Genomic DNA, 72,089 nt, shown 5'->3' on the forward strand with positions numbered 1-72,089 from the left:
TTTGTTCTAGTATATTCTTAATAGTGTCACGTTTCATTTTTGCAATGTCTTAGATTGAATGACAAATTATATGAAGACACTACTCAGAGGATAACTTTATGAGGCAAATGGAGTTTGGCTATAGATCGAGTTTAGCAAATGATTTTCAATTATCTGCCAGCTCTAAACAGAGGGTGCCTCTGGAAGCCTGACTGGAGAAGAATCCAGGGATCTGTTAGGGCTTACCAGAGATAATGAGAGCTGTCTTTTATGGGTGTAGTATAGGTAAGGATGCAAATTATCCCAGGTTTTCAACTTAAAGCTGATTTTCCAGGTTACTCATGGAGAATCCACAATTTGTAATTCACAAGACTTTGATCCTTTGATGCCAAAAGCCTAGACAGACTGACTCAAATAATTTCACAGTCAAGTAGGGATTAATCCAAAGATGCCCTAAGCTCAAAATATGCATATGCACAGCTAAACTTTCAGTGTCAATTCATTATATCCGACTATCTATATCTGTCTATTCAGCCATCCATTTATCTTGTATGTATCTGTATCTATCTATCTGTATATCTATCTATCTATCTATCTATCTATCTATCTATCTATCTATCTATCTATGTATCTATCATCTATTCATCCATCTATCTATATCATCAGTTACTTTATCTCTTCTGGCTAAGAGTGATAGAATCCACCCAGACATTGGAACCTAGAAATCTGGGGTTATTTTCCACTTCATTCTTTCTCTCACTTTCATGTCAAGATGATCATCATGACCTCCATAGTTTAATTCCCTCCCATACGTATTAAAAATATATCCTCTGTTATATCCCCACTAAAGAACAGACCCATTTCAGATCCTAATTATCTCTCATTTGGACCATTGTCAAAAGCCTCGAAATTCTTCTCTTTACTTACTACAATTACTGCATCCTTCACCCAATCTACCACAAGAGTGGCATTTCAAAAACAAAAGTCTTTCTGTCTTACCCCCTGGAGTACCATTTTTTAGAACATTGCAAATGTGTACAGCAGTAGTTCTCAAAACAAGGTCCCAGACCAGGAGCATCAGCATCTGTTTAGAAATGCAATTTCTCAGGCCCTACTCCAAACCTAGTCTGGATCCATATATTAGTACCCAGAAAATCTGTATTTTAACAAGTTATTCAGATGACTCTCATGTATATGCCAAATTGAGAACTACTTGTCTAGAGTCTAAATTATTCCCTAGACAACTTGACCTGGATTGTTTTTTCAGTATCTTTGGGTGCCAAGCAAATTCTCTCTTAATTCTTTATCTCAAAACCTTGGGTCACATCTCTTGATACTTCTCTATCTTTTTGTACATGCTATTTCATATGCTTGGGATGGCCTTTCCTTCTGTGCCATTCTTGACTATCCTTTAAGGTCAACTATAATTGAGTTCTTCTGTAGTTGTGAAGATTGCTCCACTTGCTTCCCTCAACCAGCTCCTTCAAGTTCAGTGAAGTTAATTTCTTCCTCCCCTGTGCTTCCTGAAGTCCTTGCATGCACTTATATTACAGGCATTCATTGTGTCTTGCTAGTTTTATATATGTCTGCCTCTTCTGCTGGAATATGACCTTCTACAAAACACAGTGATGCTGTCTTAGTAAATGCATGAACTGATGAATCAAGGAACCAGGCACATTCGCTATTAACTCCAAAAGTGGCTCTGATAATGTCATAATGTCATTAGAGCTGTTAAAAGAAGTTCTCAAATAAGGGGAAGAACAATGATTCATATTTCTCGAATCCATTATTGTCATGGGGTATTATACATTATTTTAAAAGTCTGCATAGCTAGGTACTGTTAGACAATACTGTTTTAAGTGCAGATAAATAGGTTGTTATGAAGCAGGTTGTCAATTGTGCTACTGTGAATTTCCAAAGAGAGGATATGAAATGTTCTCAGAACTTTTGTCTCATAAACATTCTCCTTGTGGAACACTTTAGAAGCCTCATATTTGGGGAGCTCATACTCTGTGAAGTGCTGCTCCAAGCAATGGGTTTGTGTGTGAACATTGTGCTTGTCTGTCTAAAATCCCTTCCCACCCTTGTTTTACAGCAGGCATATTGTAGTGTGGGTGCTGGAGAGGGGAGGATTGATCTGACTTTGTCACTGACAATAGCTTAACCAATAGTGGAAGAAGCTACATTCATTACCATTACTCATGTGTATCTATCCTGCCCAAATTTTGGCCATTCTGTTATTTAACAATTTTTTTTTTAAAGTTGCACAGATGATGACACATATTAGTGCTGGAAGGAAAGGCAGCAAGTGTGAAGGAATCAAACAAAATGGATGGAATGGAAGGTGGTATGATATGAGGCTGGAGAGCTGTGGGAGCCAGAGCTTGTGATTTTCCATGAGAAAAATCACAGACCCTGGAAGGGGACTTCGATTGAGGATCAAGAAGACACTAGAGTGTTTCAAGCATTTTTTAAGAAGCAACTTTATGGAAATCAACTTTATTGGTATAGTATTTACATATTACGTATTCACCCATTTTAAGCGGCTGCTCTGTGGAGACATTATGTCCCTCTATCCTATGCCATTCTTGATTTTAGTAAAAAACTTAAATCTGGGCCAGGCACAGTGGCACAGGCCTGTAATCTCAGCACTCTAGAAGGCCAAAGCTGGACGATCTCTTGAGGTGAGGAGTTCTAAGTCATCCTGAGCAAGACCATGTCTCTACTAAAAAAAAAAAAAAAAAAAAAAAAAAAAAAAAAAAAAAAATCTAATTTTAACCTGCATTTCTTGAATTAGAAGACATATTTATTTTTTCTGAAATATCTGCTTTACCCAATTTTCTATTGGAGGCATGTGTATACATACGCATGCAATTGCACATTTGTAGGATTGATTCCTGTATTATGTAAATATACGTACTTTAATGTGTGTTAGAAAGAGCTCTTGCATGCACTTTCTTTTTTAATTTTGATTTCACCCCACAACTTTAAACATTTTTTATATAAATGAAATAATATTTTCCTATATGGCTATGGGCTTTGTGTACTTCCTATACAGATACTGGTAGTTCAGGGGCTACCCAGAATCTGAACTCCCTTCTTATACTTGATAATTACCATAAAAGCTCCATTGACAGGCCCAGCTAAAAGTCCACTTCCTAAACTGAAGATCTAAGGACTAGATACTTGCTTTTTCAGTTTCCCTTGCAGCCAGAGTGCTGGTACATGATCTAGATTCAGTCCATTTGAGTCTTGCACCAGAATTTTGCATTAGAAGCCAGTGAAGTAAACACACAGGCCTGCGGGAGAAGCAGCGGCAGCAACATTCTTAGCTTGGGATCACTGGTGGCAACGGTGCTGATGGGACGAGAGTCCACAGCCAGTGCCTACAGCAAGGTGATGCACACATTCCAGGCTCAGGGTGCTAGCAATTGTGACTCACAGGCTGGTTCTGTGGCATGAATGTGGCTGTGCTTTGTCTGCCTAGTCTTCCTTTGTTCCTGCTCATTTTCCAAGCCTGCTTGTCTAGCCTACCCAATGATTCTCTGTATTTTCAAACGTTATTTTATAGCTTTGGATGACCAGTGGCTTTTTATTATTATTACTTGAAAATAAGAACTCTGGTTAGTACATTTCTCCACTCAATCTTTTAAGATATATATTGATACTTTTCCCCACTATTTTTACAGGTTATTTAGTTACATTTTATAGGTTTAACTCTTAGAATAATTTAGAGTGTATTTGGAAATAAGACGAGGTAAGAAATCTAGCTGCTGCTAATGTTGCTCCTCCTCCTCCTCTTCCTCCTCCTTCTCCTGCTCATCCTTAAATCCTAAATAGCTAGACATTGTTCCAGCTTTGCTTATTTAACAATGTATTTCCTCCATTGATTTTTAAATACAAACTTAAGCATGCACAACATCCCAGATGCACTTCTATACTCAATTTTGCTTCATTGATCTGTGTATTTCTGTGAAGCTATCTAAATTTTAATTTCTGCAGTTTTCTAATCCATTTGAATAATAGTACTATGTAACTCCCTCTCTCTCTTAGAATTTTTTAGGTAATTCTTACCACCTTATTTCTCCGGATAAATGTCAATATCATGTTGCTAAATCCCTTCTGTATTTAATTTGCTATTTGTATTTAATTACATTCTCTTCATAGATTGAAATAATAAGGATATGAAGAATTGACATACTTATAAATGTTGTTTTCCTATGTATGAGATGGCACTTCTTTTCGCATTCTTCTATTTAAAAACAAGATAAACCTTTTAATATTATTCTGTAAAGAAGAACATTCTTTTCTTTTTCTCTTTCTACCCTCCCTTTGTTCTGATTACAAAAATGCACTCATGGGTTTTCAAAATTATGTGTGTTATAATCTATCACTGTCATTCTACTTGATTCCCATATATTCCCCCATTTGGCCAGTGGGAGCTCCTGTGTCCTTTTGACATGACTCCATTTATCTTTGAACGTTGACCCCATTAATCCTTCAGACTGTATTCCTACTATCGATGGGAACTCCAATCACATATGATTAAATTATAGAGTGAAATAAAATGAAGCTAGCTCCTCCTGTCACCTCACCTTATATAATAGTACCCTCATGCCCCATGCAAGCTCCCAAGGTTGTTTTATTTTCTTCTGTCTTAATAGCATCAGCATGTTGCAAGCTTGACACTATTTCTCCTCTTATTACAATTAAGACATCTAAAATAGTCAACAATATTTCTGACTATTCATTTTAAAGGTCTATGGGACTTACAGAGCCTCACTTGCCTGGAATTTGCCCCCGATTTAGGGGCAATCTTTATCATCTGCTGACTCTCTGAGAGGTTTCAGCTGGAATCAACTGAAAGCTATAACTCACATTTGCACATGGTAAAGAGATCTGTTTTACAAAAACTGATAGTTGATTATACAGGTTTTGATCTAAAATGTTGACCTTCCAAAACCCTGAAATGAATCTTGTTTTTAATCCATTTAAAAAATGGGCCAAAGTAATATATGCTATGATTTAAAAATCTGTTAATAGAAAAAACTTTCATTGACAAGTTACCTCATTCTTTCCCCCATCCAGTCCTGTCTCCAGAGGAAATTAACCGAATCTGTTTCTAATAATTCAGAAAGTCCCATCTCGCATTTTATAATGCATGTTTATTTATTAATTTTAGATGTTTCTCCTGGACTCCTGCTTTAATAAAAGATGATTGAGTGAACGTAGAGCACTTCCTCCTTTTCCCAATTTAGAAATACCACGATTCCCGGGTTCTCTATTGGATAGATTTGTAATGTTAAGAAATATACTTGTATTAGTTTTCTAGGGCTGCTATAACAAAGTTCCACAAACTGAGTGGCTTCAGCAGGAAAAAAAAATATTAGAGTTCTGAAGACCAGAAGCCCAAAATCAAGGTAGCAAGGAAGGTTAGTTCCTTCTGAGGGCTCTAAGGGAAAGATCTGCCACAGGCCTCTCTCTTCGGCTTACAGATAACCATCTACTCACATCATTTTCCCTCCGTGCGTGCACCTGTGTCCTACTTTCCCTGTCTTATAAAGACATGGGTTTGTATTGCCCACCCCATCCCCTGAATGGCCTCATTTTAACCTGATTACCCCTGGAAAGACCTTGTCTCCAAAGAAGGTCATATTTCAAGGTACTGGGGGCTGGGACTCTAGCATATGTTTTGGGAGGTGGCACAATTCAACCCAGAACAATTATTATATCTTGATATTATATCTTTATTTCCTGTTCCACTAAGATTTTCCCCAGACATTTCACTTCACAAGACGACAACTGTTAACATCCTTGACCTTCTTTTAAATTCTTCTAAATCCTCTGTCTGCATTTCACTTCTTTTTTTTTTAGAGACATAGTCTCACTCTGGCCCAGGCTGCAGTGCAGTGGTGATTATAGCTCACTGTAGGCTCAAACTCCTGGGCTCAAGGAATTCTCCCACCTCAGCCTCCTGAGTAGCTGGGATTATAGGTGTGCACCACCACACCTAAAAAACTGTTTTTCTGTATTGTTGTTCATTTATTTGTTTGCTGCTAGTTTTAAATCTGGAAGGTTTTAGACTCTCTTTACTTTTGGCATTCTTACTTCACAATGGCATACCTAGGTTTCTCTGTATGTTACATTTATTTTTCTAGTTATGTAATGTGTTCTCATAATCTTAAGACACATCATGCATAGCAACCAGTTTGTAGGGGCTCCTAGGGGCCACATTTAGGATACACATTTGTGTGTCTACAATAAAGATGGTAACAGTGGATAACAAGACATTGACTAAAAGTTCATGAAGACCCATGAATCTTTAATGATACCCGAAGAAAGATAGAGAGAGAGAGAATGTCAGACAATAAATGTGAAAGGAAAGACAACATTTGAAAATATCATTTCACTACTCTCAATGTGATGACTGGCAGGTAAGGATTGTCAATGAATGCTAGTTTTGACTGAACGAAAGGTGGCTGTGAAACAGAGCCCACTCTTCATAGTCTCGAAGTGCCACCCGAGAGTTATTTATCAATTACATCACAAAAGACAAGCCTTCTTAATAGATATATCCATTGTTCCCATAATAATCAAGTCATCAAACTCAGTATCCCCAATGCTAGAAACATTATTTTGAATTTCCAAGACCTCTTTCTTAGTTTCTGATTCTTCTTTTTCCTTGACACTATTTTGCTCTCTTGTTTATATTTATGTAGTCTCTTCTCAAATAGCTCTAGAGAATAGTAATTTGAAGTATTTTAAAATATTTTCGTGTTTATGAATGTCTCCTTCTCCTCCAAAGATATGTTTTATCCATGATAATATTGGTCTTTGTCTTGCTTCTCTTGCAGGTTTTAATCAAATGCTTAGTATCTTCTGCTAGATGACAATGGGGCAATAAAGAAACACGAGCATCGTGCACTAAGTGAGGCTTCTTAACCAAGCAACGTAGGTGTAATGTGATGACTGGAAGGCGAAATTAATTGCTTCATAAGTTTTGAGCTCTATAGTTTTCTAGGTCCAAGATCTAACCTAGGTTCCTCCCAACCTAGTGGCAGCATCCCTGTGTGTTTTTCTTAAGCTGTGGTTTCACTTAAACTGTTCCAGTCAATACTCCTCCAAGAACTTTCCATCCTTCAGAAGTTTTTGAGTGTTTTTAACCTCAGATAACCTTTCTGTGGCTCTTTGTATTATTGTGGGTTTATAGCATTTTTTCCCTTTATTGTTGTTTTTCAGTTTGTTTTTGCTGCTGTAACCACCAACCACATTAATTCAGTGACTTATAATGTAGATTTATTTCCCACTTACGTTGTGTGAGGGCTCTGGGTCAGTGGCTGCTCTGCTTGACAATGCTGGGCTTGGCTGCCTCCTTATGTCTTCTCATTGTTGCTTCCAGGATGAAGGATCAGCCCCTGCCTGGGATGTGCTGTTCTCAGAGCAGAGAACAGGAACACAGGAGTGATAGTGTCAAATCACACAAACTCATTTAAAATTTCTGCTTGGAATTTGACATTAAAACTTTCACTCATGTCCTGTAGGCCAAAGAAAGTCACATGGCCAAGTCCAAAGTCAACATGGCAGTTTGATATAGTCCATTTAGAGGAAAGCATGCTCATGGCAGGACATGATATTTGTAAATAATACAAATCTGTCTAATTTGTTCATAAAATAATTTATCATTGCAAAAAAATGATAATTATTATTTGTAAATATTAGAGCTTTTCAATACCATTTTAGTGAATCTCGGGAGGAAGGGAGATGAAAAGATTACTCAATTCATGATTCACATGAAATCAGTCAAGTTACTTAATTTCTCTCTGCCTCAGTTTCTTTCTCTTTAAAATGAAGATGAAAATAGTGTTTACATCAAAGTGTTGTTGTAAAGACTAAATGAATACATGTAGATAGGGAGATTACATCAGTGCCTAGTACAGAGTAAATAAGTAAATACTTAATAAGTCTTACATAGCATGATTTTGACTATAACCATGATTGATATGAACAAGATCAATCTAATTCAAATTGATGAACAATCCATCTTTTTTCATCTTTTTGAAAGCTTTACAATGTTTATTCATGAAAAACATTCTTCCAAAATACATGAATATGTTTCAATCATGGAAACTTCACCACTTGACTTTTACATGAATCATGGATACAGGCCCACACTTACAAGACCATTCCACTTTTTATCACCACTGGAGTTATAGTAGGAAACACACAAGTTGGGGAAGATGGAGATTCATTTCTATTTTTAGAACATACAGTGATCAGTTAAAAATGACTCAAATTCAGAAATCTCAGCAGTAACGATACTTTTGCTTCTTTCATTTATGTCATATGAAACTTAAATATTAAACAAACTTGACAGTTTGGCAGGGAGGCAAAGTTGCGTTCTGCATCTGGTTTCTCTGAGCAAAAGTATGTAAAGGAAGAGGAATGTGATTACTTTTGCTCCATTATTCTTGGAAAGATAATATCAAATAAGTGTTTGAGAGCTTAAAATGAGTTTTCCCAGGTTGGGGTTATATTTGTTCCTTTTCATTTTTTGTTTGCTTTTGTTAAATAAAATTTATTTATTGCATTATAACAAGTTTGCCATTTTTGGCATGTGTTTTATCGTATCAGTGTTTTTGTGTTACACACCCAGATTATCTGTCTTTGTGATAAGTCTCTGGCAAAAGGTGTATTCTTACCAATTGTATTAGTCAGAGTTCTCTAAAGGGACAGAACTAATAGGATATATGTATTTTTGAAGAGAGTTTATTAGGAGAATTGATTCACATGATCACAAAGTGAAGTCCCATAATAGGCCATCTGTAAGCTGAGGAGCAAAGAAGCAAGTCTAATTCCTGACACCTCAAAAGTAGGGAAGCTGACAGTGTAGCCTTCAGCCACAGACTGAAGGCCTGAGAGCCCCTGGCAAATCACTTCTGTAAGTCCAAGAATCCAAAGCTGAAGAACTTGGAGTCTGATGCTCGAGGGCAGGAAGCATCCAGCACGGGAGACAGATGAAGGCTGGAAGACTCAGCCAGTCTAGTCTTCCCAACTTGCTCTGCCTGCTTTATTCTAGCCACGCTTGCAGCGGATTAGATGGTGCCCACCGAGACTAGGGGTGGGTCTGCCTCTCCCAGTGCACCGACTCAAATGTTAATTGCTTTTGGCAACACACTCACAGAAACACCCAGGAACAATACTTTGCATCCTTCCATCCAGTCAAGATGACACTCAGTATTAACCATCATACCAAGGCCTACTGCAAAACTTAAGAACTCATGAAGTTCATAAACCCAAACTTAGCACTTTCTCTAATTCTCACTCCAAAAGGAACTGTATATTTTACACACTCTATTAATATATAGTTGGCATGCAAAATCCTTGTATGTAATAATAGTAAGAAATTAAACATGGAGCCACCCCAGATTTGCGTTCCTTGAAAGACTTTTATTTTGAGAAAGAATGGTAAATTATTTATAAATATTCTAGGATAATAATTAAACCAAATATTATTAGCTTTTATGCTTTGAATGCCATGTGCACAGAGCTAAAATTGACACCCTGGTACTTAAAACTCTCTGCACTTTTCAGAAGATTTGGAGAAAAGGGGGCTAAATCAACATACCCACTTCTATCATGGGGGAGAAACAAATCTGAAACTTAAACAAAAATAAGGCCCTCATTTAGAAATTTCTGAAATCCAGAGATTGTCTCATTCACTAAACATCCTAGGAAAGTAGCTATGAGAGAAATATCAGAAACTACCCATAATATGCAAACCGTTGGGTCAGCTTGCAAATTCTGTGAACTTTGTGTTTTTTCTGGACTTCATCAAGAGGCTAGAGCTCAGCAGAAATGAGCGCCAGAACATTCTGTTTGTAAAAACAGGAGTGGGGGAATAGTCAAAGATTATGTTTGGGCAGGGCAGCTGGGTTCTGGTCTGTATACTGAACTATCTTGTTAAATGATTTTCACACTTCATGCCTCAGTTCTTCTGTGGAATATGACCATATTCATGTTTTAAATGCTTTTTAACAGTATTTTCCAATTGTTCTACATGCTTTGTGGTTACATTTTGTTGACTTTTATTGCATATATGTGTTTTATCTTATAAGAAAATTGCAAAGATATGTAGACCCATATTTTCACTTAATTGATAGGAATACCTAGTGTATATCATTCAACACTGCTCATTTATATCTCTAATGCACACTTCCTGCCCTAAAATGTGCATGGTTGCAAGCTTATTCTGTCATGGGTATTTAAGCCAAGCTGGGTTATGACAGTACTATCATCACATTTTCTTAAATACACATCCAAAACTCCCTTGAAATGAGAAGATACATATTTGAGGTATCAAGGAGATGTCACTCTCCCCCTCATCTTTAAAATTTTTCCTCAGCTTATAGGAACGGGGAAACACATTTGAGCTGATTGTTGACATCTGGTAATTTATAGGGTCTTGAAACAATCACATTAGCTTTGCAGCAGTGTAATTGAATGCAGACAGTGATCTCTCACTGCATAACTATGCATCCCACAGTAAAGTCTGCAGAGGAGAGTTCTGGCAGCTTATGTCCAGGATGAAGCATTTCAGCTGCACTTGTCTCAGTGCTATGGTAATGGTGACCTCCATGCTGACAGGATGGCTGTCTTGGAGGCTAAGGATGTGGACAATCAAAAGAGGAACAGAAGTACAGAACTACTGTACTTACAGAATGTGGAGCACAAAGTGCTTCTTGGAATGGAACAAACCCAAATGGGCTTCTGGGTTTATTTTATACTCTGTGGGGTCTGCATGAGAGACAGCCTGCTAGTCTGTTGCAAGGATCACATAGGACAAAGAGGTCATGTGCCTATGCTTGCAAAATGCGTCCATATTCAAATGTCCAAGCCTCAGACTAGAGTTGCTACAGGTAACAAGTATTTGCCGAAGGCCTACTATTCCCTGACACTGTTCTAGGCTCATTAGGGCAGAGCAGAACATAAATAAAACCTGACCACATAAAGTATAAGGCAAATGGCACTCTCATGTACTGCTGGTAGAAGTTTAAATTGGTGCATACAGTTTTGGGGGACTACATCTGGCTAAACAAAAATGTGTACATATACAAAGGCTCAGATATTTCATTTAAAAAAAAATTTAAGTTAGAACAAATATTGCACAAATAACTGAAGAAACATGAACAAAGATATTTATTTCAGCATCATTGGCATGTGTGACAAATTGGGAACTATTTAAATGTACATCATTAGAATGTAAACAAGTAAGAAGTTACATAAGACCATATAGCTATTTAAATAAATTTATTAGGTTTGTAAGTAACAATATGGATAGATCTCAAAATCAGGATTCTGAGTTAAAAAGAAGATACACAAAGCATTATTTATATAAGGGAAACATTGATACTAAATACTGTATACAGACATATTTGTGTGAAGTATAAAAACTAACTACAAAGATAACTACCCACTTTATTCTTTTCATTTTTTCTAGAGGTGAGAAGGACTTGAAAAAGATAACATTTAAAAACTTATTATTATGTTACAGTATATTTGTTTTAAAAATAACAGCACTTTAATGCTTACTAGTTTTGTAGCATTGTTCTGTGGTCCTTGGTTACAGCAGGCTTTGTTCTTTTTGTGTATTTGGTAAGCACTCACTGTTCCTGCCTGCATAGAATTTACAATCTAGGTTGGGATCCACATGTAACATACACAAAACAACTGGATAATAGTCAAGTGGTAAACTCTGCTATGAGGTTTCCTGACACAAAAGCATTCAGAGAAGAGAGAGATGCCTCAGAGTACCCAAGACTCTTTCAGGGGGGCACACAAATCCATAATAACACTACGATAGCATTTGCCATTGCTACTCTCGTGCTTTCAAAACTATACAGTGGAGTTTTTCTGAAGATACCTAGTGTAGGATATTGTAACCAATTGAATGCAGAATCAGATAAGAGAATCCAGCTGTCTACTATTAAGCCAGATTTTAAAGAGATTTTGGAAAAAGTAAAACAATGGTATTCTCCATAAAAATGCTCTTGATTTGAAAAATGTAGTTTTTTAAATCAAAAAGTGTTATTTACATTAACGTGTAATGGATTTGTTATTTTAAATAAACTAATAAATAACTATTTCTAAATTTTTCTGTTTTAATTTCTTACACAATAAACATAAATAGCCATGCAACATGTAAACAAATGCTCTTCTGAATTCCCAATAATTTTTAAGCATCTAAAGTGCTCATTGCTTGGGCTAGTTGGTTCTTGGAAGAGATCCTTAAATATGTGGCATTAAATTCATCAGAGGGAAGTAAAGAGTACTTTTCAAATGGTGTATCATGTATTGTAGTCAGTAATTGTTCAGTAAATGTAGGCTTTTATTTTTTTCTTTTCTTTTTTTTTAACTTTGTTTTTTTAGACCGAGTTTCACTCTTGTTGCCCAGGCTGGAGTGCAATGGCTCGATCTCGGCTCACTGCAACCTCCACCTCCTGGGTTCAAGCAATTCTCCTGCCTCAGCCTCCCAAGTAGTTGAGGTTATAGGCATGTGCCACCAGGCCTAGCTAATTTTATATTTTTAGTACAGATGGGGTTTCACCATGTTGGCCATGCAGGTCTCGAATTCCTGACCTCAGGTGATCCACCCGCCTTGGCGTCCTAAAGTTGCCAGGATTACAGGTGTGAGTCACTGTGCCCGGCCAATGCAGGCTATTTTTAAAGTTATGTGGCAGACACTGGCGCACCTGGAAGAAAAATAAGTTTTGTTTCCTGTCCTGCAAAAACTCAGCTTAATGCCTATTTCGTTATAACGTACTGTAATATAGATTGATATATTGTGAAATGAAAGAACCAAATACTTTGTAAGTTCATCTTTGATTTCTCCACCAGTATTTTACTACTTTCTCGAAGTGTCTAGAAAAGTGAAGTCTTGTATGATAGCTTTGGAGAAAGAGAAATATGAAGTTGCACGTTTGTTGCAGTCCGTTTACTGTAACCCCTTTAATAAGCTCTGGTATGCTCACACCAGTGGCTGTGAACATCCTAAAAGGATAGACCAGGTTAGCTGTGGTAACAAACAACCCTCAAATCTTAGTGGCTTACAAACAAATGTTTATTTCTCCCTCATGCTCTCTGTCTGTCCACTGCAGGTCACTGGGAGGCTCTGTTCAATATACAGTTACGTTCCTACATAAGGACATTTTGGTCTACGATGAATAGCATATATGATGGTGGTTGCATAAGATTATAAGTCTCCATTTTTACTCTACCTCTTTTATGTTTAGATATGTTTAGATACATGAATACTTACCACTGTGTTACAATTACCTACAGTATTCACTAACACCTAGGAGCAATAGGCTATGCCACATAGACTAGGTGTTTAGTAGGCTTCACCATCTAGGTTTGTGTAAGTACACTCTATGATGTTTGCACAAAGATGAACTCACCTAAGGACACATTTCTTGGGGTGTAACCCTGTTACTAAGTGACACATGACTGTATTTATGCTATACCACCTTCTGGCACTACAATTTCAACATGCACTATCGGTGTTCCCTGCAACAGGAAGAGAAAGGTTGGAAAGTCAACCACCAACAATTATTACAAAGCTTTCCTGGAAGAGAGATACATACTGCTCTTATTTCATTGCCTGAAGTTAGCTTCATGGCCCTACCTAACTGCTGAAAGCAAGAGGGCAGGGGAAGTGGTGGGGAATGTTAATATTTTATTTAACTGGAAGAAGTGAACCAGACATCAGGGAAGTCTGTAGTTGCCTACCACAAACACTGCTTAAGAAAAATAAATGACAGTAAATGTCTAACGCAAGACCAGAGAATTTCTCCAGCTGAATCAAATTCACTAAGGATATTTCTCCAGCTGAATTCAATTTCTTCCAGCTGAATCAAACTTCCTATGGTGTCAGTTTCCCTTCTTTCCTAACCCTTCTGGCTTCATTTCTTGGCTCCTTCTTTCAGTCATTTGCTCTTGGTTTGAGTAGTCAAATTCAGACTATTTACCTTTATTTCTAATGGATAACTCTTATGACATTATTTATGTTCATTGCTTATCTCTATGAATTAAAATTGTGGTCAAGAAGCATTTCACTCCCTTGCCAAATCCAACCCTGCTCAGCCCCAGAATAACCACCAGTCACGACCACAGTGCCAAATCTCATCATGAACTGGACATCAAGAAGTTTCTACATTCACTGCTATATATGTATGTGGAGTCTGTCTAAATGTATTCAAATTCAGTTAAATTCCTCCAGTGTGGACATTTTATTTTATTAGATTTTTTTACTATATTTTAATATAGATCAGCAGCACATAAAAAGACATTTAGAAAACAAAACAGAACATGAAGGCATGTCTCATATCTAAACATGCCTAGTGCCCGGGAACCTCAACCGCATTTTGTGCTTATGTAGGTAGAAATCTCAGGGTTCCTGGTAAATATTGGCCAGTATTTATTTACTTGAGTCAATTTGGCTGGCTGAGAAATCTTTCTTCTCCATTGCTGAGCTGGGCCAGTCTCACCTGCTAGTGGACAAACCCATCTGGAAGACTGTGCAGGGTAGAAATGCAGGGCAAGGGTTCTGCAGTCAGATAGACCTGGGTTTGGTACTTGAATCTTCTGGTCAGAAGGAAGAGTACCATAAAGAACCTTCCATTGTGAAGGAACCCATTCAGATTGGCAGGAGATCAGAGTCACCTGATTCTTTTGAATATTCCAAATTCATAGGCTGGGCACTCCAGAATCAACTCCACAGCCTTTTCCAGGGCATTTGGGCTGAAAGCACAAATCACTGCTGGTTTCTCTTTTCATTCACTCTGGGAAAAACATAAAATAGAAACTTCTTCCAGGAAGAGGATGTGAGGCAGAAATAATAGGCAAAAATAATAGAATTAGAGAATGAGGTCTTGAAATTAGTCCACCTACCCATCTAATACTCAGATCTCTCAGGCAGCATTTCATCTAATTGGTCATATGCTTAAGGTTCCCCAGTGGCAGCAATCACAACTGCCCAATAGCATTCGCTATCTTTGGAAATTTCTGACAGCGAGAATTGTATCTTCTAATGTGCCAATGTCTTTGACGTAGTGATTTGGTCAAGATTTGCATGCATATTTGAAAGGAGCTATGCTGTTAAGATTTCTGGAAAGATTTATTTTATTGTCACATTTTCTGCTCACATGAACTCTTGGAAGAAAGTATTATCATTAGTCCCTATTCTAGAAATAGAAAACAGAGGCTTGATGTGGTTAAATGACTTGCTCTAGGTGGCTGCATTGCTTTATGAACTGGGAATGAACAAATGTCTGTGCTTTCCAGTATCACCGTGGCAGAGAAAAAATATTAACCCTCTCGTCTTGAGTACAAACACATTTATTTGCAACAGTGATACTGTTGTTAATACCATATTTGATCAAAAATGTGTGACAATGATTTCACGTTGGCCATTGATAACTACCGTCATTGTTTTTTCTCTCATGCTAGTTTTTAGATTTCCTGTGGATAAATAGTCTGTCTTTTCAATATTTCAGTAAAGCTCAGTGCCAGGCACATAATTGCTCAGAACAAAATTGATGAAAGAGTATATGCATGGAATATTCTTCCAATACATCTTAACAAATGGACTGTTTTTGCAGAATAATGTTTCACTTTAATAAAATCAAAGTCTGTACTTTTTCTGAGGACCATGAGTACAGGAAAGCATTTTCAACTAAGTATGTGTGAAATCATCCAGAGATAGAGCTGAGTCACCTCTCAGGGGTCATTTCTCTAACATAACATGGCCAACAAACCAATCAACCAATTAACCAATCACCCATCAACCAACCCTCCACCCACCGCGCCAAAAAAAAAAAAAAAAAAAATCAAACGAAGCTCTGAGCCAGGGTTGATGCAATTTATAAACATATACTAAAAAGTTTCCTGTGCTGTGTGTACATGATGTGCCATTTGCTTGCCCTGAACCACTATACTAAATCAATAGTCCTCTGTCAAAGATATTAAAAAACAAGAACAATGGTGGAGACATGGAACCTTGGCCTCCTGTTCCTGGGATACAATTATTTCTCCCCACTAAAACTTAGAAATTGTATCACTTTGGCTAATTCCCCAGGAAAGCAACAACAGGTGTGGAAGGGACCCACAAAAGGGAGGAATGTAATACATGTCTACTTTATTTTGGCAGGTCATGAAGGCTCTGGGATTCTCACTTCATTTCTTCTTGTTTTTATTGCTTCTAACATTCCTCTTTTTCAAATTTAAGTTTCTGCCATGAATTACACACTTTCACTGCCCATATTCAGAGAGGTTTAGGTTTACACTCCATTGTGATCCCATGCTTCAATTTCATCCCATCCAATCCAGTCCTGGAATGCCTATATTTTCTGGAGCATTCTGAGCCCTTGAACTTCTAAACAGAAACAGCCAGGTTTTCCCTTTGTTCTGGAAATAGAAGCACAGCCTCCAGTAAGTACACGAGGTCATGATTAACCTCTTTAAACATGTCCTTTTGCCCTTCGAACGATCCAAATTCAATATCCTCAAAGTCCTAGGGCTGTGGGGTTTGAATAAATGCCAGGTGAATTAGGAAAGTACACAGCATTTTAGTCCTTATCAGACTAAAACTCCTTTTCAAAGGGAAGATGGTTGGGTTACAGAAAGCTGTAATCAATAACAATAGAGAATTTCCATTTAAGCACTCATTCAAGCAGAACTAGAGGGAAAAATGTGTTCTTGTACCCATTTGATCTACATGTGAATTAGTGGTTTTGTTTTTGTCTATCATTTTAAGGAACATAAAAAATCATACAACAAAATATGCTTAAGATTGCAATCTTTAAATAACACATACGCTTTACTACTTTTACCTTTCTACTTCTATTTCACTAATTCTTATTGTCAGATTACTTTAGAATCCAACCCTTGCTTACACTTTTGAATGTATATACCATTTATCTGCCTCTGTTTTTATTCTTTGGAGATTGTTTTCAATGTTTTTCTTTCCCTTTTGTCTGTCATTATGTACTGAAAGAATAATATGAGACCCCAGGATTCATTGATGCGCCCCTTAGAGAAAAGAAAAGGGCTCAGATAAAGAGATTTGTTTTTGCATAGGCAAATTACTTATTCTTTTTATGCTTTTGATTTCTAGTCTATAATCAGACTAATAACAGTATCTATCTCAAAAGTTTATGAGGCTTAAATGATTCCAATCAAGTTTTATATAATGCTGGGCACACAGTAAACACTAAATACCAGGCTTACCACTAACATTATTTTTGTCTTTGTTATTGAAAAAAATGTTGTATAAGATATTTGGCCAAGTGCTGTCAGCGATTCAAAATATTATTAAGACATAGATTTTGCCTTCAAAGAACATACCATCTATGGTAAAGTTGAAGTACATACACAGATAACTAAGAGGAATCGTAGAAAATTCTATAAGGGTGGTATTAATAAAGTGCTTGGGTAGTTGGGAAAGGCTCAGGGTTCCTTCTTCTTGGAGGATTCTTCGAAAGTTTTAATAGAGTGATGGAACGTTTTTCTCAATCTTAACAGGGCACTGAAGCATCCTTAAAATATTAGGGGAGAGCATTCCAGGTAAAAAGTATGGTGTGTACAATACGAATAATGACATGGGACTATGTAGGAAGAAGAATTGGTCACTTGATATGATTGCAATTAAGGTACACACAGTTGGAATGGGAAAGTACACTGGGATAAGAGTAGACGCCTTCGAGCATTAAGCTAAAACATTTGGTTTTCTTTCATTGGCATTGGGGCGATATTCAAAGTTTTGAAGTCAGCTGCTGAAAGAATATTGCAACAAAAATATTCAGCTGAAAATAACGGGACCGTAGACCTGGAAGGACTCATAGACATCATCTAGTCCTATCCTCACATTATATTTTTTGCAATTGGAAAAACAAAAGCACACTCGTGTGCACATGTACACAAAAGTGTTATATGCTCGTTACAGAAAAGAAAATCTACCTCTGAACTCACAAAAACTGAGTTATATTATTCTATATTATCTATAATTTATATATGTTAAAAATAGTACTTGCTATTACTTACCTAATCTTTGTTTATCCGATTACTTTGTACATTATTCTATTGGTTATTTGTATTTGTGTGTCACTTCATGTTCTTAGCCTATTTCTTGTAAGACTTTCTCACAAATCTCTGTGTGTTTTTTGTATTGTTTTGTAAAAGCACTCTATGTCTTATGGGTGACAAATATGTTAACAGGTTTCCTAATATCAACCCATCCTTCAATTTCTAAAATTCAGTTCTCTCAATTTGGCTATATTCCTTTTATGTGCTGATATATTCAAATCTATACTTAATAAAATGTATAAATGGGACACTGTCTACATTTTGGCAGTCTCCCCAAAGGTCATGCGTGAAGAAAATTAGTGCATTTCCCAGCTTCCAAACTGAGGTGCTGATCCACTTATAAAGGGTTTGCAAAGGAAGTGATGAAGGCTTGTTTTTTCTCCTTAGCCCATAAACACCTCTTGAAGGTAAAAAGAAATTAAGAAAGAAATGGAAATAAAAGAGAATTTCTTTGGAGACTGTTGTTGGCTTTTGTGTCATTTTTTCTCTCTTCACTTCCCATGTGGAACAGAGGATGAAGTGCTTTTCCTTACCTCGAGCTAAGTAACAAGGACTTGAACATATGACATCTGTCCCTAGCAGTTTGGTTAAAAAATATTCTTGGGATATTGCATTTTGCCAAGTTTATAGTAATATGGTCTTCCAGAACTTCACCTGTTGCCAAGAGAAAAGCCTGTTTCTCCTCCTATTGAACCAGGGTGTGATGTGACTGCTCTGACCGGAGAGCACAGAGAAATAATACTGCAGCTGTGCAACTTCTGAGGCTATATCATAAAATGAAAGAGGCTTTGTCTAACTTTCTTTCTTCAGGATGCTTATTCTGGGGATGCCAGTCGCCTTGCTTTGAGGAAGTCCAACTTAGTCCACATGGAGAGGATACTTGGAGAGGAGCTGAGACCCCAATCAAGAGCCTGCATTAGGCACTCACATAAGTGAACTACCTTTAGCTGATCCTAGCCCCTAGGCTTCCAGTCTTGCAGCTGAGACCCTCAGCAAACTTCCTGGAATAGTCTCTTAGTACCTCGACTAAGAATCCTTTAGCACAATATATGGTCATCTGGCATGTGTAAGTTTTAAGGTAATTTGTTATGCAGTCACAGCAACTGGAAGAGAAACACATTTCCTCCCTACCTGTGGAAAACTGAAGATGAAAGGCTGAACCTGGAGCTACATGGTTGTGGCAAAGCGAAGTTATAAAGGGCAATACGTGAGCAAACCACATGTGCAGGACAAGGATGTGTGATCTCTTGAAGAAGAAAAGCCAGAAGAAGGGAAGAGGCCAAGAAGCCATCCTGAAAGAGATTTGGCAAGAGAGAGATGTCTAGAAAGGTCAAGTGATGATGTAGAGGGATGACTGACATTGCACAGTGGTTGAGGGAAAAACAGCCAGTGTAAAGGAAGACCTTAGGCTACCCATGCAGCATATCTAAGAAACCTCGATGAAGACTATAGGAAAAAAAGGTTTATGTGCCTTTGAAGGCCCCAGACACACATGTCATAATCCAGCTGTATTCACCCAGTTCTGCTGTATTCTTCATCACCTTGTCCACTTCCCTCAGGTCCACATGGAAGTTAGCAAAGAGGAGAGACGAAGGGAAAGAGCAAGTGAGGTGGAGATGGATAATGGATCAGCTGCCTCAGCTCACTGCAGTCTTTCCAACAAAAAGTTGTATCTAAAGGAGGGAAGAGAGAAGCTTTAAGAAAAGCTCAGAATCATGATTACAATGGAATGGCCATTTTAGTTATGATGGAGCTTATATTCTACTTAGAGAGAAGAGGCAATAAGCAGATTAACGAGTACATAGTATGTCTACTGAGGATATTGCTAGGAAGGAAAATACGGAAGGGTCACTCTGAATAGACAGCAGCAACAAGGAGGGCAATGTAAGCAAAAGAAATAAATCCATCAATTTGTACACACACACACACATATACATGACAAACATATACAAATGTTTATGTGTATTATGTTAGCTCAGGCTTCCATAACAAAAAAAAACCCATTGACTAGTTGTCTTAAACAATAGACATTTATTTTCCTACAGTTCTGGAGGCTAAAAGTCTGAGATCAGGGTGCCAGCAGAATCAGGTTCTAGTGAGGGCTCTCTTCCTGGCTTGCAGATGCCTTCTTGCTACGCCCTCACATGGTGGAGAGAGCTGCTGTTTCTTCTTTTAAGAACACTCATCCCATCAGACAAGGGCCCAACTTTCAGGACGTCATCTAACTCTAATGGCCTCCCCAAAGGCACCATCTCCATAGTCTCCACACACCATCACATTGGGAGTTAGGGTTTCAACATATGAATTTGTGGTGAACACAAACATTTGGTCCATAACATGTACACACACACATGCGTGTGCGCACGCACGCACACACACATGCACGTGTGTCGGGGTGGCTCTCAAATCGTATTTGATCAGAGAGCTAAAGGAGGTGAGGTAGTGAGCCACAGGGTTACCTTGGGGAAGAGCATTCCAAGGAAAGGAGAAACTTGCTCAAAGACCAGCAAGCCAGAGTGTTCTTGATGCATTCAAGGGACAGGGCAGAGGCCAGTGTGGCTGGGTAGATAGGAGAGAGCTAGGAAGAGAAAAATAACAGGTGATGGGATTAACAGGAAATTAGGGACTAGATCATGTGAGGCCCGTATTTAATCTGACTGAGAAGAAAAGTCACAGGAGATCTTTGAATAAAAGAGCGATACGGCATAAAAAGTAACCTTTAGACAACGTGATATGATGATTAGGAACACAAATACTATAGGATTTTTGAAGCATTTTAAAATAGATAACAATAGGAGTTGCCCAATAAAAGAAATGCTTTAAGTCACATTTCATAGATATTTGATGGCTTTGCTTTTAAACGAAGTCAGTGATATTTTGTCAGCTTTTAAATAAAAAAAAAATCCTGTGATACACTCCCTAAACATCTTTCTCCATTATTGTGAGCCTTCATTTTTTAAATGTAATTTGTCAGAAGTTCAATACTTAATTAAAAATAGGTGAATGGTTAACATTTTAATCAATGTGACTATTATATGTGGATTCCAATGTAAAAATGTAGAATATTTTTCAGAATTATTGCCTATATATTATTACAAAGAAAAACAGAAAAATATTACCATCAGGACCTTTTCATCTTGACCTTGGAATGAAACCACGGCCTTCAGTTTTCTGTTTACCTTCTGTATTCATAGCACAGCTTGCCCTCGCAATATCAATTTCTCAACATGTTTTGAAGGGAAGAAGTTGTAGAGGCAAACTTATAAAACAAAATTTCTGTGATCAGATATAATTCTCTCACCGGAGCCCAGGAGTCAGATACAATGCTGCCATGGAGCTATGATTTTTTTCCGGATTCCACTGGCCTCTAAGAAACTACGGAAGTTACTGTTGCTATTTTTCTCTCCTTTCTGTTCAGGTTCCACATGTATTCTCAGTGATACAATTTTTCTATGTCATACAAAGCAAGGAGAATTTGAAGCAATCATGTGTTGAATAAAAAGAAAAAAGGAAAAGAAAATTTTCTTAGTTATGTACTGAGAAATAAAAGATAAATCGGTAAGCATATTTTATTTTTTAATTTGCTTATTACATTCCAGCACTTCGTAGCAAATTTCAACAGTGTCTGATATCTGGGGATTTTATAAAACTGAATACAATTTGATGGGGTATTCTAAGAAAGGGATTACAAAATCCAGTATCACCCCTCTACTAAAACAGCACTGACCAGATTAACCAACTTTTTTCACTAGCTGAGCAATTTCAAATCAGATTGATACTGATTTCAAAGGTCCTATTATTTTTACAAAAGAAAAATGGTGGCAGGATTTCAATTATATGATGAAACAGGTTAAGAGACATCCCAAATAATCAATTTTGGCTTCTCTCATGAGCTGTCATGTGTCTTGGCATCACTCAGGCAGTGGCTTCAAAGGTACTGATAACCTGGCTGCTCAGTTAAAGGAGCCTTCACTGCTCTGTGGAGAAATGGGTTGAGTAAAATGGGTTTGTTAGTTTGTTTGAAAATAGTAAATATATCCAAGTTAAAGGACTGTCCTTTATAAAAAAATTCTCTTTCCTACATTTTTGGCGTTAAAATATTTTTGTCCCTTAGAAAATGATTAGTAATTTTTTTTTTCTGGAAATATATTTCATTTGTTGCTATAATTTGGCTACTGTTCCCTTCCAAATCTCCTGTTGGAATGTGGTCTTCAGTATTGGAGGTGGGGCTTACTGGGAAGTGTTTGTATCGTAGGGGAGATCCTTCAGGAATAGATGAATGCTCTCCTTGGGAGGGGGAAGTGAGTGAGTTCTCCCCTTGTGAGTTCCCGCGAGAGCTGGTTGTTAAAAAGGGCCTGGCACCTCCCCTCATGCTCTGTTGCTTCTTCTCTCCCCATGTGTTCTCTGCAGCTGCCTTTGGCCATGCATGCAAGCAGCCCGAGGCTCTCATCAAAAGCGGAGCAGATGGCAGTGCTAAATTCCTTAATTCATGAATGTATATTCCAGGCCACCATTGTAAGGTTTGTGACATACATGGAGGGGTATCTCTCTGGTCAATAAATAAGTATTGGCAAAGTGGTTATGCTCCAAACTGATCTAAAATATCATGAAAGAGGAGACTAGAAATGATAGCAGAAATGTTGTTTTCCTTTTTGGGAGTTCTTCCCCCAAATCACCTAATGGCATTTGTACTAATTGGTGTCACTCTCTTTCCAGGTAAAGGGATGCTGAGTTTGCAGTAAGTTAGTGGTCACAAAAATTGACACTATTCTAGATACTGTGAACAGGAAAAAACTTAGTACCACAAAACAGATGTGTGCAGAACCATCAGAAGTGTTGGAGAAGTGAAGGTCGAGGAAAGCCTCTGCTAACATTTAGGGAATCAGGAATTACTGGGGTCATACAATGCTGCCTCCAGTGATTTCTGCTGCCTGCTGAAGAGGGCAATTCACAGAACTTCTGGAAGCCTCTGAACTTCTCATGACTGTAGTCTGCCCATCATATTATGGCTTCTGCTTTTCTCTCACTTTCTACATTTCACCAAATTGTCTTTCTTGGCTGGAGTTTGTACCTGTATCATACAAGTAAGGATGTCTATAAAATGTAGTTACAGGGTTTTAGCATTTGAATTGTGGAGGAAAGCTGGGGGGACAGTGACGGTGGTTGCTAACAACAGATTTTAAGGACAGCTGTGATCCTTTCCCATTTCCTTCTTTTTAACAGAGCCCTGATTGGGATCAAACATCTACTTCATCCTTTGCTCCAGAAAGAGTTAAATTTTGTTGTCATGGAATTAACCCAGTGATGGTAAATGTGGTTGGGGTGGGCATATAACTTATGTGTAGGGGGCGTATCTCTGTGTGTATTAGTGTGTTCTCATGCCACTAATAAAGACATACCCAAGACTGGGTAATTTATAAAGGAAAGAGGTTTAATGGACACACAGTTCCACATGGCTGAGGAGGTCTCACGATCATGGCAGAAGATGAAGGAAGAGCAAAGGGACGTCCTACATGGCGGCAGCCAAAAGAAAATGCTTGTGAAGGGACTCCCATTTATAAAACCATCAGATCTTGTGAGGCATTCAGTATCACAAGAACAGCACAGGAAGACCTACCCTCATGATTTAATTACCTCCCAACACGTTCCTCCCACAACACATTGGAATTATGGGAGCTACAATTCAAGATGAGATTTGGATGGGGACACAGTCAAACCATACCACTGTGTCTCTGCTTTCTATTTAACACGGACCAAAAAGCATATAACTTAAATTTTCACAGGTAGTCATTCTGAAGCCATGACAAGACCAGGATGAAGTAGGTATTAAGGAAAAAAATAGCGAGGAAACAGAAAACTATACCTTGTATTTTTTAAATTACATAATTTTGCAACTCTTCATGTGATTTCTGAGGACTCCCTACTTCTGAGTATTTTATATGTAAAAGTAACTTTCATTATTTTTTAAGCCAGTTTCTGTCCTGGTTTCTGCTACTTTGAAAGCAACATAACTATTAACCCTGACTCAATTTCTGCGCTTTGAAATCCAACAAACGATGGGTGACAAAGGAAGGAGGTAGACAGGTGTTTTCAGAAATTTCTCTGAGTAATTATTTCCATGGTGAAAATACCAGGTACCACAGAAAACTAAGACTTGGGGGGCGGGTGTCATTGAGCCCCTTGGTTCTATTCCGATTATCTGACGGCTCCCAGCTCTGAGTAGACACAAAGCCACATCCTTTCATATCTTTGCTTTGAAGGAGTCTGTATTTTAAAATCTCCCTATATCCCTGCTGAGTAGGCTGAGCTAGAGGACATGAACAAGACCTTAAGGGCAAGATTTGATAATAAAACTCATGGTGGAATGGGACCCAGTCATTTATGGAGTGCAGTCTTAGATGCTGTCTGCTTCCAGAGTGTTCTGACACTGTAAGCATGTTTTTATGGTACATAGTGACAAAGACTCTCCCTGACCAAACTAGTCAGGCTTGTTTGAACCCTGTGTTCAACTAGGTCTTGGCCTTCCATCCTGGCAGAATCCAATTTTAGCAGAATCCTGCTAGGTCAGTTTAGCAAGAGCCCTCACGCCCTTGATCTCTGATCACCCTGGCCTGCTCTTAGCAAGAATCCTGTGTGGTCAGTCTAACAAAAATGTCCCCATCCTTGATGTCTCCTGTTAGTAATTTTCCCTCTGCCAACATCCATCCCCAGTCCACCTGCTCCTTGGCTAGAAATTTCCACTTGTTCTTGTATTCGAAGTGGAGTCCCATCTCTCCCCAGTTGCTTGCTACAGTCTTGATACTTATTGCAATAGTCCTGAATAAAGTTTTCCTTACCATTTTAGCAGGTGTCAGAATAACTTTTCTTTAACAATAGAATTGGTTCAAGGAGTTGGAAATGAGGTGACCTGAGCTTAAAGTGGATCCTGGTTTGTCCAGAAGTTTCTTTTTTCTTTTTTCTTTTTTTTGGCACTAAATACCCACTTCTAAGAGACTAAAGCTCTGGGCTCCAGAACACTGAGAAATAGAGTTTGTTGTGTAAGCCACCAAGTCTATGGCATTTTTGTCATAGCAGCTGGAGCTATGACAGTGTGTAAACTTTTTCTTTACATGATTGCATTAATGCGAGTATTTTATGTGCAGAATGTGTTGTGGCGTAGGAATGAAGATGGTGAGCAAAGAAGCTAAGGGCTCCAAGATGAACACTTTTGTACACTTTTGATTGCGGTAGAAACGCATCACTTATCTGAACTGTCGGTGCCTCAGACTCTTTACCAGGGAAATAGGATTGGTAATTTGTTTGATCATCACACTGAATAGCAGTGGACAATGCCTAATAATTTTGAACTGAGATGTAAAGGTTAATGGGATAAAAATAGGAGGGAAGCTTAGGCATCCAAAGATATTAGCAAACTGGAATTAGAGAAAACACAGGTAATGGACCAAATGCTTTAGAGGAGCTACAACATGCAGTTGGTTGCTTCACATGAAAAACTTTCTCCTTCCCTCTCCCTCTTCCAGTCTGAACCTCATCTGACTTATCTGCATTTTGATCCCAATGGGAAGATCTCAATGTTTAGAAAAAATCCCTCATTTTTTGCTGTTACTCATAAATGATCAATAGCCACAATAATGAAAAACGTAATAGGAAGTTCTTTTTGGCAGTCATTCCTAACAATTTCAGGATGACTGCTCAGCTGTTTAGGATACAAAGCTGTTTAACTTGGGGAAACTGTAACACAGGTAAAATATGGTCTCAAAATGGAGGAATTTAGGCTTTTGAATGTTTTTTAACTCTAGGTTTGGCCTTTCTAGACTCACAGGCACTGAATTCCTTATTAGCCTGTTTTATACACCAGTCAAACCAGTTGTGTTTTAAAATGCATCTGGCAGGCATTATGACAATACTAAGAAGACTTCATTCTAACAGTCCTGCCTCAGGCAGAAGGTTGCTTCCTGAAATGCTCTGGCAATTACTAAATCTTAATACTATATTCACTTAGACAAAGTGTCTCTCTTTTTCAGATATACATATTTATTAATTCCCAAAAGTCTACCAATGGTAAGTCAGTCCCCCACTTTCATTCCCTTGGAGACTGAATATTTCCTGACCACCTGCTCTAAATCAGAAGACTGAGTAACTCCTCTAATAACACATCAGTTACCCATTTCTGAGGCCTCTTTGATTCCCAAATTTCAGTGTGCATCACCTGCACAGCTTGTCAGATCATGGTTTCCTCAGTCTCGTTGTAAGATTCTGTTTTAATAAGACTGAGTTGGGGCCTGAGACTGACTTTCTAACACATTTCTCAATGATGCTGACACTAACTGTCCATGAACCATGACATGGAAGACACCAAAAGAACTTTCCATCTTGGACTTGAAGTGATAGTAGGCTATGAATCCTCATGCTGAGGGTTGGCGAAAGCCTGTTCCAAGCAGCGTACATGGGAACCATGACCCGCATTGCCATACCTACTGGTACTGCCATCCCAGTAACATACTCTGCTGGAGGAGCCAGGAGTTAGCAGCAGTGTTAAATATCAAGTTTCCCATGGCCCTGGTCAAACATGTTCCAAAGCTCATGGTGAGATACAGGGATCTCTGGGCACATACTAGGGATCAGGGCTACATTTTTACAAATTGGTTGGTAAGTCAAAGAAGTAGCCAAGTACAGAAATAGGATGATGAATTCCTTGTGATTTCATTTTTTAAAAGACTCACAGGAAGTATACACTCACACACATGCCTATGCCATTATATAAATGCATATATACATATATAATCATATTTAATAATGTATACACACAATCATATATAAATATATACCTATATAATCATTTAATATATACATATGCTATCACATATGTGTGCACACATATGCACCACACACACACCATCAACCCATTAGTGCACTTTCACACACATCCATCTTTAAGTTGATGGAACATTTTTCCCCTCTCATTTATTAGATGCTCATTGTCATTTGTATCTTGATTTCCTCTTCAAAGCTGCCTTTGATAGTCACCTTTTATAAAGATGCCGAGCAGTTGAAGGTTAGTGGTGTGGTATGATGTGATTTTGCTGGCTGGGCACTTTCTATGAGGGCATCTGACACTGGCAGAGAATAGCTACCATGTCCCTATTCTATGTGAGAGGAAGCCTAAAGGAAGAAGCTGGTCTCCGAGTTCTTGTCTCAGGCCTATAGGAAATGTTAACTCTACTAAAGGAAAAGTTCTGATGGGAAAGGAATGTCCTTCTCTCTTGAATCTCATCAGAAGGAGAAGTAGGAGCGCCCTAACCTATCTGTTGTTCAGAATATGACAAAAGCACATTTTTCCGGAGGATACGATGTCTGAGACATGACTGTTTTCAACTGTACTATTTTCAACTCTTTTCTTAGACTGCACGAAGGGTCATTTTCATTGGTTCTCTATGTAAACCAGGGCCATAAAGCCAAAGTACAATTTAGTGAATGCAATTTGATAGAGGAAAGAATTGGAGAATTTCTGAGATTATTGATATTCCTGTATCTGTTGCCCTTTTCCTTGTGAATAGTCCATTTCAGCAACAAAGGTGAAGCCATGGGTAGGCTAGCTCTCAGTCCTTTCTTGACATTTATAAAGCTGGGCTGCTTTGTGTGAAGGTCAGGCAGTTTTCCTTTAGGTACGGTTTCACATCCGGCTTCTCTGCTTTCATGAGAGGCCTTCAAGTCAAGGCTTACCTCTGCTCTCTTCCAAGGGGTTGTCAGGGACTAAAACCCCAAACTCGCTGCTCCCAGTTCAGAGAACCTTATTTGTAGACAACTTCCTAAAGAATATGATTTTGCCTTTTTCTCTAGACTCTCTAAAATTTGTCTTTGATTCAGTAGCACCAACAGAGAGCCGTTACTATATTAAGATGCTGGTGAAACTATTTCAACTTGACAACACTTTTTATTTGTCAGATATTATGTTGTCTAATTTAAGATATATCAGTAAGAGCATAAGGGATCTACTTATCCCACTGGTTTCATCAGCATCAAAAATCAAGCTCTGAATGGCATCTTGAAATTTCTGCGATTTAAAATGTTCTCAGAATTCTCTCTTTGTGGGTGAATCATTGACTTAATGAAATTTAAATTGTAATTTGTATTTCTAAGTCTATCCAGTGAACATTTATTAAGGCAGTTACATTTATGTTTATGATTTAGGAATTTAACCAATAGTAGTTTTATTGGGCAACTCGTGAAACCGAGGGCTCTACATGGACCTCTCTTGGTACAAAATCACATTCATTGAGACTTCAACATAGTATAATACCTGTAATTGTAGAATTGCAAATTTTAAGTCTTTTGGAAAAAGAAAAACATACTAAAAGGAAAGTTCCTCCTTTGTGCGTAGTAAACTTTCTCCCAATTATCAGCTTTCTTATATTCTTGAAAGAAACAATAATGACAGGCTGGGCATGGTGGCTCACGTGTGTAATCCCAGCAGTTTGAGAGGCCAACGCAGGCGTATCACGAGGTCAGGAGTTCAAGAACAGCCTAGCCAACATGGTGAAAACCCAACTCTACTAAAAAATACAAAAATTAGCCAGGCATGGTGGCACTCGCCTGTAATTCCAGCTACTCAGGAGGCTGAGGCAGGAGAATTGCTTGAACCTGGGAGGCGGAGGTTGCAGTGAGTGGAGATCATGCCACTGCACTCCAGCATGGGTGACAGAGCAAACTCTGTCTCAAACAAACAAACAAAACAACAATGACAACAAACCCTATTCATTGCTCTCTTCTCCTTGCCTTTCCAAGCCTCCCCTTCCCAGCTGGGGGGGGGGGGGCTGTCTTCCCCTCTCTTCCCATGCAGACCCCTCCCCACTGCAGTGCTCTCAGTCCTCCCTTTCAACACGGGACTGGTAACTAGAGGAAGATTCCGACACCTGACTTCTCCCATTGGGTACAGCCACCTAAAAATTGTAATTCTTCACCAGTTCCAACAGCTTTTCAGAAAGGAGAACCTCTCTGGTATTCTGCAGAACATTTTCTTTTCCTGTGGAATAATTTGTATATCCATCCCATAGGGTTGCTTCATGGTCATGTGACTGTCCAAGTGCACAGGGCCACGCTCTCTGAAGGGTCTGTTCCTTGGTGAAAGGCTCTGTTGTTACCATCTTGAAATTCCTAATACTTGTGAGTAAGGAGCCCTGTATTTCCTTTCTCACTGCACTTGCAGCTGGCCCTGCCCTTGTGGCATCCCTCTGTTCTGAGCAGTTTGAGAAGTGAGGTAGCAACCAGAGGAAAGGAAGCAGGACTGAAAACATCACCAGATCCAGGTTCAAGAGAAAAGTTGGGGGAGGAAGGATAGGAGCAGTTTCCGGGTGTTGGTTTACAGAGCATCTCCACAGATTGCTTGTGCTTGCTTTATTGTGCTTCAGTGCTGAAAGACGGACAGAAGTTTCTTTCTCCTCATTCTGAACCTGAGGCTGAGCAGTTAGACTTTTATCAAGAATTATTAGGATGTGATAGTGACTTACAAAATTTTGAAGCTCTGATGAAAGACCTGAGGAAATGCTGGTTTGAGTTCACACTGGAAAGAAATCTAGCCTCTTTCAGTACTTATCCTGCAGGTCACATTTCAAAGCATTTAAACATTACAATAAATTCTCTATTAGTCTCCTCTGCTAGTAAAACAAAAAGCATTTTCTTCAATCCCTAATCAACTTGTCATTTATTTATATGACAATTGAAAATTTTGTCCCTCTTCCTTTTTTTAAAGAGTAATATAAAATTCTTTTTTTAATAAAAAAGTTATTGTATGTTGTTTTTGGTTTTATAGAAATGTTTGGGAACAATATATAGAGATGTAGTAAGCATAGATATTACTTCTAGAGTATTGTGTTGGACCAATGTTGACGGAGAGTTTATTATCTGAACTGAACTGCCACAGAAAGAAGCCCTTTTTTCCTCTTCATGCCCCCAGTGTAAAACAAGACCTGGCACACAAAAACACTCCATAAAAATTTATGGAAAGTATAACATTGAAAATTTTGCGGGGGGAGCCATGCACAGTGGCTCATGCGTATAATCCACAGAGTGATATCTCATCTCTACTAAAATTAAGAAAAAAAATATTAGCCAAACATGGTGGTGAACATCTGTAGTACCAGCTACTTGGAGAGTCGACGTGGGAAGGTCCCTTGAGCCCGGGAGGTTGAGGCTGCAGTGAGCCATGATCACACCACTGTACTCCAGCCTGGGGAACAGGTGAGATCCTGTCTTAAAAAAATTTGAATTCCAATAAAAAGGCACAAAAATAATTTTAAAATGTTTTGCTTTATAGTAATATGTACTATATTGATTTGCATTAAGCACTTTACATAAATTACCTACACTAAGCCTTATGTTAACCTTATAAATTGCTATTATGAGTTCCATTTCGAGATGGAGAATTGAGGTTCAAAGAGATCAATAGTTTTTCCCAGGTCCACCTATTTTTAAAAGTTTCTTAATGGACTTTGGTAAGTATGTAACCTAATTATGAATAAGGATATTTTCAATCTGAATAAGCTGTGGACTAATAACATTTTATACTCTACTGTAGAAAATTGAAGAACTGAAAATTGAAACAGAAAGAAAAGTACAACATTCCAAAGAGCCTCCTCACTGACTCACTCAAAGGACAAGCAAATGGACAGGAAACTAATAAAGAGGATGCACGCTTCTCAGCAGTCAACTCAGACCCCCTGGAACACTGTTGCAGCCTTAATCTCCCAGGAATGAGGGAAATTTTAAACATTGAGGTAGTAAACAATAATAGGCAGTTTATGATATATAGCGACTCCACCTTTTACTTCCAATGGCTCTTGGGTAATAGAAATTGACCCCAGGGTGAACAGGAAGGCAAGGTATAAGTCTGTGGTTCAAGCTACACAAAGGAACAGGGTACAGGGAGAGTCCTGATGCCAGCTCCCCACCGAGGGGCTCAGTGCTTGTCCTTTTAAGGAAGTTGAGGTGGGAAAAAGGAGAGACATGTAAGCATGTTTAGGCGGGGCCTTCTTTGCACCTGAATAGGAACTGTCATGCCATAACATGTGTTGCACATACAGAAAACGGCAGATAGGACCTGTCTTGGGCAGAGATTTCAGTATTACAATGAGATTATAATGAGAAAAAAGTCAATGAAAGGTTAAACAAAAGTTGGTGAAATGTCAGCACTGAAGTCCCTCTTGTCCCCAACCAGCTGGATCTGGTGAGGTTCTTATCAGGAATGGCAGAGTCGCACATTAGCAACCTTGGAAGACATTACTCAAGGAGATAAATGGTTAGGTTCTTCCTTTTATGGTTAGGCATTTTGCCTGGTTGTCTAGGTTAGGAGGTGTCTCCCTTTCTGCTACTGATTTGGGTCAGCTTGTTGAGGGAGACAAGAAGGCAGGGGAGGGGATATGCACAAACATGTGAGGTTCATTGGGATCCTAATTACCATGTCTCTCATCTGCCAGAACCAAGTCTCCTCCCTATACTGTCTTACTTCACTTCTAAGTATTAATTGAAAATTGCAGATTAAAACAAAAATGAATCTCCCAAGGAGATGATTTGCAAATAATGTAAATAAATATCTTATATGGTTTGGCTGTATCACTACCCAAATCACACCTTGAATTGTAATAATCCCCACATATCATGAGCAGGGCCAGGTGGATATAATTGAATCATGCGGGCAGTTTCCCCCATACTGTTCTTGTGGTAGTGAATAGTCTCATAAGAGCTGATGGTTTTATAAATGGGAGGTCTGCTGCACAAGACCTCCTGTCTGCTGCCATGTAAGACATGTTTTTGCTTCTCCTTTGCCTTCCACCATGGTTATGAGGTTTCCCCAGCCATGCTGAACTGTGAGTCCATTAAACCTCTTTCCTTTATACATGACCCAGTCTTGGGTATGTTTTATTAGCAGCGTGAGAACACTGACACAATATCTGTCCTCAGGAAGGTGGAGGAGAACTCTCCCCTCCTTAAGTGTGGGCTGCATATAGTGACTGCCTTTCAAAGAGGACAGTATGGAAGGGGGCTAAAAGAGTCACTTGACAGTGGAGAAATCTGACAAATATGACTTCAGCCAGGTGATCAAGGTCAACATCAACAATAAAAAGTCACATTGACAGTGTGTATTCTTGACATGAGGTCATGAGATGGCACTTTACCTCCACGGTCGCAATCTCCAAAATCCAAACCCCTATCTAACTAAGAAAAGCATCAGACACACCCCAACTGAAGGAGGGTAATTCTACAAAACACACGACCAGTACCCCTCAAAACTGTTAAAAAACTGTCATAAGAAACAGAGACTATGAGATTCAGAGTCAAGAAGATCCTAAGGAGACATGATGACTAAATGTAATGTGATACTCCAGAAGGGATCCTGGAACAGAAAAAAGGATGAGGTAAACACTAAGGAAACTGGAAAACGTTAGTATAGTAAGTACCAATATTGGTTTATTAATTGTGACAAATGTAAAATATTAGTAGTAGGGGAACTGTGTATGTGATTAATAGGAACTCTACAATCTCCTCAAATTTTCTATAAATGTAAAGCTATTCTAAAATAAAGTGTTTATTTTAAAAAAATGGAAAAGGGAGTTTTACTATAGACTTAGCCCTGTTAAATTACTAGAAAACTTTCTTGATTGAGTTGTTTTTGCTACAAAACCGAAAGACATGCTTGATGAACATTTTCATAACCAACTTAATGATGATTACCTCCCACAAAACAGAAGAAACCATGCTGTCCCATAATGAACCTGCTGCCTCTAGCATGCACTCACCCCAGATTGAAAGCAGGGAGTTAGAGGCAGTTAGAAGGAGCAGGTGGTATCTGAGGACCAGGCTGTGACTCAGGTCTTTAGAAGGCCCAGGAAGTGAGGCAGTCTCCCTCCTAAGTGCCTACCCTTCCTGAAGCAAGGGCTGAAAGAGCCAGGAGGGTTTAGTTGAGTGTGTTCCAGATGAGTTAATGGGTGACATACCAGTGAGTATTTTCTATCACATTAATTTTAATGTATTCAACTTGTCTGATGTAAAAGACTCAAAATGATCTCCCAGTGTTCCTAATTAATGCTCTCCGTACAACTTCTTTATTGTTTCTTAGAAGTGGCTTTTGCTATGTTTCTAAATTTAGAAAAAATTATAATTTATGTAAGTTTTGCATATACCTTGGGAATTGAATAGGAGATTAATATCTATGTGGAATTATCATAAGTAAAACAATTTATTAAGATAATACAGTGTTAGAAAAGGTTTAATGAGACTTTCTTAAAGACGTGTGAACCACAAATTTTCTGTGGCAGATGCATAGGCCCATGTCTTGCTTGTGAAACACTGATTAAAAGTGCTATGTGGCATGGAAGATAAGAAAGGAGCCCATGTTTGTAAAATCCAACTGTAAATTTAACCGTAGGTATAAATCAATAATCTCAATTTTAAAAATAGTTCAAAGATTGCATATTTTGGTCTGTTATTTAAACATTATTTTATAATTTGGAGGTAAGCAGAACAAGATGGCAGAATAGAAAGCCCCACAAATCATCCCCCAAAGCAAGGACAGTAATTTAACAACTATCTACACACACAAAAATGCACCTCCAAACGAACCAAAAATCAGGTGGCCACTCAGAGTACTTGGTTTTAACTTCATATCACTGAAAGAGGCACTGAAGGTGTAGAAAAATCAGTCTTAACTTGCTGATGCCACCTTACCCCCAACACCCCGCAGTGGCAGTGGGGCACAGAGAGCATTTCTGTGTGCTGGAGTGTGGAAGGGCATGCAGCAATTGTGAGACATTGAATTCAGTGCTGTCCTGTTAGAGCAGAAAGGAAAACCAGAGCAAACTCAGCTGATGCCTGCCCATGGAGGGAGTATTTAAATTAACTCAAATCACAAGGGAATCACTGATCCCAGCTGTCAGAACTTAGGTTCCCACAAGCCTTGCCACCTCAAGCTAAAGTGCTTGGGTGCTCTAAATAAAATTGGCAGATGGACTAGGTCCATAAAGACTGACATTTTTAGGCAAGTCCTAGTAATGAACTGGGCCCAGAGCTAGTAGACTGTAGGGATGGCACACGACCTACTGAGACACCAGCAGAGGTGGCAAAAGAAATGCCTAACCACAGGCTAACCATAGGCTGTACAGCTCTCACAGCTCCAAAAGAGACCCTTTCCTTCTGCTTGAGGAGAGGAGAGGGAAGAGTGGGGAGGACTTTGTCTTGCATCTTGGATACCAGCTCAGCTAACAGCAGAATAGAGCACTGGTCAGAGTGATGAGACCCCCTTTCCAAGCCCTAACTCCCAGATGACATTTCTACACACCCCTTGGGCCAGAAGGGAAACCACTGCCTTGAAGGGAAGAATCCAATTCTGGCAGCATTCATCATCTACTAACTGAAGAGCCATTTGGGCCCTGAATAACCAGCAGTGATACCCAAGTACTACATCGAGGGCCTTTGGTAAAACCTTGAGTTGTGCTAGCTTCCAGTTAGAGCACATTTTCAGCTGTTTTGGCTTCAGGGTGAGACTTCTTTTGCTTGAGAAAAGCAGAGGGAAAAGTAAAGGGCACTCTGACTTGCACCTTAGGTACCAGCTCAACCATACCAGGGTAGCATACCAAGCAGGTTCTTGGGTATCCTGATTCCAGGACTTGGCTTTTGAACAGGATTTCTGGACCTGCCCCGGGCCAGAGGGAAGCCCACTGCCCTGAAGGCCTAGTTCTAGGCCAAGCAGCATTAATCACAAGCTGGCTGAAGAGCCCTCGGGTCTCAAGGGAAAATAAATGGCAGTCTGGTAGTACTCCTTGTGGTCCTGCGGTAATGGTGGCCATGGGGTGAGGCTCCTCTGCCTTTAGAAAGGAGAGAGAAGAGTAGGAAAGACTGTGCTTTGTGGATTGAGTGCCTGCTCAGCTACAGTACAATACAGCACCACATAGACTTCTAAGATTTTTTAGTCTAGTCCCAGGCTCCCAGCACCTCTGGACCTGCCTGAGACCTGGGGAATATAACCACCTTGGAGGGAAGGGCATAGGCCTGGCTGGCTTAACCATCTACTGATTGTAGAGCCCCAGGGCCATGAGTAAACAGAGGAAGTAGCCAGGGAGTGGATACAGCAGGCCTTGGGTGAGACCCAATGTTGTGCTAGCTTCAAGACTGACCTAGTACAGTCACAGTGGTGGTAGCCACAGAGGTGCTTGTGTCACTCCACCCCCAGCTTCAGGTGGTCCAAAATGCAGAGAGAGACTCTTTTTGTTATAGAGAAAGTAAGGGAAGAGAACAAGAGTCTCTGGTAATGCAGAGAATTCTCCCAGATCTTATCTAAGACCATCAAGGCAGTACCTCTAAGAGTCTAAAAGAACCATGATGTAACTGGGCTTGGGGTGCCCCCTAAAGCAGATAGAGCTTAGATAACAACACCCAAGTCCTTTCAAATACCTAGAAAGCCTTCCCAAGAAGAATTAGTATAAAAAAGCCCAGACTGCGATGACAATAATAAATACCTAACTCTTCAATGCCCAGACACAGATGAACATCTACAAGTACCAAGACAATCCAGAAAAACATGACTTCACCAAATGAACTAAATAAGCCACCAAGGACCAAACCTGGAGAAACAGAGGTATGTGACCTTTAATAGACAGAACTCAAAATAGCTATTTTTAGGAAACTCAAAGAAATTCAAGATAACACAGAGAAGAAATTCAGAATTCTTCTAAATAAATTTAACAAAGACTTTGAAATAATTAGAAAGAATCAAGCAGTAATTCTGGAGCTGAGAAAGAAAACTGGCATGCTGAAGAACGTATCAAAGTCTTTTAATGGCAAAATTGATCAAGCAGAAGAAAGAATTAGTGAGCTTGACGATAGGCGGTTTGGAAATCTACAATGGGAGGAGACTGTAAAAGAAGGAAGCATGTCTCCAGAATGTAGAAAATGGCCTCAAAAGAGCAAATCTAAAAGTTACTGGCTTTAAAGAGGAGGTAGAGAAAAAGACAGAGGTAGAAAGTTTATTCAAAGGGATAATCACAGAGAATTTTTCAAACCTAGAGAAAGCTATAAATAATCAAGTACAAGAAGGTTTTAGAACACATGGAGATTTAACCCAAAGACTACCTCAAGGCATTTAATAATCAAACTCCCAAAGATCAAGGATAAAGAAAGAATCCTAAAAGCATCAAGAGAAAAGAAACAAATAACTTATAATGGAGCTCCAGGACATCTGGCAGCAGGTTTTTGAGTGGAAGTTTTCCAGGCCAGGAGAGAGTAGCATGACATATTTAAAGCTCTGAAGGGAAAATAATAAAACCTTTACTCTAGCATAGTATAATGGACATATTCTTCAAACATGAAGTAGAAATAAATATTTTCCCAGACAAATAAAAGTTGAGGAATTTTATCAACACCAGACATGTCCTAAAAGAAATGTTAAGGGGAGTACTTAAATCAGAAAGGATAGGGTATTAATGAGAAATAAGTAATCACTTGAAAATACAAAACTGACTATAAAGTAATAGTAGGTACACAGACAAACAGAATTATGTAACACTGTAACAGGATGTGTAAACTGCTCCTGTCCTAAGTGTAAAAATTAAAGAAAGAACCAAACAAAAACAGTAACTACAACAACTTTTCAAGAAATAGACAGTACAATAAGATATAAATAAAAACAACAAAAAGTTAAATAGTGGGGAAAAGTAGAGGTGTAGAGTTTTTATTAGTTTTCCTTTTGCTTGTTGTTTATACAAACAGTTTTAAGTTGTTTTCAGGTTAAAATAATAGGTTATAAGATAGTATTTTCAACACTCATGCTAACCTCAAACCAAAAACATGCAATTAATATACAAAAAAATCAATAAACTAAATCATATCACGTGAGAAAATCACATTGACTAAAAGGAAGGCAGGAAAGAAAGAAAGAAGGAAGGGAAAGAAGACAACAAAACAACCAGAAAAGAAATAACGAAATGACAGGAGTAAGTCCTAACTTATCAATGATAACATTGAATGTCAATGGACTAAACTCTTTCGATCAAAAGAAATAGAGTGGAATTGCAAATTGTGCTATAAACACGCATGTGCAAGTATGTCTTTTCATATAATGACTTCGTTTCCTCTAGGTGGGACCCAGTGGTAGGATTACTGGATCAAATGATAGTTCTACCTTTACTTCCTTAAGGAATCTCCACTGTTTTCCATAGTAGTTGTATTAGTTTACATTCCCACCAGCAATATAGCAGTGTTCCCCTTTCACCATATCCATGCCAACATCTATTGTTTTTTTATTTTTTGATAAGGGCCATTCTTGTAGGAGTAAGGTGGTATCGTATTGTGATCTTAATTTGCATTTCCCTGATGATTAGTTATTTTGAGCATTTTTAATATGTTTGTTGGCCATTTTTACATCTTCTTTTGAGAATTGTGTATTCATGTTTTTAGCCTACTTTTTGATAGGATTTTTGTTTGTTTGTTTTCCTCCTAATTTGCTTGAGTTCCTTGTAGATTCGGGATATTAGTCCTTTGTTAGATGTATAGATTATGAAGATTTTCTCTCACTCTGTCAGTTGTCTGTTTACTCTGCTGACTGTTACTTTTGCCATGCAGAAACTCTTTAGTTTAATTAAATCCCACCTATTTATCTTTGTTTTGATTGCATTTGCTTTTGGGTTCTTAGTCATAACATTTTTGCCTAAGCCAATGTCTAGAAGGGTTTTTTTAATGTTGTCTTCTAGAATTTTTATAGTTTCAGGTCTAGGCTTAAGTCCTCGACTCCCCTTGAGCTGATTTTTGTATACAGTGAGAGATGAGGATCCAGTTTTGTTCTCCTATATGTGGCTTTCCAATTATCCCAGAACCATTTGTTGAACAGAGTGTCCTTTCCTTACTCTATATTTTTCTTTCTTTGTCAAAAATCAGTTGGCTGCAGGTATTTGGATTTATTTTTGGATTCTCTATTCTGTTCCACTGGTCATATGTTCCTATTTTTATACCGGGTCCATACTGTTTTGATGACTATGGCCTTATAGTATAGTTTGAAATCAGGTAATGTGATGCCTCCAGATTTGTTCTTTTTGCTTAGTCTTGCTTTGACTGTTTGGGCTCTGTTTTGTTTCCATATGAATTATAGAATTGCTTTTTCTAGTTCTGAGAAGAATAATGGTGAAATTTCGATGGGAATTACATTGAATTTGTAGATAGCTTTTGGCAGTGTGGTCATTTTCACAATATTGATTCTAGCCATCTATGAGCATGGGATGTGTTTCCATTTGTTTGTGTCATCTATGATTTCTTTCAGCAGTGTTTTGTAGTTTTCCTTGCAGAGGTCTTTCATCTCCTTAGTTAGGTGTATTCATAAGTGTTTTAAGTTTGTTGCAGCTATTGTAAAATGGGTTGAGTTCTTGATTTGATTCTCAGCTTGGTCACTGTTCATGTATGGCAGAGCTACTGATTTGTGTACATTAATTTTGTTTCCTGAAACTTTGCCGAATTCTTTTATCAGTTCTAGGAGCTTTTGGGGGGCGGTCTTTAGGGTTTTCTACATGATACAATCATATTAGCAAACAGCAACAGTTTGACTTCTGTTTACTGATTTGAATGTCCTTTATTTCTTTCCCTTGTCTGATTGCTCTGGTTAGGACCTCCAGTACTATGTTGAATAGAAGTGGTAAGAGTGGGCACCTTTGTCTTATTTCAGTACTCAGAGGGAATTATTTCAACTTTTCCCCATTAAGTATTATGTTAGCTGTGGGTTTGTAATAGATGGCTTTTATTACTCTGAGGTATGTCCCTTGTATGCCGATTTTGCTGAGGGTTTTAATGCTAAAGGGATACTTGATTTTGTCAAAGGCTTTTCTGCGTCTGTTAAGATGATCAGGTGATTTTTGTTTTTAATTCTGTTTATGTGGTGTACCACATTTATTGACTTGTGTATGTTAAACCAGCCCAAATGCCCATCAATCAATGAATGGATAAAAAAGTGGCATATATTATGGAATACAACTTAGCCATAAAAAGGAATCAATCAATGGCATTCGCAGCAACCTGGTTGTAATTGGAGACTATTATTCTAAGTGAAGTAACTCAGGAATGGAAAACCAAACATTGTATGTTCTCACTCATAAGTAAGAGCTAAGCTATGAGGATGCAAAGGCGTAAGAATGATACAATGACTTTGGGGGATTGGGGAAAAGGTTGGAAGGTGGGTGAGAAATAAAAGACTACAAATTGGGTTCATGTATATTGTTTGCATGATGGGTGCACCAAAGTCTCACAAATCACCACTAAAGAACTTACTCATGTAACCAAATACGACCTGCTCCTCAAAAACCTATGGAATTAAAAAAATTTTAAAAATACAGAATTACCTATTTTTAAAAAAGACAGAGTGGCTGAATGGATTTTAAAAAAAGAACCATTAATTTGTTGCCTAAAAGAAACACACTTCACACATAAAGACACATATAGACTGAAAATAAACAGATGGAAAAATATATTTCATGCCAATGAAAATCAAAAAAGGGCAGGAGTAGTTATACAATAGATTGAAATCAGATACAACAGATTTCAACACAAAACTATAAGAAGAGACAAGAAAGGTCACTGTGTAGGGATAAAGGGGTCAAGTCAGCAAGAGGACATAACAATTTTAAATATATATGTACCCAACACTGGAGCACACATGTGTATAAAGAAAATATTTTTAGAGCTAAAGAGAGAGATAGACACCAATACAATAATAGCTAGAGACTTCAACACCCCACTGAGCAGATCTTCCAGACAAAAAATTAACAAAAAAAATTGGACTTAATGGGCTTAATCTGCACTGTAGATAAAATGGACAAAATATATATTTACAGAATATTTCATCCAGTGGCTGCAGAATACACATTCCTCTCCTCAGCATGAGTCATTCTCAAGGATAGACCATATGTTAGGTTAAAAAAACAAGCCTTAAGACATTCTAAAAATTAAAATATTATCAAGCATTTTCTTTGACTACAATGGACTAAAACTAGAAACCAGCAACAAGAAGCATTTTGGAAACTATAGAAACACATGAAAATTAGACAATGTGCTCCTGAATGACCAGTGGGTCAATGAATAGAACACTGAAAAATTTCTTGAAACAAATGATAATGAAAATACACATACCAAAATCTATGAGATACAGCAAAAGCAGTACAAAGAAGGAAGTTTATAGCTGTAAGTGCCTACATCAAAAAAAGAAGACCAACTTCAAATAAACAACCTAACAATGCATCTTAAAGAAAGAGAAGAACAAGAGCAAACCAAATCCAAACTTAATAGAATAAAAGAAACAATAAAGATCAGAGAAGAAACAAATAAAATTGAATGTAGAAAACAATACAAAAGATCAACGAAACAAAAAGTTGGTTTTTCGAAAGTTAAACAAAATTGGAAAACCTTTGGCCAGACTGACTAAGAAAAAAAGAGAAAATATCTAAATAAATAAAATCAGAGATGAAAAAGTAGACACTACAACTGATACTGCAAAAATTCAAACAACCGTTAGTGGTTACTATGAGCAACCATCTGCCAATAAATTGGAAAATCTAGAAGAAATGGAAAATTTCTTGGAAACATACAACCTACCAAGATTGAACTAGGAAGAAATCCAAAACCTGAACAGACCAATAATAAGTAATGAGATTTAAGCCATAATAAAAATTCTCCCAGTAGAGAAAAGCCTGGGACCTGATAGCTTCACTGCTGAATTCTACCAAACATTTAAAGAAAAACTAATACCAATCATACTCAAACTGTTCTGACAAATAGAAGAGGAGGGACTACTTACAAACTCATTCTACAAGGACAGAATTACCCTAATACCGAAACGAAAAACATATCAAAAATAAAGAAAATTACAGGTCAGTACCTGATAAAAATTGATGCAAAAATTCTCAGCAAAATACTTGCAAAGTGAATTCAATGATACATTAAAAAAATCACTCATCATCACCAAATGGGATGTATATCCAGGATGCAAGGATGATTCGGCATGTGCAAATCATTCAATGTGATACATCACATCAACAGAATGAAGGATACAAACTATATGATCATTTCAATTGATGTTGAAAAAGCATGTGATAAAATTCAACATCCCTTCATAATAATAATTCTCAAAAAGCTGGGAATAGATAGAACATACCTTAACATAATAAAAGCCATATAAAACATATCCACAGCTAGTATCATACTGAATAGGGAAGAACTGAAAGTCTTTTCTCTAAGATTTGGAACATGACAAGGATGCCCACTTTCACCACTGTTATTCAACAGAATACTCAAAGCCCTAACTAGAGCAATCAGAAAAGAGAAAGAAATAGAGAGATCCAAGATGGCCAAATAGGAACAACTCCAGTCTACAGGTCTACAGCTTCCAGCATAAGTGACACAGAAGATGGGTGAGTTCTGCATTTCCAACTGAGGTACCAGGTTCATTTCACTGGGACTTGTTGGAAAGTGGGTGCAGCCCACAGAGTGCAAGACAAAGAAGGGTGGGGCATCACCTCACCCAGGAAGCCCAAGGGGTCGGGGAATTCCCTTTCTAGCCAAGGGAAGCCATGAAAGCCGGTACCTGGAAAATCAGAACACCCCCACCCTAATATTGCACTTTTCCAATGGTCTTAGCAAAAGGCACACCAGGAGATTATATCCCATGCCTGGTTTGGAGGATCCCATGCCCACAGAGCCTTGCTCACTGCTAGCACAGCAGTCCGAGATCAAACTGTGAGGTGGCAATGAGGCTGAAGGAGGGGAATTTGCCATTACTGAGGCTTGAGTAAGTAAACAAAGTGGACTGGGTGGAGCCCACTGCAGCTCAAGGAGGCCTGCTTGCCTCTGTAGACTCCACCTCTGGGGGCAGGGCATAGTTGAACAAAAGGCAGCAGAAACTTCTGCAGACTTAAACATCCCTGTCTGAAAGTTTTGAAGAGAGTAGTGGTTGTCTCAGCATGGAATTTGAGATCTAAGAACAGACAGGCTGCCTTTAAGTGGGTCCCTGGCCCCTGAGTAGCCTAACTGGGAGACATCTCCTAGTAGGGACTAACTGACACCTCATACAGCCAGGTGCCCCTCTGAGATGAAGCTTCCAGAGGAACAATCAGGCAGCAACATTTACTGTTCTGCAATATTTGCTGTTCTGCAGCCTCTGCTGGTGATACCCAAGCAAATAGGGTCTGGAGTGGACCTCCAGCAAACTCCAACAGACCTGAAGCTGAGGGTCCTGACTGCTAGAAGGAAAACTAAAACAGAAAGGAATAGCATCAACATCAACAAAAAGGACATCCACACCAAAGCCCCATCTGTAGGTCACCATCGTCAAAGACTAAAGGTAGATAAAACCACAAAGATGGGGAGAAACCAGAGCAGAAAAACTGAAAATTCTAAAAATAAGAGTGCATCCTCCAAAGGAACTCAGCTCCTTGCCAGCAATGAAACAAAACTGAACGGAGAATGACTTTGACAAGTTGATAGAAGTAGGCTTCAAAAGATCGGTAATAATAAATTTCTCAGAGTTAAAGGAGAATGTTCAAACCCATTGCAAAGAAGCTAAAAGCCTTGAAAAAAGATTAGATGAATGGCTAACTAGAATAAACAGTGTAGAGAAGACCTTAAATGACCTGATGCAGTTGAAAAACATGACACGAGAACTACGTGACGCATGCACAAGCTTCAGTAGCTGATTCGATCAACTGCAAGAAAGGGTATCAGTGATTGAAGATCAAATGAATGAAATGAAGTGAAAAGAGAAGTTTAGAGGAAAAAAAAGTAAAATGAAATGAACAAAACCTCCAAGAAATATGAGACTATGTGAAAAGACCAAATCTACGTCTGATTGGTGTACCTGAAAGTGACAGGGAGAATGGAACCAAGTTGTAAAATACTCTTCAGGATATTATCCAGGAGAACTTCCCCAAAGTAGCAAGGCAGGCCAACATTCAAATTGAAGAAATACAGAGAATGCCACAAAGATACTCCTAGAGAACAGCAACCCCAAGACACATAATTGTCAGATTCACCAAGGTTGAAATGAAGGAAAAAATGTTAAGGGCAGTCAGAGAGAAATGTTGGGTTACCAGCAAAGGGAAGCCCATCAGACTAACAGCAGATCTCTCAGCAGAAACTCTACAAGCCAGAAGAGAGTGGGGGCCAATATTCAACATTCTTAAAGAAAAGAATTTTCAACCCAGAATTTCATATCCAGCCAAACTAAGCTTCATGAGTGAAGGAGAAATAAAAGCCTTTATAGACAAGCAAATGCGGAGAGATTTTGTCACCACCAGTCCTGCCTTACAAGAACTCCTGAAGGAAGCACTAAACATGGAAAGGAACAACTGGTAACAGCCACTGCAATAACATGCCAAATTGTAAAGACCATCAATGCTAGCAAGAAACTGCATCACCTAATGAGCAAAATAGCCAGCTAACATCATAATGATAGGATAAAATTCACACATAACAATATTATCCTTAAATGTAAATGGGCTAAATGCCCCAATTAAAAGACACAGACTGGCAAGTTGGATAAAGAGTGAAGACCCATCAGTGTGCTGTATTCAGGAGACCCATCTCATGTGTGGAGACACACATAGGCTCAAAATAAAGGGATGAAGAAATATCTACCAAGCAAATGGAAAGCTAAAAAAGCAGGGGTTGCAATCCTAGTCTCTGATAAAACAGACTTTAAACCATCAAAGATCAAAATAGACAAAGGAGGCCACTACATAAAGGTAAAGGGATCAATTCAACAAGAAGAGCTAACTAACCAAATATATATGCACCCAATACAGGAGCACCCAGATTCATAAAGCAAGTCCTTAGAGACTTACAAAGAGACTTAGATTTCCATACAATAATAATGGGAGACTTCAACACCCCACTGTCAACATTAGACAGATCAACGAGACAAAAAGTTAACAAGGATATCCAAGACTTGAACTCAGCTCTGCACCAAGCAGAACTAATAGACATCTACAGAACTCTCCACCTCAAATCAACAGAATATACACTCCTCTCAGCACCACATCACACTTATTCCAAAACTGACCACATCGTTGGAAGTAAAGCACTGTTCAGAAAATGTAAAAGAACAGAAATTATAACAAACTGTCTATCAGACCACAGTGCAATCAAATTAGAACTCAGGGTTAAGAAACTCACTCAAAACCACACAACTACATGGAAACTGAACAACCTGCCCCTGAATGACTACTGGGTAAATAACGAAATGAAGGCAGAAATAAAGATGTTCTTTGAAACCAATGAGAACAATGACACAGCATATCAGAATCTTTGGGACACATTTAAAGCAGTGTGTAGAGGGAAATTTATAGCACTAAATACCCACAGGAGAAAGCAGGAAAGATCTAAAATTTACACCTTAATATCACAATTAAAAGAACTAGAGAAGGAAGAACAAAAACATTCAAAAGCTAGCAGAAGGCAAGAAATAACTAGGGTCAGAGCAGAAATGAAGGAGATAGAGACACAAAAAGCCCTTCAAAAATCAATGAATCCAGGAACTGGTTTTCTGAAAATATCAACAAAATTGATAAACCACTAGCAAGACTAATAAAGAAAAGAGAGAAGAATCAAATAGATGCAATAAAAAGTGACAAAGGATATCATCACTGATGCCACAGAAATACAATCATCAGAAAATACTTTAAACACCTCTATGCAAATAAACTAGAAAATTTAGAAGAAATGGATACATTCCTGGACACATACACCCTCCCAAGACTAAACCAGAAAGAAGTTGAATCCCTGAACAGACCAATAACAAACTCTGAAATTGAGGCAATAATTAACAGCCTACCAACCAAAAAAAAGTCCAGGACAAGACAGATTCACAGATGAATTCTACCAGAGGTACAAAGAGGAGCTGATACCATTCCTTCTGAAACTATTCCAATTAATAGAAAAAGAGGGAATCCTCCCTAACTCATTTTATGAGGTCAGCATCATCCTGATACCAAAGCCTGACAGAGACATAATAAAAAAAGAGAATTTTAGACCAATATCCCTGATGAACATCGATGCAAAAATCCTCAATAATATACTGGCAAACCAAATACAGCAGCACATCAAAAAACTTATCCACCACAATCAAGTTGGCTTCATCCCCGGCATGCAAGGCTGGTTCAACATACGCAAATCAATAAACATAATCCATCACATAAACAGAACCAAAGACAAAAGCCACATCATTATCTCAATAGATGCAGAAAAGGCCTTTGATAAAATTCAACAGCCCTTCATGCTAAAAACTCTCAATAAAGTCGGTATCGATAGGACGTATCTCAAAATAATAAGAGCTATCTATGACAAACTCACAGCCAATATCACACTGAATGGGCAAAAACTGGAAGCATTCGCTTTGAAATCTGGCACAAGAGAGGGATGCCCTCTCTCACCACTCCTATTTAACACAGTGTTGGAAGTTCTGGCCAGGGCAATCAGGCAGGAGAAAGAAATAAAGCTGTTCAATTAGGAAAAGAGGAAGTCAAATTGTCCCTGTTTGCAGATGACATGATTGTATATTTAGAAACCCCCATCGTCTCAGCCCAAAATCTCCTTAAGCTGACAAGCATATACAGCAAAGTCTCAGGATACAAAACCAATGTGCAAAAATCACAAGCATTCTTATAAACTTATAACAGACAAACAGAGAGCCAAATCATGAATGAACTCCCATTCACAATTGCTTCAAAGAGAATAAAATACCTAGGAATCCAACTTACAAGGGATGTGAAGGACCTCTTCAAGGAGAACTACAAACCACTGCTCAAAGAAATGAAAGAGGACACAAACAAATGGATTCTTCCATGCTCATGCATAGGAATAATCAATATCAGTGAAAATGACCATACTACCCAAGGTAATTTATAGATTCAAAGCCATCCCCATCAAGCTAACAATGACTTTCTTCACAGAATTGGAAAAAACTACTTTAAAGTTCATATGGAAACAAAAAAGAGCCCGCATTGCCAAGACAATCCTAAGCAAAAAGAACAAAGCTGGAGGCATCACGCTACCTGACTTCAAGCTATATGACAAGGCAACAGTAACCAAAACAGCATGGTACTGGTACCAAAATAGAGATATAGACCAATGGAACAGAACAGAGCCCTCAGAAATAATACCACACATCTACAACCATCTGATCTTTGACAAACCTGACAAAAACAAGAAATGGGGAAAGGACCTATTTAATAAATGGTGCTTGGAAAACTGGTTAGACACATGTAGAAAGCTGAAACTGGATCCCTTACTTACACCTTATACAAAAATTAATTCAAGATGGATTAAAGACATAAATGTTAGACCTAGGAACCATAAAAACCCTAGAAGAAAACCTAGGCAATACTCTTCAGGCCATAGGCATGGGCAAGGACTTCATGACTAAAACAACAAAAGCAATGGCAACAAAAGCCAAAACAGACAAATTGGATCTAATCAAACAAAAGAGCTTCTGCATAGCAGAAGAAACTACTATCAGAGTGAATAGGCAACCTACAGAGTGCAAGAAAATTTTTACACTCTACCCATCTGACAAAGGGTGAACATCCAGAATCTCTGAAGAACTTAAACAAATTGATAAGAAAAAATCAAACAACCCCATCAAAAAGTGGGTGAAGGATATGATCAGACACTTCTCAAAAGAAGACATTTATGCAGCTAACAGACACATGAAAAAATGCTCATCATCACTGGTCATCAGAGAAATGCAAATCAAAACCACAATGAGATACCATCTCATTCTACCAGTTAGAATGGCAATCATTAAAAAGTCAGGAAACAACAGGTGTTGGAGAGGATGTGGAGAAATAGGAACACTTTTACACTGTTGGTGGGAGTATAAACTAGTTCAACCATTGTGGAAGACAGTGTGGCAATTCCTCAAGGATCTAGAACCAGAAATATCATTTGTCCCAGCCATCCCATTACTGGGTATATACCCAAAGGATTATAAGTTATGCTACTATAAAGACACATGCACACGTATGTTTATTGCAGCACTATTCACAATATCAAAGACTTGGAATCAACCCAAATGTCCATCACTGATAGACTGGATTAAGAAAATGTGTCACATATACACCATGGAATACTATGCAGCCATAAAAAAGGATGAATTCATGTCCTTTGTAGGGACATGGATGAAGCTGGAAACCATCATTCTGAGGAAACTATTGCAAGGACAGAAAAACAAACACTGCATGTTCTCACCCATAGGTGGGAACAGAACAATGAGAACACTTGGACACAGGGCGGGGAACATCACACACTGGGGCCTGTCGTGGGGTGGTGGGAGGGTGGAGGGATGGCATTAGGAGAAATGCCTATTGTAAATGACGAGTTAATGGGTGCAGCACACCAACACGGCACATGTATATATATATATGTAACAAACCTGCATGCTGTGCACATGTACCCTAGAACTTAAAAGTATAATTTTAAAAAAGAAAGAAAAATAAAAGAGAAAGAGCTAAAGTTCATCCAAATTTGAAACGAAGAAGTCAAATTACTCTTATTTGCAGATGATATAATTTTATATTAGGAAAAAACTAAAGATTCCACAAATAAACTATTCTAACTGATAAACAAATTCTGTAAAGTTGTAGCATACAAAATCAACATAGAAAAAAATAGTGGCATTTCTATTTGCCAAAAGTGAACACTTTTTAACAAAATTTTAAAAAGTAATATCATTTACAATAGCCAACAGCAAAATTAAATACCTAACAACTAACTTAACCAAAGAAGAGAAACATCTCTATAATGAACACTATAAAACACTAATGAGAACACAAAACAATGGAAGGATAGCCCATGTTCATGAATTGGAAGAATCAATATTTTTAAGATGTTTTACTACCCAAAGCGATCTTCATATTCAATGCAATCCCTATCAAAATACCAATTACATTCTATGCATAATTAAAAAAGAAAAACCCTAAAATTTATAGGGAAACACAAAAGACCCAGAGTAGCTACAGCTATCCTAAGGAAAAACAAGAAAGTTGAAGGAGTCACATTACTTGTCTTCAAATTATACTATAGAGCCATAGTAACCAAAACAACATGATATTGGTTTTAAAAGAGAAATAGACCAATGCAACAGAATAGAGAACTCCAAAACAAATTCACACACCTACAATGAACTCATTTTTCAACAAAGGTACCAAGAACATTCCTTGGAGAAAAGATAGTGTCTTCAATAAATGGTGCTGGAAAAACTGGATATCCATATGCAGAAGAATGAAACTAGGCCCCTATCTCTTGCTATATTAAAAAATCAAATCAAAACGGATTAAAAGCTTTAATCTAAGTTCTTAAGCTATGAAACTACTATAGAAAAACATTGGAGAAAATCTCTAGGGGTTTGATTTGGGCAAAAATTTCTTGAGCAACACCTCACAAGCAACCAAAGTAAAAATGGACAAATGGGATCACGTTAGGTTACAAAACTTCTGCACAGCAAAAGAAACAATCAACAAATTGAAGAAACAACTCACAGAATGGGAGAAAATATTTGCATTCTACCCATCTGACAAAGGATTAATAACCAGAATATATAAGGAGCTCAAACAATTCTACAGGACAAAAAAATCTAATAATCTGACCAAAAAAATGGGCAAAGATTTGAAAAGACATTTCTCAAAAAAGGATATACAAATGGAAAACAGGCACTTGAAAAGGTGCTCAACATCACTGATCATGAAAGACATGCAAATGAAAATTACAATGGGATATCATCTCAAACCAGTTAAAATGGTTTATATCCAAAAGACATCTGATATTGTTTGGCTGTGTTCCCACCCAAATCTCATCTGGTGGGAGGTAATTGATTCATGGGGGTGGGTCTTTCCCATGCTGTTCTTGTGATAGCAAATAAGTCTCACAAGATCTAATGGTTTTAAAAATGGGAGTTTCCCTGAACAATCTCTCTTCTCTTGTCTGCTGCCATGTGAGACATGCGTTTCACCTTCCACCATGATTGTGAGGCCTCCCAAGTCACGTGGAACTGTAAGTCCATCAACCCTCTTTATTTTGTAAATTGCCCATGTAAATTGAATATGTCTTTATCAGCAGCGTGAAAATGGACTAATATAACAGGCCATAGTGAATGCTGAGGAGAATGTGGAGAAAAGGGAAGTCTCATACAAGTTGGTGTGAATGTAAATTAGTACAACCACTATGGAGAACAGTTTGGAGGTTCCCCAAAAAACTAAAAATTAAGCTACCATATGTTCTAGCAATTCCACTGCTGGGTGTATACCCAAAAGCAATGAAATCAATATATCAAAGAGATATCTGCACTCCTATGGTTGTTGCAGCACTGTTTGCAATAGCCAGGATTTGGAAGCAAACTAAGCATCCATCAACAGATGAATGGATGAAGAAAATGTGCTACTTATACACATGATGTACTCTTCAGCCATTAAAAAATAATGAGATTGTGTCATTTGCAATAATATAGATGGAATTAAAGATCATTATGTTAAGTGAAATAAGCCAGGCATAAAAAAGCAAACATTGTATGTTCTCACTTATTTGTGGGATCTAAAAATCAAAACAACTGAACTCATGGACACAGAGAGTAGAAAAATGATTATCAGAGGCCAGTAAGGATAGTGAAGGGGAGGTTTGGGGGGTGTGGAAGGGGAGAGGGAGATGGTTGGTAAGTATTTAAAAAAAAAGAATTAATAAGACCTACTATTTGGTAACACAACAGGGTGACTATGGTCAATAATAATTTAACTGTACATTTAAAATTAACTAAAAGGGAGAGGGACCAAGATGGCCAAACAGAAAGACCTCTGGTCTGCAGCTCCCAGTGAGACCCATGCAGAAGGTGGGTGATTTCCAACTGAGGTACCCAGTTCATCTCATTGATGCTGGTTAGGCAGTGGGTGCAACCCATGAAGAGCAAGCAGAAACAGGGTGGTGCATGGAGCTGGGGGACCTCCCTCTCCCAGCCAAGGGAAGCAGTGAGGGACTATGCTACCCACCTGGGTACTACACTTTTCCCAGGATTTTTGCAATCCAGCCATCAAGAGATTCTCTCATGAGCCGACACCCCAGGGCCCTGGGTTTCAAGCAAAAAACTGGGCAGTTGTTTGGGCAGCCACTGAGCTGCAGTAGTTTTTTCACACGGAACTCCAGTGCAACAGGACAACCACCCCCTCCCCTGAAAAGGGGGCTAAAGCCAGGGAGCAAAGTGGTCTCGCTTGGTAGGTCCCACTCCCGTGGAGCCCAGCAAGCTAAGAACCACTGACTTGAAATTCTCACTGCCAGCACAGCAGCCTGGAGTTGACCTAAGACTATCAAGCTCAGTTGGTGGAGGGGCAATCGCCATTACTGTGGCTTTCGTAGGCGACTTCCCCCTGACAGTGCTAAGGAAACTGGGAAGTTTGGACTGGGTGAAGCTCACCACAGTGTGGCAAAGCATCTGTGGACAGATTGCTTCTTTAGATTTCTCCTCACTGGCCAGAGAATCTCTGCAGAAAATGCAGCAGCTTTAGTTAGGGGCTTACAGATAAAACTCTCATCTCCCTAGGACAGAGAGCCTGGGAGGTGGGACAGCTGTGGGCACAGCTTCGGCAGACTTAATTTTTCCTGCCTGCTGGCTCTGAAGACAGGGACTGATCCTGACAAGGGATTCTCCCAGCACAATGCACCAGCTCTAATAAGGGACAGACTCCCTCCTCAAGTGAGTCCCTGACCCCCATGCCTCCTGACTGGTAGAGACCTCCCAACAGGGTTCAACAGACATCTCATACAGGAGTGCTCCAGATAGCATCAGGCCAGTCCCCCTCTGGAATGAAACTTTCAGAGGAAGAAGCAGGCAGCAATCTTTGCTGTACTGTAGCCTCCAGTGGTGATACCCAGGCAAACAAGGTCTGGAGTGAACCTCCAGCAAACTGAAGCAGACCTGCAGAAGAGGGGGCTTGACTGTTAGAAGACAAACTAACAAACAGAAAGCAGCCACAACAAAACATCAACATCCCCCACACCCCCACCACAAATCCCCATCCAAAGGTCACCACCCTCAAAGGTCAAAGATAGACAAATCCACGAAGATGAGGAAAAACCAGTGCAAAAACACCGAACATTCCAAAAGCCAGTATGCCTCTCCTCCTTCAAACGATTGCAACACCTCTCCAGCAAGGGTACAAAATTGGACAGAGAATGAGACTGAAGAATTGACAGAAGTAGGCTTCAGAAGGTAGGTAATAAAAAACTCTGAGCTAAGGGAGCATGTTCTAACCCAATGCAAGGAAGCTAAGAACCTTGATAAAAGGTTACAGAAACTGATAACTAGAAAAATCAGTTTAGAGAGGAATGTAAATGAACTGATGGATCTGAAAAACAGAGCACAAGAACTCCGTGAATAGCCAAATCAATCAAACAAACAGAAGAAAAGATATCAGAGATTGAAGACCACCTTGCTGAAATAAAGCATGCAGACAAGATTAGAGAAAAAAAAAAAGAATGATAAGGAGTGAACAAAGTCTCAAAGAAATATGGGGTTATGTGAGAAGACCAAACCCACGATTGGTTAAGTGATGGGAAGAATGGAACCAAGATGAAAAACACACTTCAGGATATTATCCAGCAGAACTTCCCCAACCTAGCAAGACAGATCAACATTCAAATTCAGGAAATACAGAGAACACCAGTAAGATAGTCCATGAGAAGATCAACCTGAAGACACATAATCATCAGATTCTTCAAGGTCGAAATGAAGGAAAAAGTGCTAAGGGCAGCCAGAGAGAAAGGTCAGGCCATCTACAAAGAGAAGCCCATCAGACCAACATCTAATCCCTCAGCAGAAACCCTACAAGCCAGAAGAGAGTGGGGGCCAAAATTCAACATTCTTAAGGAAAAGATTTTTCAACCCAGAATTTCAATCCAACCAAACTAAGCTTCGTAAGTGAAGGAAAGATAAAATCCTTTCCAGACAAGCAAATGCTAAGAGATTTCATCACCACCAGGCCTGCCTTGCAAGAGCTCCTGAAGGAAGCACTAAATATGGAAAGGAAAAACTGGTACCAGGCACTGCAAAAGTACACAAAAATATAAAGACTGATGACACCATGAAGAAACTGTTATCAACTAGTATGCAAAATAGCCATCTAGCATCACGATGACAGGATCAAATTCACATGTAACAATACTAACTTTAAATGTAAATGGGCTACATGCCCCCAAAAAACACAGACTGGCAAATTGGATAAAGAGTCAAGACCCATCAGTATGCTCTATTTAGAAGACCCATCTCACGTGCAAAGACACACATAGGTTCAAAATAAAGGGATGGAGGAAAATTTACCAAGCAAATGAAAAGAAAAAAAAAAAAAAAAAAAGCAGGGGTTGCAATCCTAGTCTCTGACAAAACAGACTTTAAAACAACAAAGATCAAAAAAGATGAAGAAGGGCATTACATAATGGTACAGGGATCAACGCAACAAGAAGAGTTTACTATCCTAAATATATATGCACTCAATGCAGGAGCACCGAGATTCATAAAGCAAGTTCTTAGAGATATACAAAGAGACTTAGACTCCCACACAATAATAGTGGGAGACTTTAACACTCCACTGTCAATATTAGACAGATCAATGAGTCAGAAAATTAACAAGGATATTCAGGACTTGAACTCAGCTCTGGATCAAGTGGACCTAATAGACATCTACAGAACTCTCCACCTCAAATCAACAGAATATACATTCTTCTCAGTGCCACATGGCACTTATTTTTAAATCGACCACATAATTCGAAGTAAAACACTCCTCAGCAAATGCAAAAGAACTGACATCATAACAATCTCTCAGACCACAGTGCAATCAAATTAAAACTTGATAAAGAAACTCACTCAAAACCACATAACTACATGGAAATTGAACAACCTGCTCCTGAATGACTCCTGGGTTAGTAACGAGATTAAGGCAGAAATTGAGAAGTTCTTTGAAACCAGTGAGAACAAGGAGACAACATACCAGAATCTCTGGAACATAGCTAAAGCAGTGTTAAGAGGGAAATTTATAGCACTAAATGCCCACATCAGAAAGCTGGAAAGATCTCAAATTGACTCCCTAACATCACAATTAAAAGAAATAGAGCAGCGAGAGCAAATGCATTCAAAAGCTAACAGAAGAGAAGAAATAACTAAGATCAGAGCAGAACTGAAGGAGATAGAGACATGAAAAATCATTAAAAAATCAATGAATCCAGAAGCTGGTTTTTTGAAAAAATTAACAAATAGGTCGACTGCTAGCAAGACCAATAAGAAATGAGAAAAGAATGAAATAGACACTATAAAAAATGACAAAGGGGATATCACCACTGATCCCACAGAAATACAAACTACCATCGGAGAATACTATAAACACTTCTATGCAAATAAAATAGAAAATCTAGAAGAAATGGATAAGTTCCTGGAAACATACATTCTCCCAAGACGAAACCAGGAAGAAGTCAAATCCTGAATAGGCCAATTAAAAGCACTTAAATTGAGCTACAAACCAAAAAAAGACCAGAACCAAATGGATTCACGGCCGTATTCTACTGGAGGTACAAAGAGGAGCTGGTACCATTCTTTATGAAACTATTCCAAACAATTGAAAAGGAGGGACTCCTCCCTAATTCATTTTATGAGGCCAGCACTAGCCTGATACCAAATCCAGGCAGAGACACAATAACAAAAAAAGAAAACTTCAGGCCAATATCCCTGATGAACATCGATGCAAAAATCCTCAATAAAATACTGGCTAACTGAATCCAGCGGCACATCAAAAAGCTTATCTACCATGTTCAAGTTGGCTTCATCCCAGGAATGCAAGGCTTGTTCAACATATGCAAATCAATAAATGCATTCCATCACATAAACAGAGCCAATGCAAAAACCACATGATTTTCTCAGTAGATGCAGAAAAATGCCTTCAATAAAATCCAACATCCCTTCATGCTAAAAACTCTCAATAAACTAGGTAATGATGGGACATATCTCAAAATAATAAGAGCTATTTATGACATACCCTTAGCCAATATCACCATAACGAATGGGCAAAAGCTGGAAGCATTCCCTTTGAAAACCGGCACAAGACAAGGATGCCCTCTCTCACCACTCCTGTTCAACAAAGTACTAGAAGCTCTGGCCAGAGCAATCAGGAAAGAGAAAGAAATAAAGAGCATTCAAATAGGAAGTCAAATTGTCGCTATTTGCAGATGATAGGATTCTATATTTAGAAAATCCCATCATCTCAGCCTAAAATTTCTTAAGCTGATAAGCAACTTCAGGAAAGTCTCAGGATACAAAAATCAGTGAGCATAAGTCACAAGCATTCCTATACACCAACAACAGACAAGCTGAGAGCCAAACTATGAATGAACTCCTATTTATAATTGCCACAAAGGGAATAAAATAAGTTGAAATACAGCTAACAAAGGAGGTGAAAGACCTGTTCAAGGAGAACTACAAACCACTGCTCAAGAAAATAAGAAAGGACACACACAAATGGAAGGACATTCCATGCTCATTGATAGGAAGAATCAATATTGTGAAAATGGCCATACTGCCCAAAGTAATTTATAGATTCAATGCTATTCCCATCAAACTAACATTGATTTTCTTCAAAGAATTAGAAAACACTACTTTAAATTTCATATGGAACCAATAAAGAGCCCGTATAGCCAAGACAATCCTAAGTAACAGCAACAACAACAAAAAACAAAGCTGGAGGCATCATGCTACCTGTCTTCAAACTATACTGCAAGGCTACAGTAACCAAAACAGCATGGTAGAGACACCAAAACAGACATATAGACCAATGGAACAGAACAGAGACCTCAGAAATAACACCACTCATCTACAACCATCTGATCTTTGACAAATCTGACAAACACAAGTGATGGGGAAAGGATTCCCTATTTAATAAATAATGCTGGGAAAACTGGCTAGCCATATGCAGAAAACTGAAACTGAACCCCTTCCTTACATCTTATACAAAAATTAACTCAAGATGGATGAAAAAATTAAATGTAAAATCCAAAACCATAAAAACCCTACAAGAGAACATAGGCAATACCATTCACGACAGAGGCGTGCACAAAAACTTAATGGTGAAAACACCAAAAGCAATGGCAACAAAATCCAAAATTGACAAATGGGATCTACTTAAACTAAAGAGTTTCTGCACAGCAAAAGAAACTAGCACCAGAGTGAACAGGCAACCTACAGAATGGGAGAAAATTTTTGCAATCTACCCATCTGTCAAAGGTCTAATATCCAGAATCTACAAGGAACTTAAACAAATTTACAAGAAGAAACAACCCCAACCAAAAGTGGGCAAAGGATATGAACAGGAACCTCCGAAAAAAGACATTTATGTGGCCAAAAAATGTATTCAAAAAAAGCTCATCACTGATCATTAGAGAAATGTGACTCAAAACCACAACGAGATATGATCTCATGCCAGTCAGAATAGTGATTATTAAAAAGTCAAGAAACAACAGATGCTGGTGAGGCTGTGGATAAATAGGATTTTATTTAGCTTTTACACTGTTGGTAGGAATATAAATTAGTTCAACCATTGTGGAAGACAGTGTGGCAATTCCTCAAGGATCTAGAACCAAAGAATGAAATCATGTCCTTTGTAGGGATATGGATGAAACTGGAAGCCACCATCCTCAGCAAACTAACACAGTAACGGAAAACCAAACACCACATGTTATCACTCATAAGTGGGAGTTGAACAATGAGAACACATGGACACACACTGGGACCTTTCAGGAGCTGGGAGGCAAGGGCAGGGAGAGCATTAGGACAAATGCCTAATGTATGCAGAACATAAAACCTACATGATGAGTTGATAGGTGCAGCAAACCACCATGGCTCATGTATACCTATGTAACAAACCTACACATTCTGCACATGTATCCCAGAACTTAAAGTAAAATAAAATAAAATTAACTAGAAGAGTACAATTAGATTGTAATATAAAGAGTAAATGCTTGAGAGGATGGATACCACGTTGTCTACGATGTGATCATTACACATTACATGCCTGTATCAAAATATCTCATCTACCCCATAAGTATGTATAACTACTATGTTCCCACAAATATTATACACACACACACACACACACACACATATATACATATAAAGAATTTGTCAGTGACATCTTTCATATTGCCATGGCTAGATTTCATTCCAAACTACTGGAGGAATTGTTCTTTACTATATTTATTGTGGCTAAAGGAAGACACATTCTAAAAACCTGAATCGGGTTATCAATAGAAGCAAAAATGTATGTTGTGATGATAATTTAACTATTAGAAAACCCACTTTACTTGTTCCATTTTTTTATGTGCTTGATAACATTAAAGCATAAACACAGAGAAAATTCCCAAAAGTTCTACCTAAATATTTTAATGGTAATTATATATGGTTAAGGATTATTATAATCTTATTTTCTGTTTTTCTATGTATTGTTTTAATGTTTTCACTCTGAATGTATGTTACTTTAATTTGAAAAACAATGCTGGTACTTTAAATCATGAAGTATATCACAACTAACACTTGTTCTGTTAAACATTTACTATTCAATATATTTACAGTGAAGTTACTGTGAAATTGTTAGCTTGATCACAATAAAGTAAGTTTCATTACTAATGTAACAATAATTGCTACCACAATATAGTACAAACTTATTAATTATCAATCTGGTAAATTCTACTTTAGCAGAAAGATAATCTTGGTTTTGTTTGTAATAAAAGAAGGATTTTTTTAAGCAATCCGACAGTGTTCCCAAGCTTATCGGAGGATGTTAATATATTCAAGAAAATATTTGGCTTATTGAAACCCTTAATAATCCTCATTTACATTTGACTATTTTACATGCATTTGTTTCGTATACTAAAAAGTATGCCAAAGCACTATCTCATTCTTTCTCATAAAGTGCTTATGACTAAGAAAGTGTGACAGAGAGTATTTGCTAATTTTGTATGTGTGGTAACTGAAGAACAGGGGGCCAGAGTACACTGATTATAGACTAGGAGGTGACTTTTAGGTTTCCAGAAAATTCCCTGGTCTCCAGCATTATCTTCCACTTCTGCTTGTTGCCTGAAATTCCTTTTCCATTGATCTAGAACTAAATCTAGATTTGCCATTGATCTAGAACTAGAACCATGATTCCAAATATAAATATCTCAGGATGAGATCACATTGATTTCATCATGCTAATGTGGAAATTACTGATGGAGGATTTTCCGAAAATAAGATTTGCTTGTTGGCTTCTTGGTTTATTTGGATTAGGAATGTGTCTGGGGGAGTCACTCCTGAAGTTGATGATTAGGAAAGATAGTGAGAAAAACATATTTAGGAGAAACATAAAGGAAAATTGGCAGTTGATCAAAAAGGATGAAGTTGGGCTTCTGCACACATTTACTTGGACCTAGTAATCAAACAAAGCAACTTGTAATAAACATAGTGGAATAAATATAGGTTTATTCACTCCTCCTTAAAATCTACCCCAAATAACACATGATGGAAAATTATAAAAAATAAATACCATCCTCAGTGATATAAGGGAATGTTGATAGCCTAAAATCATATCCTTTTTGAAGTCTATCTCCCAAATAATGTGAAATGTACACTGAAATAGGTAAAGAAACTCAAAGCTATGCACTCATCCTCAGCCCTTGAGCAGGAAACAGAATTAAGATTTCTAGTCATGCTTGCCCTATCTACAGATACTTTGATTAGATCTTGGAGATCTAGAACCCTTTGATAGAATTTGGAGTGTCCTTTTAGAAAGTGCTAAATTGCTGGAGAGGTAGAACTAAAGGAGATTCCACATAAATAATGCCATTTCTACTTGACTATGACCCAAACACTGAGCACATCACTAATGTCAAAGGTGAGGCTGCGAAGAGCAGGAACACACAGAGCCTGTCACTTGCTGGCTTTGAATGGTCAAAATTTGCTGAGCATGTACTCATAAAGCTAAGAAGGAAAGTGGAGGAAGATGTGCTAACAATGCCTGATTGGATGACATGTTTGGGACAAGCAAGCCCAGTAAAAGCTGCAGGCTCTTTCAGCTTAATTCTCCTGTTCATAACTTAGAAGTAATTAGCATAGGACCTGTGCATAGATACTGGGGAAAAATTTCAAAGAAAAGAAACATAAGCAAAAGTCAGATGAAAGATGCAATATGCATAAGAGAGGGCATACTCATTTTTAAAAAACAAGAAAAACTGCAAAAAATGATAGTGCATAGTTTCAAAGTTAACTACAGGTGATATGATTTATTGTTGTTTTTCTTTTTTTTTCTTTTTTCTTTTTAAGGAAAGCTCAAAGAAGAGCCTCAAGGATTCAGAAAAGAGATTATATCACAACACCGGGAAACAGAAAGCAAACTAATGGTGCACAGAAAAGCCAGAGAATAATAAAGCAGAAAATATTACAGAGATGAAAAAAGCATGCTGCACACTAGAAGCAACAAAAAATAGAATAAGTGTAACTAAAATGTTTCCTCTTGGCCTCTCAATGCAAACACAAAATGAATAAAGAACAAAGACATTGAAATTATTTTGGAGAATATATGAATATATGACACAGTGATCCAACATACAGACAGAACAATAGAACTGAAAAAATAAGATAAAAGATATAATGGGAGAAAACTTTCTTAAAATAAATTTGTTAACATGCAAATTGAAAATGTACAATGTCTGGGATAAACAGTGTTGAAACAGAATGGTCAAAAATGAAACATATTCTGAAATTCAAGAATAAAGAAAAAATTATATAAGCACGTGGCCTGAAAAGTAAGTCACCTATAAAAAAATAAAAGGGAAATATTGATTTCAGCACTCTCCACATTCAGTGCTGGAAGAACATGAGTTAATGTTTAAAAATCAAAATTTGACAGTGTTGTGATCAAAGTCTAAGAGGAAAGAATAGTCATTCCTTGGTATCCACAGTGGATTGGTTCCAGAACCTCCGTGGACACCAAAATACGAGGATACTCAAGTCTCATATAAAATGTCACAGTATTTGCATGAAGTGTATACACATCCTCCCGTATATTTTAAGTCATCTAGATTACTTATAATACCTAATACAATGTAAATGCTATGTAAAAAGTTGTTATATGGTATTTTTGTGTTTTATTGTTGTATTGTTATTTTGAATATTTTTGATCCACGGGTAGGTCTGCATATGTGGAAGCTGCAGATATGGAGGGCTGATTTTACAACTAAGAACTTTATACCTAGCCAAGGTTTTATTCGAGTATAAACACAAAGAACAGATTCTCAAGCATGCAAGAATTCAAGAAATAAACACCAGAGAGCTCTTGAGAAACGATCACCCCCTCAAAAAACGAAACACACAAAAAAATCCCTGCTGTTTGTCACATTGCAGTCAAAAGACTTGCATCCAAGTAAGCAATTAAGAACAGAAAAGATGAAGTAAACAAAGTGGGAATGAGCATTCATCACTTTAAAATATAACATTATGATTAAATCACTTTGGAAATTATGATTACAGAACAGAATTTGTATGTTGTAAAGCCCAATAATAATAATAATAATCAAGATAAAGAACAGGAGTAGTAAAGCTTGTTTATTTCCTCTTCCTTCAAAACAAGAAGCCAATTGATATATACTAAAATAATAAACACATGTCCAGCCCCTTAATGCTGTTATGAACTCCCACTACTTTAATTTTGGGAACAATTTCAGGAACAATTACTATCTCTTTGTTGAAGAAAGAGGTATCTTAATTTTAATAATTCCTTCGCTTTTACTGCAATTCATTATTCTTCTGTTAAACACAATTAAATATATGCTCTTTAAAGTAAAAATAACAAGGATGGCTTGATTTAAATTTCTGACTAGCCTTTCTTCCTTTACACAAGGAAGGAATTTTGTGGTTGATGGTGTAGACTCTGGAGATGAGTTTAAAATAATGAACACACTACCTACCATTTGTAGCTTACACCTAGCTGTTTCAGTTTCCTCATTAGAAAAGTGAGAATAAAGATAATATATATCTCACAGAATTATTCAAAAAACGAACATGTCCATTACTGTAAAGTGTTATCATTGTCCCTAAGTTTATTGTAAGTACTAAATATGTCACTTTTCTGTGTTGTTTTGTTTTTTGGTTTAGCTAATATGTATTTGGAAAATAACATCATTATTCATTAAAAATAAATATTTTAAATCCAGTGAGAGGACAAACTAGGACACAACTAAATTTCCTTCCTGTATACTCATTCTTCTGCTCTATTTATGGAATTATGCCATTATGACCCTTCAAGAAAATCTTCTCCAAATTTTTATTACTACATAGCAGTTCAGAATCTAATCTCTCTCTCTCTCTCTCTCTCTCTCTCATATCTATATATATATATACACACACACATATATACACACATACACATATATTCTCTCTCTCTCTCTCTCTCTCTCTCTCTCTCTCTATATATATATATATATATATAGACTAACATACACACACACACTTTTTTTTTCTTTTACCTGCATGGTAGGTGTTTGAAAGGAAAACAATTCAAAGATAATAACTTTAAAGCCATTTATAGTTCAGGTATTGCTTTGTATTAAATGTCACTTGGAGATGAATTCTATTGTTCAGAAAGTTCCATCTGTTTCTCTAACTTGCACAATATCAAATTCTTAAAACCTTATGTATACTGGCATTTCAAGAACAGTTCCTGAAATTAATTTGGTGTCATAATTCTGTTGTTAATTAGATATAAAGCAACCCCAAAGTGTCTAGCATCTGTAGGTACCTGCCCATCTCATGGAAAATTCTAGAACTAACAATGTGTTCTGCTTGGAACAGCAGATTTATATGAGCTAATGATATAAATAAATGATGTTATGGGGATGTAGGCTTGATTGCCCAATGATGAGACTATGAAATTCTGAAATACACTGAAATTTAAAAGAACACGCCCAATGTCAGGACTTAATGCTTCATTCCGTTCAACTCTGAATGCTCTGAAGGAAAAAGATCTTCGTTGCCTTGACATAGACCAGTGGAACCTAATAGTCCAGAACAAACCCATCCATATACGCTCAACTAATTTTTGACAAAGGTTCCATTAATATACAATGGGGGAAAGTATAGACTCTTTAATAAATGGTGTTGGAAAAACTTGATATTGACATGCAAACCTTAAAATCAGATCTTTCTCTTATATCATACACAGAAATGAATTCAAAATGGTTTAAAGACTGGATCTGAAATCATGGCACTCGCAGAAGAAAACATGAAGGAAAAGCTCTCTGACTTTGGTCTTGGCAATGATTTTTTAGATTTGATCTCAAAAGTACAGAAAATAAAAGCAAAAATAAACAATTAGGACTACATCAAACTAAAAACTTCTGTACAGCAAATGAAACAATGAAGAGAGAAAAAGGCAACCTACAGAAAAAAGAAAATATTTGTAAACCATATATCCAGTAAGGTGTTAATATCCAAAATATATAAACAACTCATATAACTTAATTGCAAAAACAAGTCACAAAAATAAACAAAAAACACCCCAAATAACTCAAGTTAAAAATGGGCAAAGGACCTGAATAGACATTTTCACAAAGAAGACCAAAAATAGCCAACAGATACATGAAAAGATGATCAATATTATGAATCATTAGGGAAATGTAAATCAAAATCACAATGAGGTATCACCTCATACCTGTTAGAATGGCTATTATCAAAAAGCCAAAAGGTAAGTGTTGGCAAGGATGTGGAGAGAAGGGAAACCTCATACTCTGTTGGTGGAAATATAAATTGGTACAGAACTTTCAGAAAACAGCATGGAGGATTCTTGGAAAATTAAAAATGGAACTACCAAATGGACGAAGTTTAATGAGGTATAGTTAGTGAAAAGAGAGATTGCAACAGGAAGAGAGAAGATGAAACAAAAGCAAATTAAAAGCAGTTCAGGGTTCCTTGTTTATCTTTTCCACCCTAATATAAATTTATGAAAAAAATCTTAACCCATGGTACATAAGGACCACTCTGTTTTGGGGGGAAATACAAGAACAGTAACAGAGAACATGGCCTTGAGAGAAACAGTAGAAATCCTATGCAAGAAAACCAACCCTTGGACATTTGAGCCTTTCAAAAAAGGTGTTTAGAGTCAGAGCTGGCACTGTTAGGAAAATCATTATTATTTTTTAAAATTTAGAAATGAGTAGACTTATTTTTATTTTTTGGAACTCTTCAGACCTGAGCACCCCATCTAGTGGACATCAAAACTAATATTCTTTGGTGTCATGTCTAAGAAGGCTGTCAGTGTTCTAAAAATAGCTGATGTTCATTTAACTTGGCATAGTTCATCAAGAAATTGAACTATCCTCTGCCTGGCCCAAGAGGTTGTAACTTCTCTCAGACTGTCTGGAAATGTCTAAATTTAGTTTTCCATCAGGTAGCTTCCTTTAATTTCCTTCATGCTCATATGGCATATTAACAACAAAATAAACCAACCACATCTCCGTGGAAACAAGCACAGATGTTTCAGAATATGCCTGCAGAAAGAACCCGTCAATGAACAACCTGTAATTCTTTAATTAATTCAAATATTTTGCTGTCAGCTCTCTCTCTGAAGCCACAGATTGTTTTTCATTTTGAGATTCACTTTTTACCCAGTAATAGAAACAGATAGGTTTCTTTGGTCCCACTGTGTCAAGATTTAGCAACAAGACTCCTTGAAAATCACAAGCTGCGGAGTAATTCATCTGTAATTACAATTTGGAGCCTTTTATCCTCTCGATTAAGGTCACATCATAGTCAAATGGATAGCATTGCTCTTCTTTTATTATATCAAGAATTTCATTTTGGAAGCGTTTCTCCTAGATGGGCCAAAATATATATTTCTATTTAATAAGTCAGAATCTTATACAGCTCTGTTTTAACAATTATGCAAACTCCACCTAAAATTTTTCTTACATTAGTCCAATATCCATGCTTTTCCCCCAAATATTCCTGTGAGCCAGAAGACCACAGCTTTTTATTTTTTTCTTTTTTAATGTTATTGTTCATGTGGAAATGGTGTCTGAAATCTGACCTGGGAAATAGATTTTACCTGCCTGAATTCCTAGGTTGGGGACGGATTACATTTTTTTCCTCTACTCTTGGGCTGTGCTGAAGGAACATTAATCAAATGACAAGACAAGTGGACTGAAGATTAACACTGACATAAATTACCATATGGATTTATTTGATGGCATAAGGAAATATTTTGGATGGAATATAGTTGTATTAGTAGCTTATTATAAATAATAACGCATATTATTGATTTTTTTAATGTTTACTGATAACATTTACATGAACTTGAATGAACTTGTCCCCTGGAATTCACATAGATGGGGAAAAAAGAGGCTCAAAGGAAAAGCAGATTAATGTAACAGGTAAGGGTGAAGCTTGAATCATGCTTTTTGGTTTGCCAAATGGCAGCGGTCTGGAGAGCACAGCTTTGGGAAGGTAAACTGTTCACATACAGATGCTAAGAACGCCCATTGCTCTTCTCTCAGCCCCATCACGAGTTGAGGTGGAAAATAAGAGAGGATAAAGTCCTTACCATATCTCCCCCTTGTAACTGATTTCTGCTATGGAAAGCAAAGCAAAGCAAAGCAAAGCGAAGCGAAGCGAAACGAAACGAAAAGAAACGAAGCGAAGCGAAGCGAAACGAAACGAAACGAAAAACGAAACAAAACAAAACAAAACAATTAAAGGCACGCTTTCAGTCTTTATGGATTTTATCATCTGATAGGAATGTTGACATCTAATCACATGAATCAGGTACATACAACTTTTAAAGCTCTGTATCAACAAACACTGATTTTGACCACTAGTGATGCTAATATGAGATTCGAGAAGCTTGTTTTAAATTATAGCCCATTGATCATAAACCAGTTCTTAAAATTTTGGTAACCTGTGTCATAATTACTGAATTCTTATTATTGGATGAATGTTCATAATTCTCAAGGCAACTCATAGCCCATACTGTTTCACTAGAAGAAATCTGATCTTCGAAGTATATAAACAACAGTTTAAGTCTGGGTGGGACAAAATGCTGATGTATAGTTACGAAATTTTACTCATGTATGTTGTATATAACTCAGAAACCAGAGTCAGTGTTACTCAGGAAAGATATGACGAAGCACATTCTTTACAAAAATTTTACCCCAGACTTTGTATGCTGTTATTATTAAGGGATCTATGAGTTTCTCTCTTCTGGGATATCTTCTGGAGCTGTAAATCGTGCCTCTGAATTTGATTTCTTAAGAGTTACCTAAAAGTTGTAAGGGTCGTTGTATGACAACCTCCCAGAATTCCTAAATAATACCTTAGTTTCTAAATTTCTAGATATTAACACTTCACTGAACCAATGCTAAACAAAGCAAACCTTGAGAATTGTATGAGATCAAAGATGAATAAGTTTTCTATTATAATCATGATCATTTGGACTCTTTCACCCCATTTATAGAGAAAAGGATATAGATCATGTTTAATGCTTGAAGGGTCATTTTATAATACAAATACAATTCACAATTAACAGTGAACACTATGGTTTTATTCTACATAGTCACACAGTCTAACAAGCTCTCAAATTAACATTTACCCACTCTGGGATCAAGGACTGAATTGAGAAAAGAAAAATGTATCATTACTAGCTAATAACATATTAATAGATGGGAAAGATTGCAACCATGGACATAATAAAGGAAACTGAATGAGGTTACCTGGATGAAGGAATCACAAAACTAGGTTGCTTGGGAGAGAAAAACCTCATCTTGTCTTACCAGTGTGGTCTGATATGATGGCAGAAGGGTGGGAGACTACAAGGGGCAAAGCTCATCTATCACCTTGAGTATCAGTTTAAAAGTTGGATCTAGAGTGTTATGGGACACCACAAAGAATCTCAGAGCATGAAATTTGTGGCATGCAGGTGTAGGTAGGTGTTGTTAACCAGACCAAACAGATTTTAGGGCATTCTGGAAAAGAGAGCCTGAGGATAACATTAACTCACACTGCTGCCCCAAAAAAGTGATAATTGCAACGGATGTTGATAGATGCCAAAGGATCACCACATTAGTGGAGAAACGGAAAGGTACTCAATAACAACCTGCTACAAACTAGACTAAATAAGAAACCTGAGTCTTGAAGACTTTAAATACCCAGTGGGCTTCCATTATTGGCCACAGCACCTCTGGTCTATTCGAGACAACCAGAGAGAGTCTTTCAAAACCCAAGTCACTCCTCTGCTCAAAACCTGTCCCGAATCTCCTTTCACTCAAAGTATACATCAGCATCCTTACAGTGACTCTCAGGTCTTACATGATCTAGCTGTTTTCCCTTCTCAGGCTTTATGTCCTCTTGCCTAGGTCCCGCCATATGTCCACTCTTCTGTTTCTTAGGTTGTGGCTTAGGAACCTTTGCCAGATCTTTTCCCCTTGCCTAGATTGCTCCTCCCCAAGATGTTTGCTAGTTAATATGCCACCTCCTGTGTCTCTGCTCAAAGGGCACTTCTTAAATAATATTGAACCTACCCTGGTGTTTTGAAATTGCAACCTACATACTCTTTCCTCTGCTGCCATTCCCAATCCTCTCACCTACTTTCGTTTTTCTTTTATTTCCAGCTTCTACCATCTTCTTACAAAGTATGTAATTTACATACTATGTTCCTTATTATTCTCCCCTTGCCTAGAATGTTAAGCTCAGTGAAGATAGAAATCCATGCCTGTTTTCTCTAATGTATCCCAAATGCCTATGCTTAATAATGAAAAGAACATAAGCAAAAGTTGTAAGAATGAATAAAATAAACGAATGCAGAAACTGACTGATGATTACACCGCAGGTGAGCTAGGATTTGAATTAAAGTTGCTTTCTACTATTCTCTCAGTAGATGTAGACTAAGTATGCTACTGGGCATTGAGTAGAAAAAAGAGCCAACGTCCAAGCCACTTTTACTGTCTATGAATACAGGATTGGCTACAAAATGACCTTGAAACCTCTGGGGTTAGATTAAAAGTGCAGTAATGCACAGACTGAGACCTTTGTTCCTGTCAAAAAGGAGAGTTTTGATTTCCTTATGGTCCACTTGTAGTCGTGTTCTTTATTAACATAGGTGTCCTTGAGTCTGATCAATCAGAACTTTTCCCCTGCGACTTACTGAGCCAATGGCTTTAATTCAAAATGTAATAATAAAGCTGTCATCAGCAGACGAATGCAAGCTGCTGTTCTGTGTCTGCCTTCCTTCCGGTGTCTGCTGCTAGCCACCTTCATGTTCTCCGTGGTAAGAGTGGGGCTGCTGTGGGGGTGGGCAGTGGACTTAATTAAATCATTAACCTTCCTCACCAGTTCTTTTTAAACTAAGAAAAACACATCCCAGATGTAACTGGGTATTAATATGAAATATGGGTCTTTAAGACTCCCTCCTATTCCATTTTTAGAACACAGATGTAATTATCATGCCTAGCTGAGCGTGCTCTAGAAGGTGAACTAAATGATGGCCCTAGAAGGCATGCATAATTGGAATGAGGCCCTCTGAGAAACGTGATGATGATTTTTATAATTCTGCCCAAATGTGAGTCTCTCTTCATGGAGCCTGTGAGCTTAGCATTGCATGGCATGAATGGGATTACTAGGTCATGACAGCCCAGGTTCTCTTGCCAATAGCACTTAAGTCATTTGGAGACAATACAGTAAAGGTCATCAATGTAGGTGGACTTTCACCTGATGGGGGAGGCCTGGAGCTTGAGTGAGGGAGTAGAAAAGAAAATGAGGGGTCATCAATCAAAGCAGACTGCTGAGTTCAGGCTGTGTAATAGGCAAGGACTCCCAGCCGAGGCCCTGAAGTCAAATAACAAAGAGGGTGCTTCAGCCCACTTTTCCACTCAGCTCCAGCTCTTCTCCCAATCCTTTCCAAGTAACTGTTTCAGGATTCTATGTTGAAGGCTTAATTTTTCAATAGTATCCTTTATACCCTCCTGCTCCAAATAAGCCAGAAAAATGTGCCAAACAAAGCAGAAGAGGCATATTCCTGACTCAAACCCTATGTACAGCAACAGTAGTTATGCTACCTTACAGTTCCATTTTGATTAGGGTTTTGAGTGAGGATGTCTGTTTCTTTCCCATGCATACTCCTTATCCTTAGGTCTGGAGTTAGAAGGAAGGAAGGAAACCAACTTCTGTAGAACTTTCTACATGTGACTCACTTTTGTATGTTATGTTTTTTAGTCTTAACAAGAACCTGTCAGGAAATATACTCGTATTTCTAAATGTGTCAAAGAGCAAATGGTTGAGAGAAGAGTTAGGGAAACTTGCCCTGAGTCACACAGATAGAAAGGACAGAGCAAGAAGCTGGCTTTACCCCTACCTATAAGGCCCACTAGTCTATCTTACTAGGGAAAACCCAAGGAACCTTCTAATCATGTTGGTTGCCTTTTAATTGCTCAGATTGTCCCTTTCACCCTTAGCTTAGTTTTAATATACACATAGGTAAAGCAGAAGTCAGAGATGCATTGCAGAGTCTACTGTAGACAGCCAGTCTTTAATTTGCAATGAACTAAATTACAAAAAATCTAAATAACCAGATTTTTCTGCCATATATAACATTTTAGAGTTTTTTTTTTTTTAATTGTTGAAACTAGAATAAAGGAAACTATGAGAGGTAAGAGTAGATGGCAATAAAACTAGAAGAAAAGGTTGGCCTGCCCGCCTGGCTGGGCTGAATACTTTTAGTCTTACTAAAAGCGCTGCACAAATGGACTTATTTCTCAATTCCACTCTTTTAGCGCCTGAAATGTCATGAAACACCAGTTCATTTAGGTTGATAGGCATTGAACGCTGGAGACTGCAGCTGCCTTCAGACTGCTTTAACGGGCTATCAGTCACTGACCCATTGGGAATTAATTTTAGGAGATGGCTTCTAATGTTCAGTGTAAGTTCATCTGCACTGGGGGATTTGGAGTCAGGCTTGTATCAGGAGGAAGTTGAAACATGAAATAGATTGAGTTTAAACAGAACTTAGCGGAATAGGTGTTTCCTACCGCAGGAAGGCTCTTGTTGCCTAGGAATAGCAGAGGTGCACAAGGCCTGTAGTCCTGAGGTCAGAAAAAAGGGAGTCAATGCGAATATGGCCTAGCAATGGTTGATAGTCTGGGATGAAGAAAAGGTGAACAGTCTTTTTCAAATAAGACAGTAAAGATGTATGTCGTTGGACCTCTGGTGGAGCAAGGATGGATGTGATTCTGCATTTCTGTAGAAACACAGATTGTGTAGGTACCAAAAATAAAATCTGCAAATTTGCACCAAAATAATACGATAGCTTCTTTATCTTATTTTGAGATTTTCTTATTTGGTGATTCTTTTAGAATGTTTTCAGAAATCTCAAAGAGAACAGAAAAGTTTCTTTTTGCTTAGTATCTCTCAAGCTGGCTGCACATTCGAATCACCGAGGGGCAGTGTAATATAACATGAATGTCCAAAAGTTCTGATGTAATTTGTCCATGGTGCAGTCCAGGCTTCAGTATTTTTAAAAGTTCCTCGGATGTTTTATTGTGCAGCCAGCATTGAGAATCACCTCATTAACTTAAAGCCATGTAATCCTGAACCTCAGACATTGAGCAGAGGATCAAATAATATTGCTTTTAATCCACTCCCAACATGTGGCTATAAAAAAGTGAAACGCATTTCCTCTTTCGAGGGAGAAAACATCAGTGTCTCTGCAGCTTGGAGAGTAGGAAAGGGTCGGTGCTTTCAGAATGCAAGAGGTGGCACCCAGTGCTAGCAAATTATAACAGAGGATGTTGGGGCAGATGTGCTTTTGATGGGACTGCATTTTCTAATCATCGGGTGGAAATTGTGCTCAGCAGACTGTGTCTGACTACATCAGAGGATGGAGTCATATGTGAAATGAATATATGAGACGCCTCCCCATAGGAAAGCCAGAAAAACAGGGCAGCTAAATTCAATACCTGAGTTAAACATAAACAGTAGTGAGACTATAATATTAAATATTAATAAATATAATATTAGATATAAATAAATAACTAAATAAACTAAGGGTCTTATGTGGCGTAAACAATGCTCTGGACCTTGGGGGAAACAGAAATGATTGAGGCACAGACCATCTTGTTGGAGAGCCCACTGGTGGATAGACAGCTATACAACTGGGACATAAGGTAGGAGACAAGGCAGCATCTGGAGATATCCCAGAGAGTGGTGCTGAAATGATTACAATGCAAAGGAAGAAAAGACCCAGAGAAGGAATTTCAGAGCCAGAGGCATCTATGTTTTTATCCTGCCAGTTTCAGCCACTTGGTATATGTGTGGCCTTAATTAAGGCAATTAACCTCAGCCTGAACCTCACCATTTCCCCTTTGAAATAAGGAAACCAAGTTCAACGTGTTGTTACAACAATTAGTGATTATGGATGTTACATGCCTTGCACAGTTACTAGGAAATGGTAGCTTTTGGGTGAGCACAGGAAAAGGGGACTATAAAGTTAACATGACCATGTAGTTGACTACTGTTATTGGAACTTGCAGTATAAAGGGGTATGTTTTAATAATTATGCTGCAGTAACACTCTAAACTTGGAAAATCCTGGGTAACCATTATATATGGTCACCTTATAAATGATACTGATAAGGTGTCACTGATCAGGCATCAAGGGCATAAGATCTGAATTACACTGTCGGGTTCGAATTTTGTGTACATTGTTCTGATGTGCTGACTCATGCCTGTAATCCCATCACTTTGGGAGGTTGAGCTGGGCAGATCACAAGGTCGGGAGTTCGAGACCAGCCTGACCAACATGCTGAAACCCTGTCTCTACTAAAAATATAAAAATTAGCCAGTAGTGGTGGAATGTGCCTGTAGTCCCAGCTACTCAGGAGGCTGAGGCAGGAGAATTGCTTGAACCTGGGAGTTGGAGGTTGCAGTGGGCCAAGATCATGCCACTATACTCAAGTCTGGGCAACAGAGTAAGATTCTGTCCCCCACCCCAGAAAAAATTGTGTACATCACTCACTAGCTATGTAACCTTGAGTCAGTTAGTTAACCAATCAGAGTCTGAGTTTCCTTAATTACAAACTGGGATTGATAATAGTACCTTTCATATATAAGTGAGCAAATCAAGTGTTTAATATTTGTAATGTCTTTAGATGAATCTATAGGACATCTTAAGCACTCAGGAAGTTCCAGTTAATGTTATTATGGCTAGAAATAGTGATAGATTTATAATCGGAAGGGGGAGAAGCAGGGGGAGAAATGGAAGTCAATTGTTGCAAAAGAAGAAAAGGACTCAATTCAACAGATGTGGATATAAGAAGAGCAAGATTGACTTTTGAAAGAATAATTTACTAGTTTAATGGGATCTAAAAACTTGCAGAATTAGTGAACAAGAAAGAAATGTAGTCTTTGCCTATAGATCAGTCTTCCTAAAGGCTTGGCAGTGAACAATAGAACCCAAATGGTTGGAAATTGGAGGGGGAGGTAGTATTGAGGAAAGGAAGTAGAATCTTTTGGGTATTCTTAAAGACAAGGAGGAAGGTGTTAATGGAGTGGGTGAACTTTAAGTATGAAGGATGGTAGGGGTAATTAACGATCAAAGTTCTTGAGGCAGGGATAGAATCATGGTCAGATAGGTAGGATCTAATCTTAGAAGGATGAGAATAAATTGCCCTTATATTTATTTTTTATGCTTTATGCTGCTGGAATGAGAGAACAGAGAATGGGAGTGGACATAGAGTAATATCCACATAGAAGTCTAGCTTACCCCATGGGTTCTTGATCCTCTGCTGTTCTTGAGGGGTTTTCCTTCCATAACCATTCTAGTTTATTCTCTCTCTTCACAAAGACAATTTCACAATTGCCTATATGATTTGCTGTCATCCTAAAGAAATACATAGGTGAATAATAAAAGTAAATAAACTCTGTTGAGTCTACATCTTTTAGCTGTTATCTAACCACTCTCCTTGTCCAAACTTTTTGAAAATTGATCTAAATTTGCCTAACCACATGGCCTCCTCCCATTCATTTCCAAACCTATTGTCACCTGGGTTTTGACCCCTTCACTCACATCCACCATATTTCAGGTCGTTATCCTTCATTTTCACATTGAGAAGTGAATAGGTTTTTTTTTTCATTTTTGTTTTTTTTTAGTGCTTACCTTACTAGACCTACCAGTTACACAGGCACTCAGCCTCCTTCTGGAACTTTCCCACTGTGTTCTCCTGGTCCAGCATCTACATCCCTGACTGTTGCTCCTTTGTCACTCACAGACTCTCTTATTCTAGCCATGTTTTCAATGGTGTTCTTTGGGTTCTATCCTCAGCCCACACATATTCTCACTCTTCACTGTTCTCTGGAGACATAATTCACTCCAACATTTTTTAAACTGCTCCCCTATTAAGATAACAATTCTCAAACTGGTACGTTTATCGAGAGTTTTAAACTCTTACACCTAACGCCTTGATTAAAGTCTCTGGGATCTCAAACAGGCACCTGAAACCCAGGATTTATAAAATGAAACTCATCATCAAACCACTCATTCTGTTTCCATATCCCCATAAACCCTGCTTACTAGAAGTCCCAGTACAGGTTCTGAAGCTAAAGTACCTGAGTATAAAACTCAGTTCCATCATTTCCCGCCTGTGTGACCTTATGTAAAACATTCAACGTTCCTATACCCCAATTTTTTCTTATAAAATGAAAATAATGGAATTTAGCTATCTTGGGTTATTGTGAGGATAAAGTTTTAAAAAAGTGAAAATCATGTAGAAGAATGCTTAGTGTAAAGGGGCTAAATTAAAGATAGCTATTATTGCTATTTCAATATTCTCATTCTCTTTTCATTGGAGCATTTTAGCCTACCCATGTAC

Source organism: Rhinopithecus roxellana, chromosome 14 (assembly GCF_007565055.1).
Source record: "Rhinopithecus roxellana isolate Shanxi Qingling chromosome 14, ASM756505v1, whole genome shotgun sequence".
Classification (NCBI taxonomy): Eukaryota; Metazoa; Chordata; class Mammalia; order Primates; family Cercopithecidae; genus Rhinopithecus; species Rhinopithecus roxellana.